The sequence below is a fragment of the Schistocerca serialis genome, chromosome 2 (assembly GCF_023864345.2).
Source record: "Schistocerca serialis cubense isolate TAMUIC-IGC-003099 chromosome 2, iqSchSeri2.2, whole genome shotgun sequence".
NCBI classification, from domain to species: domain Eukaryota; kingdom Metazoa; phylum Arthropoda; class Insecta; order Orthoptera; family Acrididae; genus Schistocerca; species Schistocerca serialis.
The window spans coordinates 1041062052-1041134140 of NC_064639.1; the positions used below are offsets into that span (position 1 = coordinate 1041062052).

Here is a 72089-nt window from a genome sequence, read left to right on the forward strand (position 1 = left end):
AGATGTGTGTTACAAGGAAGGAACAAATATTGTTGTCATTATGAACTTTCAGAAGACTTGGTGAAATAAATTGGTTCTAATACTGCATATAACTTCAAAAGACACTGCTCACCAGTGTGGGATCCATACCAGGTAGGGTTGATAGAAGAGAGAGAGAAGAGCCAATGGAGAGCAGCGCGCTTCATTACAGGATCATTTACTAATCGCGAAAGCGTTATGGGGATGATAGATAAACTCCAGTGGAAGACTCTGCAAGAGAGACGCTCAGTAGCTCGCGAAAAGACCATGAGGATAAAATGAGAGACATTAGAGCCTACACAGAGGCATACCGGCAATCTTTCTTTCCACAAACAATACGAGACTGGAATAGAAGGGAGAACCGATAGAGGTACTCAAGGTACCCTCCGCTACACACCATCAGGTGGCTTGCGAAGTATGGATTTAGATGTTGATGTAGATGTAGAAGTTAACTTCAACTAATGTGACAGTAGAAGAAGATGAAATAAAAACGTTTTCTGTTAATTGAATGGTAGTATAAGAAATAGAAATGACAATGAGAGTGAAGATCACCAAGTGACAAACTGTGTCAGATTATCAGATTTGAAGCATGATGCTCGACAGAAGGCCAGACTTTCTAACACTGATTAACACGCTTCTTCTTAACGAATTGTTAAAGACAGACTAAAAGTTGAACGATGCCAAGTTCAGCAGCATTTGTGAAGCAAATAACCTAAGCACTTGTTATATTATTTCGCTGTGCGTGTGTGTGTGTGTGTGTGGGGGGGGGGGGCACTCGTGTAAATGGGAGAAAGAGCGAGAGAATTTATTCGGATGAGATTTAAACTCTGTCATGTTTTGCTGCGTACCTCACTACACTCTGTTTTTTAATACTTTATCATACATATGTTAGTGTAACAAATTAATTAACTGAGCTAGTGAGGAGGCACTTGATGTCAATTATTTTGTATACTGTTTGTGGCTTTACTGCCCACGTACTACTATGAACGACAGAAACGTCAAGTGATATTCCATATAAAAGTTGAAATATTGGTCTTGTTAGTCCTATGTTATGTTGATGTTTATAGTCATAAATATCTAATAATCCGAACGGGATACATTGCTGTTTGAACCGGCGCTCAACCAATTTAGTTTCATGTTACACTCTGTTAGCGGAATATCGTTCCCTGATTGGCTGATAAACTGGAGCACTGTACTATGTAAGTATTTACATCCATACGATTAGGAAAACTCTCTTGTGTTTACTGCAGTGAAGTAAGTGTTCGGAAAACTATTTTGCACTTACTGTAGTATGATAAGTACACAAGTCGAAATTATTAACAATTAGTTCGTGACATATGAATCTAGTAACGGAAAAGCAAAAGATTTGGCACCTGGTTTTTTTAGATAATTAAGGAATTTATGGATCGTTCATTAGACAAAGGATTAAATAAAATACTAGGGCAGAAGGTAAGCAGAAGGTTTACCGTCGACGTCCTGTCACTCTTTTCGCTTACTTTAAAATTATATTTGTAGATGATACTGATGTATTGTAGACTGCTGATTTATACACTACAGTTCATTCTGTTTAATTTCTATGTGATTTGTAAAACCCAGTTCCTATTTTGATTTGTTATCGTAAGGTGGTAGAGGGTAGTGTTGTTAATTCACTCTACTCTGAAGTATTAAGGGCGCTGTGAACTATGATCGAGATGGAAACTACCGCTATACACAAAAATTCTTTGCCTCTTAGGTACGTGTATGTAGAATGTGAATTAATTGTGCATCCTCTGCAAAATAATTACTACACTGCTCAACAATAGCATATAGTGAAACCATGAGGTTCACTTTTAGCGCTAAATTGTGGCATCGAGTTGTTAGCACTGCGCCGTATGGGTCAAGGTTCTAGCCTCTTTGATTTAGGTACACATCATTACTTACTCTGAAGTAAGTATGTTGTTATGGGTAAATAAATGCGGAAGGTTGTAATAACATTATAGTGCTGGATAATAATAAGCTGTATCATCGAGTTAGCTCTATACGTGTGACTTTGTCCGCCGAAATAGACTTTCCCTTTTGTTTTTTTTATATGTAACTTTTATCCATTTTGCTAGTGTAAGTAATATAGACAACTACCTCTGTTGGTGGCCAATAAATGTACGTTCATTAATTCTCTTTAACTGTGTGGTAAGAGATATGTTGATAATAACTAATTATGTGGCGTGTTTGTATACATCCCTGTTGAAAGGGACGAAATCGTCACTGAATGTTCAAGTAACGGTGAAGGTGACTTGTTTCAAATATGTGTTAACTTTTCCCCTGTGTCTACTTACTGATTTTTTTGATGTCATTCAAATGCACAGTGTTGCCATTGTGACAGCTGCCTCTTACAGTAGCGTACCGCCAAGATTAGTTTATGTTTTTTGAGTGCAATTTTGTTATACGGAAAACGGTTCAGAGCTTTTTATGAGTACGCGGATTTAAGATCAATAATAAATGCGCTTTGTGTTTACAGATGTCAACGGAAGGATCACCGATTCATTTGGTAGATGAACTGAAAGGAACCCTTTATGATCCAGAGTATACAGCTTACATTAATCAGCGAATGAGAGTACCAGAAAGGCTAAGAATTGATGGTTCGTCGGATGAACTGTACAATTCGACCATAATGCCCAACGAAGTTTTTGACATGCGTGTTCCAGAAAGGATAGTTGTAGCAGGTTTGTTCGGAATTCTGCCACGACTTCTTTGCATTTAATATACTCAGATATATTTAATTCATAGCATGTGTCGCCAGTTCTCTTGCAGATCTTAGCGAGATGGTTTAATGGTATTCATACACCACTTGTAATCAGGTGGAGTGGCAATTGAAATTCTTTATTTTCCTATAGTATCACTAATCAATTTCAGGCAATGACAAGGTAGATCCTGCAACAGAGCAGTCGGTAGTTTGCTGCCAAATAAAGTGCAACTGAGTTACTACCACATCTCTAATGTGACCATGTGACCCCTTTGTTAATGAGAACATCTAATTCCGCCTCCCCTGCTGCACTAGTAACATTCTTCAGACTTTTCCACAAATAGTGACAGCTGAACCTTACGTCACTATATATGTGTTCTAAAAAGATGGTTAGAAAATTTTACTTCTGTTTGTATTGTATGGAGAATTTAAAGGAAGGAACAAAAGTACAGCATACTGATTGCAAATAGATAAAGAGAACATGTACAGGACTAAGAGCAGGCCAGCAGTAAATTTACTTACCTCCACGTGAAAATAACTGCTTTCGCTATCATCTGCATTGTAATCCAAAGCAAGGTTTCCTTGTACAGGCAACACATGTTACTGTTAAATATGGACGGGGAGAGCACATTCAAGATTTCAAAGTTTGTCTGGCAGCTCAAATAGCAATTGAGAGCATTTATTGCAAGCAGTTGCAGGTTGTGAACCTGGTAGATAAAAATTATGATTGTTGTATTGACTGAGAAGTCTTGCTTGGTTTCTTCCAACAACTGACAGATTTAGTTGAGACTAGTCTTCGTAATGATGTTCAAAATGTGTCCACTTGTACATGGAACTCGCTGTGGAATGATAGTTTCAAATAAAGTGAAAGGGACTAGCAAGAACACAGAACTTTTGTGACAGTCTAAGCCACGTATGCCTAGACTTTGCCATTGGTTGAGAACTGCCAAATAACCCACATACATTATGCATGCGAGGTAGCTACCAGGGTAATGTGTACTGTGTGAACTGTACTAAACAATTCTTAAAGAAATATGATTTTTCTCATGTCGGGAAAATCTAACTGCAGAGTACTTTGAAAACCTAGTATCAGATTAATGTATTAGTGAAGTTATTTGTGGTCCATGCAGAAGGATAATGCACTTGGGCAAACCTTGCGAAGAACCTTCTACATGTGTAACTATCTATAACACTACCCTCATTTGCCGTTGTGTAGAGTTTTCAAGAGGAGGAGAAAATCCATGGATTTAAAACTGTTGGCCCTTTACCATATCAACGTTCTAACAAGGGAACCTCCCCATCGCACCCCCCTCAGATTTAGTTATAAATTGGCACAGTGGACAGGCCTTGAAAAACTGAACACAGATCAATCGAGAAAACAGGAAGAAGTTGTGTGGAACTATGGAAAAAATAAGTAAAATATACAAACTGAGTAGTCCATGTGCAAGATAAGCAACATAAAGCAAACTGTCAATTCAGGAGCGCCGTGGTCTTGTGGTTAGCGTGAACAACTGCGGAACGAGAGGTCCTTGGTTCAAGTCTTCCCTCGGATGAAAATTTTACTTTATTTATTTTCGCAAAGTTATGATCTGTCAGTTTGTTCAATGACGTCTCTGTTCACTGTAATAAGTTTAGTGTCTGTGTTTTGCGAGCGCACCGCAAAACCGTGCAATTAGTAGACGAAAGTACGTTCCTCTCCAATGGGAACCAAAAACATTTGATCGCAAGGTCATAGGTCAACCGATTCTTCCACAGGAAAACACGTCTGATATATTCTATACGACACTGGTGACGGCATATGCGTCACATGACAGGAATATGTTGTCGACCCACTTAACTTGTACACTTGGCGAATGGGTAAAAAGATTCTTCTACCTTGCCAGATTTAGGTTTTCTTGTGGATGTGATAATAAAACTCCCAAAAAAGTGATGAAAACATAAGAGTTTGTCACATAAACTGCAACAAATGAATGTAACAGTTTCACAGTCTCACAGTTTTCCCTGTGCTCTGTCAAAACATATGTTTTTAACGTTTTCCAATTTTTTCCGTGTGTAGACTGCAAATCCTGCATATGTCCAAGCAAATCTGAACATGTCCTGGAATTTTCGAGAGCGAAGTTGATTGTGTGAGTGCCTGAACTTTGATAATTGACACACATCAATTGCTAGAAAATAAGAAAGTTAAAATTTTTACTAGAGGGAATACTTGAACCGAGGTCCTCTTGTACCGCAGTTCCTTACGCTAACCTAGAGACCACGGCGCTCCTCAGATCACATTGTCCTTGATGTGGCTTATGTACACATCGACTACTCAATTCGTATATTTTGCTTATTTTTTTCATAGTTCGACAAAACTTCTTCCTGTTTTCTCGATTGATCTGTGTTCAGTTTTTCAAGGCCTATCCACTGTGCCAACTTATAACTAAATCTGAGGGGGGTACGATGGGGAGGTTCCCTTGTAAGAAAAAGTTTGAACAACCCCACCCACTTGACACGTCACACATTGTGACAAAGTCCACACATAGCATGACAATTATAAGGTGTCAAAAACTAACTCCCAGTCCTAGCCACATAGCAAAGCCTCGTTTTCAATCAAGGGGGAAGATATCTGTTCCCTCGACCTCCAAACTTCCACACCATTTGTCACCACCCCACCGGCACAGCCAGAGTCACCTTGCCTTCCGCCGCCACTAGGGAAGAGGACACCTGAGGAGGTGCCCCCACCACTCCCAGGACCAAACAACCTGATAGTGTACCACCATTCATTGGCTGAAAGAGCTGCAGGCTGTGACATGTACTAAAGGGTTGTCGTCTTCCATCTCAGAAGTCAAGACAGTAAGATTTTACAGAAACCAAAACCCTGTGGGGTCAGAAAGAAAAAAATCTAAAGTGAGGCCAGGTTTCACTCGATCTAGCCCACATTCCCTGCAAGGTTGAGTCTGGAAGTATCGATGTAGAACCACACATTCAGGTGAAGCATGACTCAGCACCTAAGTAGTTTGAACTCCCCTTGCATTGAGCCCAGTCTGATGTTCCTTCAATCGGGTTGTAATGGCTACTGTCGTCACATGGCTGAACTCTGCAGCTGCCTTTGCAATTCAGGACACAAGATTTTCAGAAATCAGACTACCTAATGTTAAAAATTAAAACTCCTGCTTTAAAAGTCATGTTAATACCAAGAGAGCATCTAGAGGATCTAATACATTCATTCACTTTCACTGGGCACTTGCCTGTAAACACTGGATTAGAAAAGGCAATAGTATGTATCATCTATGAGAACCCATAGCCAATTGTCTCAAGTACAGACTGAACTTTGCCACATTTGCTTCCATCCATGGCATGCCCTCTATGGCAACATCTCTACTGATCCTGAGGTCATTTCTCAATGTTTAGTGGCACACTTCGTTGAAGTGTCGGTTTGCAGTAACTATCATCCTAACTGCCTGACAGGCTCAAAACCTCGACTCGAACAGTGTTCCACTTAGTGAATGAGAGCACCACAGTGTTTTAGCAGTGTGTTGAGACTCAGCCTGGTCCCAGTAAAGTCCACAATTGAATGCTTACATGCCAACAGGTTGTCAGCATAGAATGCACTTTCAGGGTTTTCAGTTGTTTGATGAGAAGGGTATTTTCCATCCCTGTGGGGGGAGAGTATTGCTTTATTTTTCACCTAAAACTAGGAAAAGACCCACAGATTTTGATCAGTTATTGACTAGTATTCGTAATGAATAGAATGTGTAAATTATTTTAAAAATTGATAAACTAACGACTGTGTTTTGTCTAAAAGCCAGTAGACATTCATCCCATTTTTCAGAGCAATTTTTGAACACTCCAATCCACAACAGACCAACTGTTAAGTCTGCAATCTGCAGTTCACAGTGCCTTCGTGCATCTCCAATGTCTGATCAGTGTGTTCTTTACACTGTGTAAGATACATGATACCACCTGGTGCCATCACATCCTGTGTACACTGCATGAGTGGTTTTCGTAGGGTTGCTGCCCATTTTTATCAGAATTTCCTATCCCTCCAACTGTTCCCAGTCCATGTGGGTTGAGCCATCAGCAACTAATATGTACATGAACATGGAGCCCCTCAGGGATTGATTTTGGGTGTAACCGTCTTTGCCTTTGCAGTTGATGGTATCATGACTGCGGTGAGACCTTTGGTTGTACTATCGGTGTATGTAGACAATCTTTGCCTGTTTTGTTGCTTTACATCAATGCACACTGCAGAGTTCAAACCCCAGAGAGCTGAATAGAATTTGCAAAACTGGACCCCGAATCACGGATATCAATTTTCTCTCGTGAAAACTTGGACTGTGCATTTTTTTAGATTCAAGACTGTGATCCTCACCCAGAACTTTACCTAGGTAACTGGTTTCTTGAAGTCATTGAAAATTTCAAATTTTAGACCCTTCATTATGGTTACCACATACATGGCAGCCAAAGGCAAATTTCATGAGGAAACTTAATACCCTCAGATTTCTTAGTAACACTTCCTGGGGAGCAGAACACACAGTTCTGCTATTCTATAAACCTTGTATCTTATCCTGTTTGGACTATGGATGTGTTGCTTACAGATTGGCAGCACCATCAGTACTAAACTTGTCCACCAGAGCAGTGTACGATTGGCAGTTTGAGTTTTCCGTTCGAGACTCATAGACAGTCTTCTGGTGGAAGGCGGTGTACCACCACTGAGAGTCAGTCACCAGGAACTCTTGGTGGCTGGTGTGGCAGCGATCTGTCAGATGCTTAACCATCTATGGTACTCGTGTGTTTTGCAACCAACAATTCAAGACTGTTTACAAGTTGCCTACAGTTACAAAGACCAGCTGAGGTATGATTGAAGGCCCTGTGGAAGGACAACAGGCTCCCCCCTCTTGTCTGCGTGCATAGAGCTCCCTCGCAGCAACTCCAATGGCTTGGATGGATCAGTCTATCATCCTAAGGAAAATAAGAACACGCTATTTTCAGACACCTGTTCTATATGGTCTTACAATACTACCCCAATTTGAAATCTATCTGCATATATGGATCAAAACAGTGGAGTTGATTATGCCTTTGCACATGCAGAGACACAAAAGAATTCTCTTCTGAGTGCATGCACTGCAGATTTTGTAGCCATATCTCTAGCTTACCAATTCATCATAACTGTGAACAAATAATTTCCTGTTTTATACCAACTCTGTGAGCTGTTTACAAGGAATATATTAGTGGTACTCCAGAAACCGGCATCCAAGACCTATTATTGCCCTCCACAGCTCTGAAACCACTGTAACATTCATTTGGTCACTGAGCCACGTGAACACACTGGGGAACGAGCTCACTGACAGAGTGGCTAAAGAAGTAAATACAGTAAACAAACTTTAGCTTGGAATACTGTGAGCAGACCTATGATTGCAACGGAGACATCAAATTTTGAAAACCTGGGGTATGGAACGGCACGCAGTCACAACCCTCAACAATTTGAGAGCAATAGAGGACATTTCATAATTCTCTTCATGCCTCTTGGAAAGAGATGATGTATGTTTGAGCACACCATAATTGCCAACAAGTTCGATTTATGTCAAGAGGACTGTGCGTGCACATATATGTGTACCAGAGGGAAGGAGATGCTGGAGGGTGAGGGGATGCAGGTTCATTCTTGTTTATTAGCTGGAGGATTAAATCATTCTCCAATTCCAAAAATTTTGTCATCAAACCTTTGTGAAGTGCACAGCAGAGGGAACTTACCTTTGTAGCACTTATTAGGCCTCTCCACATTCCATTTGCATGTATAAAGAATCATTGTTGTGATTTGTCTGATCTTGTCTTCCCGGTCCCTACAGGGGTGTAATGCAAATCATACTCCTAGATTTATATTGTAATAATAGTTCTTGAAATTTTGTAGGTAGAATTCCACAGGATAGTTGAGGTAAATTTTAAAGTATCTGCCAGATCAGGTTTTTCAGTATGACCCACTCCCAAGTGCCAAACATATTTGAATGCAGTATTCTAGGATGGCTCATGTATTTTCTAAACAATCTCCTTTGTAAATTGATGGCATTTTTCGAGAATTCTACCAACATGCTGCCACCTGCTTTATGTCTTCTTAGCATATTTGAGCATTCCATTTCAAATTCCAACTAATTCTTACACATAGGTATTGATATGAATTGACTGATTCAAATTGTCTTATTGATATAGTCATATTTTTCATTTTCTGAAATTTCAAATTTTACGTTTATGAATATTTAAAGCAAGTTGCAATTTTTGCAATGCTTTGAACTCTTATCAAGAGCTCATTGAATATTTGTGTAGTTTTTTTCAGACAATGTCTTTTTGTAGATAAAATCACAGAGTTTGATACATTACGTGATTGTGCCTTTGTTGTAAATGTTGTGGTATTGTGTCAAATGCATTCTGGAGGTTAAGAAATATTGCATGTAACTAACTTCTTAGTTGCATGACTTTCAGGGGGTCGACAGAAGCGTCCGATCCCACGCGTCGGCTTTGACCCGTGACGCAAGGGTGTTGTCGTGTGTGACGTCATGATGGCACGGAGTTTGGTTTGAGTGTGGCTGTCTCCAGTTCTGTTTTATCTTATTTTATTTACTTTTCTGATCTGTTCATTCTATCTCGTGAGATTTTTTTTTTTTTTAATTTAAAAACACTTATTACTTATTTTAATTATCTGTTTCCTCGAATTTCTGTTTTAGTTTATTATATTTATCTTTCTGATCTGTTCGTTCTATCCCGTGAGATTTTTTTTTTAAAAAGACAAAAAACACTAATCAGCTACTGAAGCATCTTTATCTTCTATGGGTTGCAGGGGTTACGACCCCTGGGGAGGTGGGTGGGTATTCATGCGTGGCTGTCGTCACTTACACGTTGTAGCTACGCAAGGCGTCTAAATTTGTTTATATTTAGTTTGCCCCCCACCCAAAACACCCCATTTCCCGCGCTTGTCCCGTTAGTGTCATTAGGCTTCTTGTGGAAAGTGTGTGTGTGTGTTTTTGTTTCCGCCATATTTGTGACGTCATGGGTCAAAGCAGACGGGTGGGATCGGACGCTTCCGTATTTCCCTTTCAGGATATTGTGTAAGAAAAGTGCGAGCTGGGTGAGTGATTTTTAATCCATGCTGCTTGGCATGCTGGAGGTCCTTCTCTTCAAGACAGTTCATTATGTTTGAGCTCAGAATGTGTTCTGAGATTCTCCAACTGATGAATTTCATGTATTGGACAGTTGTTCTGTGGATAACCTCTGATAAGCTTCTTGTAGATAGGTATGATGTTTACTTTCTTCCAACTACTGGACACAGTATATTGTCTGGAGATTTTACTGTATATTATGGTTCAAAGAAGGGCTGATTTTGGTGCAAATTCTGTATAAAATCTGATAGGTATTCCATCAGGCCCTAGAGATTTATTCAATCTTAACAATTTCGGCTGTTTCTCAATACCACTCACAACAGTATCGATATCACTTATTTGTACATTGTTGTTGTGAAATAGACTAGGGCTGTACTACTAGACTTTCCTTTGTAAGGCAGCATCTGAAAATTTAGCTCATCACTTTTGCTTTGCTAACTATAAGTTCCTGTGTCAGCCGTGAGTGTCTGGACACTAACTTTAGCACCAATGACAGCCTTTACATATGACAAGAATTTCTTTCGATTTTGTGCAACATCTTTTGATAATATTCTACTAGGGTCAATCCATTTGAAGTGGTCCAGTGATGGTTGCTTGACCATTTTTAAATATTTTTTTTTTTTTATATGTGATTGCCCTATATTGGAGAAGTTCAAAACAAAAATAAAAAAATGGAATGTAACAATACCAGAGAAGGAAAGTTGCTACTCACCATATAGCAGAGATGCTGAGTCACGATAGGCACAACAAAAAAAATTCACACAATCATAGCTTTTGGCCATTAAGGCCACACACACACACACACACACACACACACACACACACACACACACACACACACACACAATCGCAACTTGAGACTGCAGACATGTGTGCAAGTAGTTTTTTAAAATAATTTATCTTGGACCTTTACTGGATGGTGGCCATTTTTATTTGTAGGCGCGCAACAATTTTTCAGTCTGGAGACATTAGCGAAAATTTGAATCTCTCTGCACTGGGATAAGTTACAACATTGCAATTGACATGATTGTTTTTAGAAAAGTGTCCTCTACAACATTGTGTGTTACACAAAATACCCTGAATTCAAAAATAACCAGTCAAAATTACCTCCAAAGTTTGGTATCCAAATTTTCAAAAATCCGCTTTTTAGGCTCAAAAATAACAAACAAAGAGTGGTTTATGGCAGTCTGTTTTTTCCCTGTAGTTAGATATCATACACTACTAGCCTCATATAGAGCAAGAACACTTACAAATGTTTCCTTAATTTTTTATGAATTTTTGAAATTTGAAAATTTTCATTTTTTGTAAAGTTTGGGCTTAGTTATCTCAGGTGGGACTGAATATAAAAATATTATTTTTGCACAGTTTGTCCACCTATATAATAGCAATGTATTGTAAAAATTTCGAGATTAATATCTGACTGTGAACAAAGATATGAATTTTTGAAAATGAGGAAATAATTCACATTACTCTACAACTGGTCTTCGGCTGTTGCCTATTTAAGTGATTTAGTGTTTCACTGTAATAAAATTTAATTGTGACATTATCACCCAATATTCATTTAGTTTATTTATTTTTAATAATGCAGTATTGAACAATAGGAGATTTCGCTTTTGTTCTGTGGTAATAAACATGCCCATTTACACTTAGGTTTATTGTCAATAAAGAAGTACATTATTGCTGGGCGCGGCATTGTTGTAGTCAGTCTGTTCTGAAACCTCTGTTAGAGTCGATGTACATACTTCGAGAGTGCAGAACGTGTTATGTGCTTTGTTCTGTATGTAATTTGTAATTAATTTTGAGAGATTAACTGGAATGCAATAACATGGATGAACAGTGCTCTGTTGGACAGATAGCAAGTGAAATGTCCCACAAAACAGTTTACAGTTCAGTTTCAAAAAACTTGAAAAATGTCAGTGACTTTGATGAAGTTAGACAAACTTTGTTTAAATTTAGAGTAAGTTCTTCTGTAACATCAGTGTGTGAGTATCATGAGAAGAAATATATTTTGAAATACAACCACATTTTTGGAAGAAAGTGCTGTGATCCACTTAAAGTTCATAAAAAGCCTATTACTGAAGTTTTGAGAGAAATAAGACTTGAACATTTGTCCTTGTTATGTGAGAGTGAAACAGTTTCCCAAGTGAAGTGTAACGTGATTCCTGGAAATTCCCTGTGCCCAAATTCTTACTCAAAAATATTTGTTGTGAATCCAGAATCAGAATTGTACCTTTGTTAATGTCATTTCTATTTCTAATGAGGAAGCTGTTAGCATATTGGATTTTGCTTGTTCTAAGTTAGACCTATCTCCTGATTCGAAAATAATAAAATTAATTAGCAGAAAAAGAAAAGCAGCTATTGAAAATAAGGTACAACAAATTTCAGACAATTATAAAAGACTTGGAATCATGCTTTGATAATACAGATACCAACATTATTTCTAAAGAAGGAGGAAACCTACCACCAGCATCATCTGACACTGAATATTTGAGCTTAATAGAGATATTAAAAATTGAATGTTCAGTGACATCTAAAGAGGAAAAAGTTAAAATTTTAAGTTTGCTCCCTGACTCATGGTCAAGAGAGAAAATAGTTCATAAATTAAACGTTTCTCATTGTTTGGTTAAACTAATCCGAAAATTAGTGAAAGAGCGAGGCATTCTTCCAGTTTTAGGAAAGAAGAAAGGACTAGGTATAAGTGAAGAAACAAACAGCTCCCAACAGTTTTGTTGAAGATGATGATAACAGTTGAATGTGCCCAGGTTGCAAAGTTGTTAGTTTCATTTCATTATACATGTGGTCCTCGCTTATCTAAATTTCTTTCAATCCTCTAAATTCTGAAAATTAATTATTGTTAAAATTTATTGAACATAAATAATTTTTTACATTATGCTTCTCGCACATGCAAGCCAAGTATGCTCACCCTCCTTCTACAAACATAACAGTTCGAGCTTTAAGGTACGATGCATGAATAGGCACAGCACTTGTTTTTAAGTGATCGCAATTGGTGTTTGATGATAACTTAACATGTTATTAGTTGCCAAAGCTAACTGGCTACCTGGTGAAGGTGGCAGCACTGACGTGTTTATGTCCAAGAAGTGGGGAGGGCAGAGGAGGCAGTAACAGCATAGACTTCAGTACACTTAAAAACGGAGAGCTGCCACACGCAACATGCTTGTACCTGCTCCTCAATGAGGAACCCATTTAGAACAAGAATGGTAATACATTGTATAGCATATCTCATGTTACTTCATTGGAAGTGTCTATAAAATTATTCTTACTGGTAATTTGTTGTAGATGATTATTATTATTATTATTATTATTACTGTAGAGTCTTGATAGTTCGAGTCTCGATAGTTCGGGTTTCCAATAATCCAAGCCTCTTAAAAAAAGTTGCAACGATCTACTTTCTTTTTTTTTAGTGACATGGTAAATAATGAAAACATCATTACAAAAGATAGATAGGTAGAGTACAGCTCAGTGACAAAGCAGACAACAATGCAATCAACACCGACGGTTATCTCGCTGCCCTGTTGCATGAACATCTGTTGTCAGTATGGCACGAAATACCCCGACTGCTGCCGGCTGCTACCGATCAAAACTGGGGAGTTCATACGCTGCTGTAGGAAGATGATGTATGGAGTGCATCAACTACACGTATGTGGAGAAAAACTCTCTGGTGATGCTCAGGCCGTTTCAAAATTTATCGTCGAGTTTAAAAAAATCATAACTGACGAAAATTTGTCTAATGAACAAATATGTAACCGTGACGAAACTGGGCTAAATTTTAAAATGTTACCAGCGAGGACACTTGCTTCTTGTGAAGAAAAAAGTGCTCCTGGGCACAAAAAAAAGCAAAGAGCAGCTGACAGTTATGGCAGCTTCAAATGTAATTGGAAACCACAAACTAAAACTAGTTGTGATTGGGAAGTCTGCCAAGCCAATAGCATTCAAGAATGTATCCATCTCAGCTCTTCCGGTTGTCAATACACATCAGAATAATGCCTGGATGAATCAGCAAATATTCAAGAACAGGTTTTTTAACTCATTTGTACCTGACTGCAAGAATTTTTTAAAAGAAAGCAGGCTGCCATGCAAAGCAATTTTGCTCATGGATAATGTGTCCTCACATCCAAGTGCAGGAGAATTGCAGTGCGACGGTATCCGCGCCTTGTTTTTCCCACCAAACGTTACCTGTCTCATTCAGCCCTTGGGTGAGTGCATTCTGGAATGTCTAAAAAAAAAGTATTGACGGCGAGTGCTACAGTCAATCCTGCATTCCGAAGACAACTAAAGCATTGTAGGAGCTATGAAGAAAGTGACTTTGAAGGACGCCGTGTACTGGATTAGCGAATCTTGGAGCGAAATAAAGTCATACACTATTTCTAAGTTGTGGAGGAAAATTCTACAGGAAAGTATGCCAGACACAGAAACTGAAGATTTAGCAGATGAGGACGATCAACCATTGTGTAATTTAATCAGAAGATTGCAGATTGCCGGGGTGTGAAGAGGCAGAAGAGGTGGAAGTAGGTGAGTGGTTAAATTCGGACGAACAGTTGGAAGTGACACTCTTCTATAATTGACATGGTTAAAATTCCATTGCAGTGTGAGAGTGATGAGGCAGAGGCTGCACCGATGATGAGTCACACCGATGGCTACGCTGCTCTTGAGGCCGCCATATGCTACGTGGAACAACAGCGCGAGGCGACACCAACTGACCTACTGCTTCTGAGACGGTGGCGTGACATCGCCGCGAGGAAACGTTGCAGCTTCGCCAAACAAAAGACACTTCACTATTACTTCTAAATAAATAATTATTGATATTCTGCCAATGCAAATCCATGTGTAAATACTTTTATTTTAATAAAGTTCATATTTTGACCTGTATTACTTACAATATCATAATATTTCTTTTTCCCATTTAAATTTTGATAGAGTTTTCGATAGTTTGAGGTGATTCCGGTCCCATTCACCTCGAACTGTTCAGACTCTTATTATTATTATTATTATTATTATTATTATTATTATTATTTTCTGTTTAAAACTATGACAATTTATTTAATTGTATTTTCAGTTTTCACATCTGTTTCACTCAGCAGACATCACACACTTTTTTTGTTTGAAATACAGCCTTTCTAGTCTTCTAATGACTCAAAGTTAAAAGCTAATATCACACCTGCAAAAGAAAACTGGCTGCTTCGTCTAGGGGTTAGCACTTCCTGGTTCTTAATGCAAAGGTCCTGGATTGGATTTCTGGTGACACTTCAAATTTTTCTTCTCTGGAAAGCTCTAGATGGCGATCGGCTCAGCCTTATGAGGCCAACTGAAAAGCATCTTAAGTATAAAAGTAGTGAAATTGATGCAGAAGTTGCCAAGGTAGTGTTATGCCGAAAAGCTGTGCAACACGAGACCATTATTAATTGGTAGCAAAAGCATCAACTGTTAATTTTTCTGACTAGAGAGGGAGATGCTTGATACATTGAGAGACTACTGATCTTTTTCTTTGCAAGATATCAGACAAGTTCTATAGGACTTACATGTAGGTGGTACAGTGGCAGTAGTAAGGGAACAATTTTTTGCTAAATTTGATAATTTAAATAAAGAGGAGAAGGTTGCTGTTCCTTAATTAATGTCAGAAGTTCATCTTTCCTTGTCACCATAATTTTTTTTATTGTTTTTGACCATTTCTGCTTGATGGTCTTGTTATAGTCAAAGAAGTAAACATGAAATGAAATTGTCTATTCATAACAATGAATTGCTGCATGGCATTGCTGTTTGACGTTCTTCGCACAGTCTCAGTTTGTAACATATATTCACAGTCTAGAGCATATGAAGCCACAGTTTCTCTAAATGAACCACTCGCCACTTTAATTCTACTTCCTTTTTTTCTGCACATAAACGAGTCCTTCATTCTTGCACCTTTTAAATTCTAATTCCATAGATCAAATAGGTGTTCACAGTTCCTTTGCTGACCTGCAAGTCTAGTTCTGTGTGACAAAAGCTGTGCAGTTTGTACAAAGAGAGTATTTGCTAGTGTAGTTCATAAAATCACAGAAATAGCTGTCTAATTACTTATATCACCAATTAAATATTTATTATGTGCATTTTAATTATTCTCTTTTGGGACAGATACTTTAATCCTGTTCTGCTCAGCATTTTATTTATTTTTTATTTACATGTCAGGTTCCATAGGACCAAATTGAGGAGCAAATCTCCAAGTTCATGGAACACGTCAGTACGTGAAATTACAACATAAAAGTAATAACAGATAAAAATAAAATGTTTATGAACCCAAAAGAAGTCAATCATAAGTTTAAGTAAATGCAACCAACAATACAACAAGAAACGGCTTAATTTTTCAAGGAAACTCTGCAATTTAGATTTGAAAGCGCGTTTTTGAATTCGAGGGGGTTAGCTTATTGAAACTGGATGCAGTGGTATACTGCACACCTTTCTGCACAATAGTTATGGAAGACTGAACCAAATGCAGGTTTGATTTCTGCCGAGTATTGACTGAGTGAAAGCTGCTTATTCTTGGGAGTAAGCTAATATTGTTAAAAAGAAATGACAGTAAGGAATATATATATATTGAGAGGCCAATGTCAAAATACCCAGACTCGTGAACACGGGTCGACAAGAAGATCGTAAACTTACACCACTTATTGCCTGAACCGCCCGTTTCTGAACCAAAAATATCCTGTGTTCAAATAACTTACGGGTTTGTAGCAATATTTTAGAGTTACCCATAATACTAGAGAGCATATCATGAGCTGCTCCTCGTATTCCATAATGGTCCAACTTCTGGAGCAATATTTTGTGTTCAACACAATCAAACGCCTTAGTTCAATCAAAAAATATGCCTAGCGTTCGAAACCTTTTGTTTAACCCATCCACGACCTCACAGAGAAAAAAGAAGATAGCATTTTCAGTTGTTAAACGACTTCTATAGCCGAAATGTACATTTGATACAAAATCATGTGATATGTAATGATAAATTATCTTTACATACACAGCTTTTTCAATAACTTTAGCAAACACTTATGGCATAGAAATAAGTCTAAAATTGACTACATCATCCTTTTCTCCCTTTTTATAAAGTGGCTTTACTGCCAGATATTTTAATCATTCAGGAAACTGACTATTCTTAAAGGAAAAATTACAAATATGGCTAAATACTGGGATAACATGTGCAGCACAGTACTTTAGTATTCTGCTAGGCACTCCATCATATCCATTAGAGTCTTAGTGACTTTTTTATTGACTCAATCTCCCCCTTGTCTGTATCACAGAGGAGTATTTCAGACATTGATCTCGGAAAGTAGTTTGCCAAGAAAGTTATACGATTCCCTGTAGAAACTAAATTTTTATTTAATTCACCAGCAATGCTCAGAAAATGACTGTTAAATACTGCACATATATCTGATTTATCAGTAACAGAAATATTTTTGCTATGAACTGACTTCATATTGTCGACCTTGTGCTGCTGACCAGGCACTTCCTTCTCAACTGACCATATGATTTTAATTTTATCCTTTGGATTGGCTATTCTGTTTGCATGCTACACACTTTAGCCTCCCTAATAACATTTTCAAGCACCTTACAATACTGTTTTGGTCTCATAAACTGACATACAGCCAGGAGAGCGGTGCGCTGACCACGTGCCCCTCCATATCCACTTCCAGTGATGCGTGTGGGCTGAGGAAGACATAGCGGTCAGTCAGTACCATTGGACCTTTGTGGCCTGTTCAGACGGAGTTTAATTTTTAGCTTTACAATACTGTTTGTAATGGGCTACTGTAGTTGGTTGTGACTACTTGTAACATTTTGATATAATTCCTGCTTTGTTCTACATGATATCCTTATCCCACTGGTCAGTATTGTGTCCCTCCTTCTATAATTTCAACACCATTGACTTGCGAAACTATTGCTTGTCAATATTTGCTTGCACTGTGTGTAGCCTTCTGTCTAAGCTTTATCACTCCTTTCCTCATTCACATTGTCAGCAACATTAATGATGATAAAAGCGAGTTGTGATTTCCCATTATAATGACCCTGTCGGTATTCTTCCAGGCCTGCCATATTATGTTGAAGTCTCTCCTTACTTCTCCAAGAAACTTACCGTACAGCTAATGTCCATTAAATAATTCCTCCAGGGATACTATGATAACTGTTTCAAGTGAGAACATTGATTGTTAAGGGTCACCATAATTTATTCAAACACTCAGTAAACATTAACACTTTTGATAACATTCAGCATTTTTCCACATGCCACAATTCGCTACTGATCCCTTCTACACTGAAACTTAAGCAACAACTGATTGTAGCATGGACACGCTATAAAAGCATTGACAGCCACCAAGCAGTGCTGACAAATGCACTATCCAAGCTCGGCTCACTCTGTCCTGGCCGAGAGCCCAACTGCAACTAACTCGCACCGTAACAATAGCTGGTCTCCAGCGAATTGTCAACAAGCAAAGAGTAGCACATACTGGTAGCCACGTGTGCAATACACTCAGTGGAGAATTTTATATATTATTAAACAGACACTACATTAAATTGGAATGTGACTGTACCTAGTTAGATGGTCAGATTGTTTCGAAGTTTGGCAGCATAACCAGTTTGCCTTTCTGAGTAATACTGTCAAAATGGTTACTGGGTATATATTCCTTTTTAGCTTGCATTCTTGTGTCTTCTTTGTGTTTAGTTCTGGTGATGACTCATGAGAGTTGAAACCACTTAACTGCAATAGATGTATATATAATGAAGATATGTACATAATGATTATGATCAGTAGATTTGTGAGTAAAATGTGTGTTTCAAATAATCAAGACTGACTTTGATACTGTCAATTTTCATTGGGCTGGAGGAATGGGTGTAATATCATAAGTCCTCCCTGGTCCCTGCCTCACTTGCACATTCCCTTAGACACACTACTGTATTCTGCCAGTGTTAATAGTGATCTGTATGTAAGAGTGTTCGTGTTAGGGCTATCCACCATGTAAAAAGGCAGTATCCCTCTGTTGACAGAGGACAGTAATACAGTGGTAACCTATATGCAGACAGCACCATGCCAATTTTGGTACAGACTTGTTGTGTTTACCAGCAATAACCAGTGTAAAACTCACCTGAAGGTGGCTGAATTGTTGGCAGCCCAAAATATTGCGCAGGATGGCAGTATCATTGGTTTGCAGTCACAAAAGCTCATGTAATACTCATTATGCTGAGATAACTTCTCATGTAAATTTTATTGTGACATTCAGTTCTGGTTTAGATGTTGGTATATTTAAAGTGTGTAACTGTGAACAGAAGCACAAAGTTTTGCAAGTTCTTTAGTTTTTTGTAGGAACTGTGCTATTGTGGTGGTTGTGAGACAGAATGTATGTTATAAACCTGTAGTAATGGAAGGAATGATTCTTTGTAATGTGTAATCACAAATGAAACTTTAATATTAACTTGTGTATTCAAAATGGAAAAGTTAAATGATTACATGACAGAAGAACATTGAAACGCATGGCCCTTTGAAACAGAGAAGTTGACCCACGTTTGTATATTTTCGAACACTTCCTTCATTGGGAGACTGGTACTGAGAACTAGCAAACTTGTAAATATAATTTACGTGTGTTGTTGGGGTGATCTAATACATAATATTAGAAAGAACGACCTCTTGTTGTGAAATAGTTCATTTCATGACCAGTTTCAACAGTAACTAGCTGTCAGCATCCTTGGATTCTCAGAGTCGCTCAGAAATATAACCGTACATCAGTCTCGTCGACATCCGCAGGTCTTCATTATTGATGTACCAGTTTTTTTCTCCTGCACTCCTTACTGGTGCTAAGGATATTTTACTTGGCATGTTTTATGTGTTTGACAAACCAGTGTGGAACTGTATTATTAGAATTTGAGCATGTTCTCAATACATTGATAAGACTGATGTGTAGTTGCAGTTCTGGGAGATACAAGAATCTGAAGACAACAGCTAGTTACTGTTAAAACTGGTCATGAAATAAACGGTTTCACAGCAAGTGATCTTGGCTTCAAATAACATATATATAAATATAAAACCAATGTTATGGTTATAATAGAGGGAAACATTCCACGTAGGAAAAATATATCTAAAAACAAAGATGATGTGACTTACCAAATGAAAGTGCTGGCAGGTCGACAGACACACAAACATACACACAAAATTCAAGCTTTCGCAACGAACTGTTGCCTCATCAGGAAAGAAGGAAGGAGAGGGAAAGACGAAAGGATGTGGGTTTTAAGGGAGAGGGTAAGGAGTCATTCCAATCCCAGGAGCGGAGAGACTTACCTTAGGGGGAAAAAAGGACGGGTATACACTCGCGCGCACACACACACATTTTTTAAATATGTCTGCTTGTGTCTGTATATGTGTGGATGGATATGTGTGTGTGTGTGCGAGTGTATACCCATCCTTTTTTCCCCCTAAGGTAAGCCTTTCCGCTCCTGGGATTGGAATGACTCCTTACCCTCTCCCTTAAAACCCACATCCTTTCGTCTTTCCCTCTCCTTCCTTCTTTCCTGATGAGGCAACAGTTTGTTGCGAAAGCTTGAATTTTGTGTCTATGTTTGTGTTTGTTTGTGCGTCTGTCGACCTGCCAGCACTTTCATTTGGTAAGTCACATCATCTTTGTTTTTAGATATATAAAACCAATGTGTTTCACATAGTCTTTCACGATAAAAGATTAATTGTGTTCCGACCTTACTTGAAACTACTACTTCTTTTTTCAAAGACTTCCATATCTGGCTCTTATTTGATATTATTTTTATTTGTGTTTATGCAGTCTGTCCCAGTTTGTGGGTGGGTGCCCTTCTTAAGTCTTGCCGTGTATACATATTTATGGCATTTCTTTTTAAGTACTTTAACCTATTTCACGAGAATAGCTTTGATAATGCAGCAGTAACAGCTGTAATTCTCTAAAATGTAATACTGGATTATTCAATTAGTAATTGCTAGTATCCCAAATTGAATCCCTATTTACTTTGTGGTTGTCATATTTTTAACAGGGAATGAGCAACACATAGGTATCAAAGGAATTCCAAGAGAAATTGAATATGAAAATAGCATCATGCCCTTGAAAGAATCAGTGAGAGTGAAGGTAAGAAATAGTGTGCACTTTAAATCACATGTTCCCAATTTTTTTCCTTTCTTTTTTTTATCCATAGACATTTTAAAATGTATACATTCACATATTTATTTATACAGTTTTTCGTTACATGTAGTTAAGCATTGTGAGTTATAAGTTATTTACAATCATTTTTACTAAGGATTTCACATATAGTATAAAAACAGTGTTCCTGCAAATACAATTTAAGATTTTTTCCTAAAGCAGTACATATTATCTGTTTCTTTTATTTTCTGCTGCAGTTTATTATACAGATTTACATCTTCAAACAAGTTTAAGTCTTATGTTTATTTTTCATGTCTATGTGAAGACAGTGACTTGTTCTTGTACTATAGTTATGAAAACTGCTATTTGTACCATACCTTTCTGTATTTTTCTTGATATACACTATGGTTTGGAATATAAATTCATAAGGAACAGTTAGAATTTATAACATTTTGCAAAGTTCTCTGCAGTGGGCCGACTTACTGCTTTTCGTTGTAATTCTTACTGCTCTCTTTTGCATTTTAAATACTTTTTGTAAATTCTGAGCACTGTTTCCCCAGAAAATTATACCATAACTGAACACTGAATGAACATAACTAAATTATACATTTCTCAGACATTCACCACTGCATGCGGATGCAAGGACTCTTTAAGTGCATAACATGTCAGGGATATCTTTTTTGAGACTTTCATAGCATGTTTATTCCATTTCATTTGGCTCTCAATGTGCAACCCTAAGAATTTTGTTGTAGGCACTTCATCTATGGAGATGTTATCTAGTTTTAAATTTAAGGGACTCTGTTTCCTATTCACTCTAAATCATAGTGTATGTGTTTTCTTTAGGTTGTTGGTTACGTTGTTTTCCTGTGACCATTTGTAGACATCCCTCAGCACTTCAATAGAACTTTCCAGCATTTGTGCTGGTGTCTTACTGCTGATTAATATGTTGCTGTCATCAGCAAACAATATCTTCTCTCCATGGCTGATATGTCGTGGAAATCATTTATATATATACCAGAAACAATACTGGGTCCCATACACTTCCTCGAGGACCCCAATATTGATATATTGTGGATCTGATATATTTTTTTCAATGTACTTTGATTCACTCGAGACGTGTGTGATCTCTACTGACTGTACTGTTTTCTAGATATGAATGAAACCATTTGTTAACCACTCCCCTTACTCCTAGTGCCTCTAGCTTAGGCAACAGTTTCTGGTGGTTAACTGTATCAGATGCCTTAGACAGGTCTAGGAAGAGATCAGTTACATAGCTGTTCTCATGTAGTGCTTCTAAAACTGTTTTTGTGATTCGTGCTATTGCAGATTCTGTGCCTCTGCCAGGCCTGAAACCATACTGGTCATTGCAGAGGAGTTTGAATTCGCTTAGATAGCTAATAACCCTGTTCTTCATTATTGTCTATATCACTTTGGAAAAGGATGACAATAGGGCTATTGGCCTGTAGTTCACAATGTTTCCTATATCACCCTTCTTGTGAACTGGTAAAATTTTTGTATGTTTCAGACAGTCAGGGAAGCAACCAGTTTCGAAGGTTTGATTTATAATTTCTGTTAGTGGAGCTTGGGTAAACCTATCTCCCCTCCCCCCCCCCCCCCCCCCCCCCACCCCCCTCCCGGCTCATGCATTGGGCTTTGTATTCAGTAGTTGGAAGCAATACCATTGAGTTAGCTATACGTTTCTGTGCTGGTTGATTAACACTTTTTGGAAAAATTTTCTGTAACTTTAAAGGTGGCAGGGGTAAAATACAGGGAGCGAAAGGCTATTTACAATTTGTACAGAAACCAGATGGCAGTTATAAGAGTTGAGGGACATGAAAGGGAAGCAGTGGTTGGGAAGGGAGTAAGACAGGGTTGTAGCCTCTCCCCGATGTTGTTCAATCTGTATATTGAGCAAGCAGTAAAGGAAACAAAAGAAAAATTCGGAGTAGGTATTAAAATTCATGGAGAAGAAATAAAAACATTGAGGTTCGCCGATGACATTGTAATTCTGTCAGAGACAGCAAAGGACTTGGAAGAGCAGTTGAATGGAATGGACAGTGTCTTGAAAAGAGGATATAAGATGAACATCAACAAAAGCAAAACAAGGATAATGGAATGTAGTCTAATTAAGTCGGGTGATGCTGAGGGAATTAGATTAGGAAATGAGACACTTAAGGTAGTAAAGGAGTTTTGCTATTTGGGGAGCAAAATAACTGATGATGGTCGAAGTAGGGAGGATATAAAATGTAGACTGGCAATGGCAAGGAAAGCGTTTCTGAAGAAGAGAAATTTGTTAACATTGAGTATAGATTTAAGTGTCAGGAAGTGGTTTCTGAAAGTATTTGTATGGAGTGTAGCCATGTATGGAAGTGAAACATGGACGATAAATAGTTTGGACAAGAAGAGAATAGAAGCATTTGAAATTTGGTGCTACAGAAGAATGCTGAAGATTGGATGGGTAGATCACGTAACTAATGAGGAAGTATTGAATAGGATTGGGGAGAAGAGAAGTTTGTGGCACAACTTGACCAGACGAAGGGATCGGTTGGTAGGACATGTTCTGAGGCATCAAGGGATCACCAATTTAGTATTGGAGGGCAGCGTGGAGGGTAAAAATCGTAGAGGGAGACCAAGAGATGAATACACTAAGCAGATTCAGAAGGATGTAGGTTGCAGTAGGTACTGGGAGATGAAAAAGCTTGCACAGGATAGAGTAGCATGGAGAGCTGCATCAAACCAGTCTCAGGACTGAAGACCACAACAACAACAACTTTGTTGCAATGCTGCTAAAGTAGGTATTCACATAATTTAATTCTTTTGGGTTACTCGCTAAATTTTCTGTGTCTTTGATTTGTGTGTTGTACACATCTGCTTCACGGTTCCAATTTTTTGTTTCGCTATAGCCCACGTAGCTTTACTTTGATTATTGGCTAAATTGATCAACCTATCATTGGCAGATTTTCTGATTCATTTAGTTATCCTTTTATTTTTGGCGGGTGTTCCAATAGGAATTAATGGTTTGGGGAATGTTTCTTCAAATTTTAGTTAAAACTAACACATGAAGTTGGAGAATTTCCTATTCACTTCAGTTTCTGTATAAACTCCTTCCCAACTTCCACGTGTTAACTGTAAGGAAAATTCTTGCAAAGCTGATGGAGAGTAGACTCTTTTATATACATGCGGTTCGGATTCTTTCTCTACACAAGCTTTAACTTTTATAATCTGACATAGATGGTCTGATAGACCAGAAATAATTTATGTATTCTGCTGTTTCATAACGGTACTAGCAGAACACTCGTGTGTTTAAATATCCACCCATTAAGTCATTACCATGTATGTCAGTTTTTTTTCATATTTTGTAAATTATGCAGTTTCCTGGTCGTTATTACGAAATTTGGTTATGGAGATACTTTCACCTGCATCTGTTTCATCATGCTTTTTACTAGGAAACAATATTTGTGCAGAAAGATGGGATAGCAATTTCTCTTTATGCATTAAAAATTAGCTGGTGTATGCAGTATTCAGTGTGGATTGTATTATAAATTTAATGTTCACATAATATGTGACAGAATTTTTTCATTAATTTACCAGTATATGGAATGTAGTATGAAGTCTTGATGTTCTAGTAGTAAGGATGATGCTACTTTAACTTGCATCTGACTTCATGCTCTGAGCCCCAGTGGTTTCTGTTGCAGCCCACCATTTTATTGATTTTGTTTGGAAGTACCAGTGCGTTTAGCATGAAACCAGCTATGCTACAAAAGCCCTGAATGTTATTTTATATATTTTACTTAAAAAAAGATGATTTTTAAAGATAATTCTTTTTTAACATTACACTTTGGCAGCTTTGAGAATGGTTGCCTAAACCTTCTCTCTTCTACAAAACACCAAATAATGCTTAAAAATATATGTAAACACACATTAAATGAGAGAAAAATTATTGAAATTTTAAAGTAGGTGTATAATACATTAAATACACGTAATTACATTCAAAATATGTCAGTAGTTATTAGTTTACAGAATTTAATTACCTTTACAATCTGTTTTTTAATAATTTGCTTAAACTGATGACTGTAGTCTGAAATATAATTTTCTCGGCCCCTGCACAGTCGGCATGGGCTCACAATGAACACATTATGCACAGAACACACAATTCCCCTTCAGCGTCACATGAAAACTAGCCTTCACATAAGACACCGCACATCATGTACTGCTCCAGATATGAAATACTGCAGGACATGCTTTCACCAGCTTCATTGCTGGCTTCTTCCACATTTAATTCATAACTGACTTTTTCATCTCCTTTTTTCTTTTTTTGATCTCTGAAGGCCCTAGTGTAGTTGCTACCTCTACCCAGCTGTATTCTCTCTTGTGCTCACAAGTACGATACCCTAGTTGCTTTCAACTTTCCCATTTCCGTTGTAGAACTGCACGCCTTTTGTCTCGATTTTGAGACCCTAATGCTAAACATACTGATTTTAGAAGCAGTGGTAGTTTAAATTCTCCAGGGACCTGTTTTTTATTGGGGACTGTTGACCATGGAACACACTGAGCTGTTGAAGACATTGATGGTCAGTTTTGGTCAAATTCTAAATCAATAACGTGTGGTTTGTCCATATCTTCTCTGCTCTCTGGGTGCACTAGATGATTTATAACACAGTCATAAAAGGTGAATTGTGCTCTTCATCAACCTCTTTAATACGTTCAGCATATGGGAAATAGTTTTCCTTTTGAAGGGGGTATAAATCCATTGCTTCACATCAGTTACTTGTTACTTGTTATTTGAGCAGTTTGGCATCTAATGTGAGCTTTGCTAAACAGTGCCATTACATGCAAAACACTGAGAACATGGATCTTGTACCTCAATCATTGTGTGATTTACTCATTGTAGTAGACTGTGAGAAGACACTTGACAGTGTTATCAAAGGGCTGAAACTAGTGTGAGCAGTGAGGTGCAGCAGAAAAATTGACGGTTTCAGTAAGTAGATCAAGTCAGTATTTTTGTGTGTAGCTATAGTGACCATCAAAACAACAATTGGAAGCCTACGCTTGTGAATTGTTACTACTGGAAAAGTAATTTTAAATTATTACAGTGTGTAGATCTTCACCAAAAAATTGTCTGTAATTTTTATAAATTTGAATTGTTACTGTCACCTAGCCAACAACAGAAAGGAAATAATAGTCCATGGAGAGTTTAATGTTAATTTTCTGGAAGATGCAGATAGGAAAAAGATACGGAAGTGTTATTAAACACTTACAACCAGAATTGTGTTGTTCCTTTTCTAGCCAGAATTGCAGAGGAAAACAGTACAGTAACTGACAACTCGCTTGTAGGTGAACACTGTGTGAGTAATATAAAAGTTTGCCCAGTTGTGAATGGCCTCCATAACGATGTTGCACAACTAGCCGTACTTGATAAATTACCGATTACTATGTAGTCATGTCATGGATAACAGAGTAATTAACAGGCAAAAGAAATGTTAGGCAGTTTTACAGGAAGCTGACTGGATGTCGGTATACAGGGTGGTCCATTGATCATGACCAGGGCAAATATCTCACGAAATAAGCGTCAAAAGAAAAAAATACAAAGAACAAAACTTGTCTAGCTTGAAGGGGGAAACCAGATAAGAGCTATGGTTGGCCCGCTAGATGACGCTGTCATAGGTCAAACGGATATCAACTGCGTTTTTTAAAATAGGAACCCCCATTTTTTATTACATATTCATGTAGTACATAAAGAAATATGAATGTTGTAGTTGGATCACTTTTTTTCGCTTTATGATGGAGGGCTCTGTAATAGCCACAAACATATGGCTCACAATTTTAGATGAACAGTTGGTAACAGGTAGGTTTTTTAAATTAAAATACAGAATGCAGGTATGTTTGAACATTTTATTTCGGTTGTTCCAATGTGATACGTACCTTTGTGAACTTATCATTTCTAAGAACGCATGCTGTTACAGCGTGATTACTTGTAAATACCACATTAATGCAATAAATGCTCAAAACGATGTCCGTCAACCTCAATGCATTTGGTAATACGTGTAACAACATTGCTCTTAACAGCGGGTAGTTCGCCTTCTGTAATGTTCGCACATGCATTGACAATGCGCTGACGCATGTTAGGCATTGTCGGTGGGTCACAATAGCAAATATCCTTCAACTTTCCCCACAGAAAGAAATCCAGGGGCGTCTGATCTGCTGAACATGTGGGCCATGGTTTGACGACCAATCCACCTGTCATGAAATATGCTATTCAATACCGCTTCAACCACGCGCGAGCTATGTGCCGGACACCCTTCATGTTGGAAGTACATCGCCATTCTGTCATCCAGTGAAACCTCTTGTAGTAATGAAATGATAATTAAATGGACACCCTAGGTGGAAACTGGCGTTGATGTACTTCATTGGGGACATGTTGAAAATGTGTGCCCCGACCGGGACTCTTGTAGTAACATTGGTAGAACATTACGCAGGAAATCAGCATACATTGTACCATTTAGATTGCCATCGATAAAATGGGCACCAATTATCCTTCCTCCCATAATGCCGCACCATACATTAACCTGCCAAGGTCGATGATGTTCCACTTGTTGCAGCCATCGTGGATTTTCTGTTGCCCAATAGTGCGTATTATGCCGGTTTACGTTACTGCTGTTGGTGAGTGACACTTTGTTGCTAAATAGAACGCTTGCAAAAAATCTGTCGTCGCCCCGTAATTTCTCTTGTGCCCAGTGGCAGAACTGTACACGATGTTCAAAGTCGTCGCCATGCAATTCCTGATGCATAGAAATATGGTACAGGCGCAATCAATGTTGATGTAGCATTCTCGACACAGACGTTTTTGAGATTCCCGATTCTCGCGCAATTTGTCTGCTACTGATGTGCGGATTAGCTGTGACAGCAGCTAAAACACCTACTTGGGCATCATCATTTGTTGCAGGTCATGGTTGACGTTTCACACGTGGCTGAACGCTTCCTGTTTCCTTAAATAACATATCTATCCGGCGAACAGTCCAGACACTTGGATGATGTCATTCAGGATACCAAGCAGCATACATAGCACACGCCCGTTGGGCAATTTGATCACAATAGCCATACATCAACAGGATATCGACCTTTTCCACAATTTTAAACGGTCCATTTTAAAATGGGTAATGTATCACGAAGCAAATACCGTCCGCACTGGCGGTATGTTACGTGATACCACGTACTTATCCGTTTGCGACTATTACAGCACCATCTATCAAAAAGGGAAAAAAGTGGTCCAGCTAAAACATTCATATTTCTTTCTTTACGTACTACATGAATATGTGATAAAAATGGGGGTTCCTATTTAAAAAAGCACAGTTCATATCCATTTTACCTATGGCAGCGCCATCTAGTGGGCCAACCATAGCACCATCTGGTTTCCCCCTTCAAGCTAGACGAGTTAGGTTCTTTGTAGTTTTTTCATTTGATGCTTATTTCGTGAGATATTTGGCCTGGTCACTATCAGTGGCCCTCCCTGTATAATGTTGAAATCCCAGCTCCAAATTTAATGTATTTATTTACAGTTTTTTGTCAGTGTTTGAAAGCTGCTTTCCTGAGAAAAGAATAAAGTACAACATTGATATGATATAAAAAAAAGGCCTTGTATTACAAAAGGAATCAAATTATATGCTAGGAAAAAGAATTTTTGTTGACTAATAAACTGGTAACACATGAAAAGATTCAGTGAAATTATATGGACCAAGTATGAAATTAGAGATAAGTTTAAACATAAGATGTGACTCAACCACCAACTGTATGTGAAGTGCTTAATGCTAACCAAAACTCTCTGTCCAGTACAATGTGACTTAATAATCAAAGTAATCATTATGCACATATTATGAGTTAGGAAGATAGAGAGAAATGTATAAAGAAAGTAATCTCATAGTTCACAATAGAATGAAACGAATTTGTAAAGATGGCCAGCACAAATCAGACATTTCAAAATTTTCGGACATGTAGGAAAGCTGACAGATAAACATTTCACTAAAGCAGAGCAGGATCTTCTGAATAAAGCTACATAGGATCTTCTGAATAGAGCTACATAGTAGTGTGATTAATAATCTTTCGGTTAACACAAAAATAGCCTACACAAGGCACAACTCCCCATCGTAGATCAAAACAAAATTACTTTTCAATCATTTCAGAGCAAATGTAGTGTGACAGTGAAGAAAATCACATACTAGGAAATGACCAATCTACACTGTGAAGTATTAACAAGAAATTGAAAGCATAGGTTTAAAAGCTGGCAGCCAACATGTTTGTTATGCTGACCGATGACTATCAGAATAAAATTTAAGAATTTTTTGGAAAGAACAACAACACGATCCTGTGCACAAATTTAATGCACAGAGTGGGAAAGTCCTTGAAAATGTAATTTATTCCTTACATAAAAAGAAATAAGAGATTGCTTGATTATGAAACCTAGAGCCCCATTGTTACATGCACAACCGAATGTTTGTAAAAACAAAGATGTGCTTGTTCAACCTGCTGTGCAAAAAACTCATTTATTGAATAAATTCTGTGTGTATGATGAAATGGTCATCTTTCCAAAATTATGTGAAAAACAACTCTTGTGGTTTTGTACCCAAATTATGCACCCCTCTTTTCTTCACAAATTGCTAATGTAGTACATTTTTAAAGTCCAAGGAAAGAGCAATGATTTACAAAAAAGTTACATGATCAGTAATGTTAATACAGTGCTCATTATTTTGCTAGGAGATGATCCAGGGCTTTGTTTCTTACTAACAAAGTGAAGACATGTTTTCACAATATAATGGCATGTTTTATTTCATGTTTTAACTTATAACAGTAGCAATACACCATTCAGATTTTTAACACTAACTAGTACTTTTTAGAGACCGACAACATGCACAAACGACTTGCTGTAGGCACACTTGAAACAAGGACTGATGCACATGTTGATGGTATTCACTGATAATTTGATGCATTTTCAGTTCCATATACTGTATTAAAACATGAAATTCTTACAGGTTCTGTATTGTTCAAATTACTTACTGTAATGACATTCAGTTTTTGTATTGTTAACAATTTTGTGTTAAGTTCTCTTTTTTCCACTCTTACTAAATTCAAAGGAATAAAATAATGGTAAATGTTATTTTATAAAGTTGAAAAATAGAAACTTTAGGATTCTAAAATATACCACATGTAAAGAACAGCATATATTTAACTTTTGCAAAATATTCAGTTCTTTACAAAAAAAGTGTACTGTTTCGTAGTCATCAGTGTTCTGACTGGTTTGATGCCCCACCACGGATTCTTCTCCTGTGCCAGCCTTTCCATCTCAGAGTAGCACTTGCAACCTATGTCCTCAATCATTTGTTGGATGTATTCCAGTCTCTGTCTTCCTCTACAGTTTTTGCCCTTACAGCTGTATGTTTAGAACTCAATAATAGTTTCCAATTTAGTGAACAAAAAATTTCCATGAAATATTAGGAAAAGTACAGTCGGAAAAAAATGTTTGATGCCTGTGGCATTTATTATGATTTACATAAAATGATGTCTATAAGGTAACTAATTTTTACCACCAAAACCTTTTACTTTGAAAGGTGTAGATAATGTTTCAATCGGTTGTGAAATAATTTGGTAAAGTATAGAATTTTTGTAAATGCTTTAGTATAAAAGGTTAGTGGCTCTGGTAATTTGCTTCTGTACCGTGGCAAACAAATCTGCTCCAGTCCGGAATCACTGAACCATTACACCAACAACCTAAAAACAGCTTTCGCATCCCGCAACTACCCTCCCGACCTGGTACAGAAGCAAATTACCAGAGCCACTTCCTCATCCCCTCAAACCCAGAACCTCCCACAGAAGAACCCCAAAAGTGCCCCACTTGTGACAGGATATTTTCCGGGACTGGATCAGACTCTGAATGTGGCTCTCCAGCAGGGATAAGACTTCCTCAAATCCTGCCCTGAAATGAGATCCATCCTTTAAGGAATCCTCCCCACTCAACCAAGAGTGTCTTTCTGCCGCCCACCTAACCTTCGTAACCTCTTAGTTCATCCCTATGAAATCCCCAAACCACCTTCCCTACCCTCTGGTTCCTACCCTTGTAACCGCCCCCGGTGTAAAACCTGTCCCATGCACCCTCCCACCACCACCTACTCCAGTCCTGTAACCCGGAAGGTGTACACGATCAAAGGCAGAGCCATCTGTGAAAGCACCCACGTGATTTACCAACTGACCTGCCTAAACTGTGAAGCTTTCTATGTGGGAATGACCAGCAACAAACTGTCCATTCGCATGAATGGACACAGACAGACAGTGTTTGTTGGTAATGAGGATCACCCTGTGGCTAAACATGCCTTGGTGCACGGCCAGCACATCTTGGCACAGTGTTACACCGTCCGGGTTATCTGGACACTTCCCACTAACACCAACCTGTCAGAACTCCGGAGATGGGAACTTGCCCTTCAGTATATCCTCTCTTCTCGTTACCCACCAGGCCTCGACCTCCGCTGATTTCATGTTGCCGCCACTCATACCTCACCTGTCATTCAACAACATCTTTGACTCTGTACTTCCGCCTCGACTGACATCTCTGCCCAAACTCTTTGCCTTTACAAATGTCTGCTTGGTCTGTGTATGTGCGGCTGGATGTGTGTGTGTGTGTGTGTGTGTGTGTGTGTGTGTGTGTGTGCGCGCGAGCGAGTGTGCGAGTGTATACCTGTCATTTTTTCCCCCTAAGGTAAGTCTTTCCGCTCCCGGGTTTGGAATGACTCCCTTCTTACCCTCTCCCTTAAAACCCACATATTTTCGTCTTTCCCTCTCCTTCCCTCTTTCCTGATGAAGCAACCGTTGGTTACGAAAGCTTGAATTTTGTGTGTCTATCGACATGCCAGCTCTTTTGTTTGGTAAGTCACATCATCTTTGTTTTTAGATATATAAAAACAAAGATGATGTAACTTACCAAACGAAAGCGCTGGCATGTTGATAGACACACAAACAAACACAAACATACACACAAAATTCAAGCAACCAACAGTTGCTTCATCAGGAGAGAGGGAAAGACAAAAGGATGTGGGTTTTAAGCGAGAGGGTAAGGAGTCATTCCAATCCCGGGAGCGGAAAGACTTACCTTAGGCGGAAAAAAGGACAGGTATACACTCGCGCACACACAAACTTGTCTAGGTAACTGTCCTTCCAGTAATTCACTTTAACACCATTGTGTTCCCGTTCCATAGTGATAATATAGAGTGCTTTCCCATTCTGATAATTGCTAGATAAAGGCTTTAAAAAGCTGAAAATGGTTGTGAAATGAAGGAGAAGTTTAAATAAATAACAGCCCCGAGTGGGGAAAAATGCCCATTCATTCAGTGACTAATAATAATAATTGCATTTTATTATAATTCCAGCCTTATCCAGATTTTACAAGTTTATAACTTCTCATTTGTCGATATAAGCAGTGAAGAGTAGATTCATATAGCCTCATGGGTTTCCTTTCTTTATTTAAAAATTTTCCACTCATTTTACATGCCTGCAGAAAAATAGCATTCTGTTGTTAAAGACCCTCACAGACAATAGGCCTGTACATTTTCGGGAAGTTCCTTGAATATTTTACTGCCATAGCATATTTCATCGCCCCTGCAGATGCAAACTTGGGGTAGATAATTCATTGCATTTTCTCTGTTTTCTTTATATGTTGATTTAGAAGAAATGCAGTGTGAATAATTGTAAAAGTCTTATTGGTACTGAATGGTTAGCACACTGGACTTGCATTCAGGACGACGACATTTCAAACCTGTGCCCGACTGTACTGATTCAAGTTTTGTGCAATTTCCACAAATCACTTCAGGCAAATGACAGGATGGTTCCTTTGAAAGGGTGTGGCAGATTTCCTTCCCAAATCCGAGCTTGTGCTCCGTCTCTAATCACCTCGACGACGGAATATTAAGCACTAATCTTCTCCATATTGATACTGAAGAACATAACTACATCCCATCTGTTGTTGTCCATTGTCTCATCAGTCAGCACTTATTCATCCAAATATCACAGTGTTGCTTAGATGAGAAAAAAATAGGATACGGAGTATACAGGGTGAGTCAGGACTATATGTATATGTTTTGAGGGGTGATAGTATTAATGATCCCGAACAAGAAACTTCATTGGGCACATGCCATATTCTGAATGGTTTCGAAGATAAAACACATTTAATTTACAGTATTGTTTATTCTCTGTATTATTCAAACATTGCCATTGTTTACAATTTACCACAGTATAGAGGAAGTTGAGATGAGCAATTTGCGGTCTATCAAGTCAGAAAACTACGTCATATTGGCATACAGAAACTACCCAAGCTACAGCATATGCGCGTCACACAAGATTTTCAATATTCTCACACTCTTCGCACAAACTTTTACTCCTGGAGAATATTAAATGTGTTCTATGCCAGAAATCATTCAGAATAGGGCATATGTCCATATGAAGTTTTTTTTGTTGAGAATCACTACTACTATCATTCCTGTAAGCATGTAACTTCCCTTCTGGTTCACCCTATGTTTATAAGATGGTGATGTGTTTGATTCATTAAAGTGCCAGGTAGGGTCATTGTGTGTGTGTGTGTGTGTGTGTGTGTGTGTGTCTGTGTGTCTGTGTCTGATTCACCTCCTGACTGACACTTCCTGTGCATGTCCTTTTTTTGTAATGTTTTTCTCACAGTTTTATGTCTATCAGTTTGCATTATATTTCAAATACTGCCATAAGTTCCTCAGTCTTATTGTACAAAATACAATCCAGGTAGTGTCTGATGACAAAGTTCTTTCAGAAGGAGGAGGAACTTTCCCAGTAAGAATCCTGGCTTTCCATTTGTTCCGTTGGTTTCCAACCTCCACTTCCCTTTTAGGTGCTACTGTTATTATTATCATTATTATTGTTGTTGGTTTTGTTAATACCTGCACATTTATATTTTACAGTGGGTGAGAGTAAAACTCAAGTACAAAATTTCAGAGAAGCCCTTTTCTCACATTTTTATTCACTTCAATATGTATTATAATTGTAAAAAAAAATTACTCATGGTCTCAAGATTTTCTTCCGTCCAGTGCAGCTGTTGTATGTGTCAGTACTACTACTACTATTGTTCTACTGAATAACATTTGTTCCATTTCAGACTCCTCCATCAGTCATAAGGCTTGATGAATACCCTTTTCCTTCTGCATTTGAGTTCACTTCTGAGGCACCTGCAGAGAAGCCTGGTGCACTTGTTAAACCTAAACCACGTGTGGACCAGAAATTAATTAACAGGTAAGTTTTGTTTGCAAGTGTTTCGGAAAAGTAAAAAGATTGTTTTAGCTTAGTAGACTTACACACACTTCAGAGCAACATTTATGTAACACAGCAACACTTTTTGATGTTGAAGGCTTTCATCTGGTGACTGTGCTAAAACAGTCTCTCAAAAACTACGAATACATGCATACCAGCCTTCATAATGTTGGCCGGCCGGAGTGGCCGAGCGGTTCTAGGCGCTACAGTCTGGAACCGTGCGACCGCTACAGTCGCTCGAATCCTGCCTCAGGCACGGATGTGTGTGACGTCCTTAGGTTAGTTAGGTCTAACTAGTTCTAGGTTCTAGGGAACTGATGACCACAGCAGTTAATTCCCATAGTGCTCAGAGCCATTTTTCATAATGTTGGAAAAAATGTGCTAATCCTACTGCATAACTGCTCACTTCTGTCCATTCAGCCAGTTCCATTACAACTTTCCAACTTTTACTTGCCAAATAGTATTGAGTCCTCTTTATTTGCTGTTGCCCAGTCCAACAGTTAAGATAAAGTGAAGAAAAAAATTTCCGGGCTGGTCCATAATGTGACCTACTTCTGGTTGCCCAGTCTGATGCACTGACATTGCAGCTGGTTAGCCAGTTGGAAGGATGACTGTTACAGACAGCCACCGTAATAACATCCTGTCTCGCTATGTAAACATGGTTGGTGATGGAAACAGCTATTTGCATCCAGGTAAATGTTGGCTGGATGGAGCTGCCTGTACCAACATCACTGTGAGGTGTCCAGTGATGATGATAAACAGCTGTGGGAACTTTAGCAGTTTCACTACAGGTTTGGAGTGCCTTGTTTCTGCATTTGTATTGAACAGTACAGTCACGAGATGAACTGAACAAGAGCAGTTTCTCAATGGAAATTCAAACTGCAGTGTTTCGTTGTTAAACTGTACTGCACTTGTTTGTTCAACATAATCACATTGAACTGCTGCATTGCGTTCCTTTTCGTAACATAAAATATACTGGGTTGCTGCCTGCCAATAAGCAGCTGTACAGGGTTAGATTCATAGGTAATTAACATTTTAAGCTCCAAGTTACTCTCTCATAGATTCTACCATGCTCAAGCTATGCAGTCACTGCAGTGTTACCTGCATAAATGAAGAGTATGCCCATCACCACAGGCACCAGTTCATGTCAGTATTCTGATATATTTCTGGAAATAATTATCTGCGATTCTACTAACTGCATATTTAGCATTTCCAATCACAAGAAAAATAGTGTGGATTTAGCAGTCACTACACAGTATAAGTGTGTTTAGTTGGCATGCTGTTCACTGAAAATTATGCCATTTCCTTGTCACTGACTTGCAGTCAAGGAGGATGAAAACTTTACAGAACATTGTTGAAATAGCCCAAAATCTTTTTCTTTCACTTGCTTACTAAGCAGGATCCAATGCCCAATGCAGAATTTCATGCTAATTGCTAGGGCACAAGGATACCCACTCCTCCTGCTGCACAACTTAATCACAATGGTAGTTTACCTTTATCTGTGGACAGACAAAACCCTTTGTGGTTTGCTGAGATTACATTCAGTTTGTGTCAGAGGAGTACAGTAAACCATGAAAAACATGGCCATGTTATACTATCGATCTGTTCATATGTGTTGTAAAAACTCTAACCATATTCTGCATTAGAAAACAGTGAAAAAGTGTAAAATTTCAAAGTCAGAAGCATATCCTCGGTAGAAGCTGACAAAGCTTTGATCTTGCAGGGTGCAACACAGTGCAACATGCAGTCATACAGTTAAGAATTCAGTAGTCCAGTGGGCAAGGCTACAAATAAGCTGCTAAGCCAGAGAGCGAGAAGATCAAAACAAATTGCAAAACGATTTAGAAAACATATCTGAATGGTGCAAAAATTGGCAGTTGACCCTAAATAACGAAAAGTGTGAGGTAATCCATCTGTGCTAAAAGGAATTTGTTAAACTTAAGTTACACAATGAATCAGTCTAATCTAAAAGCTGTAAATTCAACCAAATAGCCAGGTCTTACAATTATGAACAACTTAAATTGGAAGGAACACACAGAAATGTTGTGGGGAAGGCTAACTAAAGATTGCGTTTCATTGGCAGACACTTAGAAAATGTAACAGATCAACAAAGGAGACTGCCTACACTATGCTTGTCCGTCCTCTTAGAATACTACTGCATGGTGTGGGATCCTTACCAGATAGGACTGACGGAGTACATTGAAAAAGTTCAAAGAAGGGCTGCACCTTTTGTATTATCGCGAAATATGGGAAAGAGTGTCACAGAAATGATACAGGATTTGGGCTGGACATCATGAAAAGAAAGGCATTGTTCGTTGTGACGGAATCTTCTCACAAAATTCCAATCACCAACTTTCTCTTCCAAATGTTGGCACAGGCCTACGTAGGGAGAAACGATCACCACGATAAAATAAGGGAAATCTGAGCTCGTATGGAAAGATATAGGTGTTTGTTCCTTCCGCATGTCATACAAGATTGGAATAATAGAGAATTGTGAAGGTGGTTCAATGAACCCTCTGCCAGACACTTAAATGTGATTTACAGATTATCCATGTAGATGTGCCTGTCTCATATCAGGTGACTGGGTAACGCATAATTGCCAGTCCAGGATCGACAGGTACCTCCTGGTACAGGCCAAGCCAAGAGGGGATGGGTGATTGCCTGAGCTGCGACCTTCCAAAATTGCCAATTGGTCCCTCTGTCAAGTGTTCGAGAGGTGTGATCTGAGATGTGAACAATCACCTAAGGAGGGTACATTCCGCTCTGAGGGAGGAACCCCCTTTGGAAGCAGAGCGTGCCATCGGAGATGCTGGCAACTATAGCGGATTTTCTCTCAGTGAGCCAATCTTCTTCTCCATGGTCAGTGTCTACTAACGGAATGAGGCTCAAGATTCACAGACCCTCCCTGCTGCACCAAGGTTCCTCGTGGTTTCACTTACTGGAGACGGTCAGTCCTTTGCTACAGGAAATCAGTTTATTATTCAGAAAGGTGTTGATGCAATTGCTGGCCCTGTGAAATCCTGCTCTCATTTACACAATGGCACTTTGCTTTTGGAGACTACTTCTGATTCCCAAGCGCGACAACTGCTTGCAGCTTCGCTTCTCCTCAGCTATCCTGTTGGTGTCAAGGACCATCGAACACTGAATTCTTCCCGTGGTGTTATTTGCACTAGGCTGCTCGAAGGTCTGACCGAGGCAGAAATCCAAATGTACCTCCCTGATAGGGGCATCATTACAGTTCATCGGGTGATGGAAAAGGTAGATGCATCCTTAGTGTCCACACGCTCTCTTTTTCTCAATTTTGGTAGAGTGGTGCTGACATAAAAGAACAAAGCAGGCTATCAAGTGATCACAGTCTGACCATACATTCCATACCTGATGTCCTGCTACCAGTGTCTTCGTTACATCCCCACTCAGCCAAATGTGTAACTTGTGATAGGGATGCTCACAAAGGTGGTTGTCCACCTCCATTTTCTCCACTGCATCAATTGCAGTGGTGACGGTGCAGCCTCCTCTTGAGATTGTCTCAGGCATATGCTTTCCATGTTTTTAATGATCATGCTATGATGGCAAACTGCATTTGTTATAAACAGTTGCATACACAGTGTCGTAGCATTCTTTGGAATAGCAAGAAAGCTAGCTGGATTTCATTTACTAGTTCTTTTAACAGTTCCACTCACTCTGCCATCGTGTGGGCCAACTTCTGACAACTCTCTAGGGCAAAGATCCAGTCCCCAATGTCTGGCTTGACCTTAGCAGATGATGTGATAGTGGACCCTATTGCTATCTCCAACTCCGTGGACCACTATTTTATGGAGATTTGGACCTCCACCCACCATACCCTGCCTTCCTCCATCGGAAACAACTGGAGGCGGCTCTAGCAATACCCTTCTCTTCTCAGAGTCGAGAGTGCTACAGTGCTGCCTTCACTATGAGGGAGCTCGTTCATGTTATCACTTCATCCCAATCTTCCGTCTCAGGGTCACAAGATGTTCACATTCAGATTTTGCGAACCTTCTCTTGTGAGCAAGCACTTTCTCCTTCATACGTACAATCGCATCTGGGCGGAGGGCACATTTCCTAGACGTTGGTATGAAGCCACTGTCATACCCATACCTAAGCCCAGTAAGGACAAACACTTTTCTTCTAGTTACCACCCCGTTACCCTCACTAACTATGTTTGCAAGGTGATGGAAAGTATGATTCATGTCTTGTTGGCCCAAGTCTCGCATTTTATTAACCACTGCACATTGTGGATTTTGAGTGTGCCCTTCTGCAGTTGGCCATCTTGTCACTTTGTCAATCCACGTGGTGAATGTTTTTCTGCGGAAATGCCAGATTGTGGCCATGTTTTTAGATTTAGAGAAAGCCTGCGACACCTGCTGGAGGACTGGTATCATCTGTACTCTCTACATGTGGGGCTTTCGAGGCCGTGTGCCCCATTTCATTCAGAAATTTTTAAAAGACCAAATTTTCAAGGTGCATGTGGTTTCTGCGTTGTCGGACACCTTTATCCAGGAAAACGGGGTGCCTTAGGGTTCCATCATGAGCATTGTCCTCTTTGGTATTGCCATTATCCCTATTATTGCCTGTCTCCCATCAGTTATCTCCGGCTCCTTTTTGTTGACAGATTTTGCCATGTGTTGCAGTTCTCCACAGACCTGTCTACTTGAGCGACATCAGCAGCCTTGTTTCGATTGTCTTTACTCATGGAGCATCGAAAATGGCTTTCCCTTTTCCACTGACAAAATCCTTTGTATGAATTTCTGACGGTGCAGTTGGTTTCTTCCACTGTCTTTACATCTTGGGCCTGTTGCTCTTCCAATCATTGAATCTACGAAATTCCTGAGGCTAATACTTGATAGGAAACCTTCTTGGTCCTCCCACGTCTTACCTGGCCACCTGCTGTTTGCAGTCCCTCAATGTCCTATGTGACCTCAGCGGTACTTTCTGGGGAGCGGATCGGACCATCCTCTCCATTTGTAACAGTCCCTTGTCTCTTTGCAACTGGACTATGGGTGTTATGTTTATGCATCTTCACGTCCATCCATCTTACCCTCTCTCAATACAATCCACCATCATGGCATCCATTTGGTCACTGGCTCCTGTTAAACTAGCCCGGTTGAGTGCCTGTATGCAGTCACTGCCGAACTACTGCTGTCGTACCGCCATGATTTATCTCCTCAGCAGATATGTATGCTGTTTGTCTACAATGCCTGGCCACCTATTCTGTGCCTCCTTCTTCAATGACTCCTTTGATCACCAGTATGGGGTGCATGCCTCTTCTGTTACCTCCTGGAGTATGTTTTTGGCTATTGCTCCAGCAGCTTAACTGCATGCTACCTGCCATTTTCCGAATGGGTGTGAAACCCTTCACCACCTTGGCTTCATGCAGCGGCCCATATTCACCTTTGAATTCATTCGCTTCCTGAGGACACTACTCCAACCTCGCTCTGTCACCGTAAGTTTCTCGAGCTTTGCATGGAACTTCGCGATAATACCTTTGGACTGACTGGTGTTGAGTGTGCCTTCATTATTAGTACTGACAGATTTTTGATATCTGCTTCCGGAACACTGCCCAGTATTCACAGTGGAATTCTTCGCCCTGTATAAGGCCACACAGTACATCCGGCGACACAGGCTTTTCAATTGTTTCATCTGTTCATACACTCTCAGTGCCCTGCAGAGCCTGTGCGCGCTGTACACCGTCCATCTCTTAGTGCAACGGGTCCAGGAAAGCTTTCACTTGCTCAGTCTTGATGGAGCTACTGCCATATTTATATGGGTAACTGGTCACGTCGGACTGACGGGAAATGAGGCTGCTGACACTGCTGCGAAGGCTGTAGTCCTCGTTCCTTGACTTGCTAGTTCTTACATTCCCTCTGATCTCATGTGTTGCCATCTGTCAGTAGATGTTGTCACTTTGGCATCCTCACTGGTCTTCCTTTCATGCAAACTAACTCCAGGGATTTAAACCTCTCCCCACCTCCTCCCAACTCTGTTGCTGCGAGGAAATCACTTTATCTACGTTGTGTATTGGGCACAGCCTTTTTACCCATGGCCATTTAAGTGGTGATCCCCCACCACTTTGTGCTCATTGCCCTCACCCTTTGACAGTTTGCCATTTCGTGACAGAATGCCCTTTTTTTAACCACTTACATTCTCATTTATGTTTGCTTTGTGAATTATCAGGAGTTTTAGCAACGAAGCGCAGGCTGTCGACCATTTTACTTTCCATATGTTGTATCAATATGGCGAAGGAGATTTAATCTTTAGTTCAGGACCTCCGTTGTCTCTGTGGCATGGACCTTTCTCCAAGACCCTGTTTTTAGCTATCCTTCCTTCCATTGATTTGGCTTAATGTGTAGCTGGTTTTAACTTCTTTTTCATCTTCATGTTCCACAGTTTTGACACTGGCACTTATGACCCTAGTTATTTTTGCACCCTAAAACAAAGCAAACAGTTCAATAAGGGTTCAATACACTTCATTTTAATAATATAAAGGCATCATTTAGGATCACTAACTAAAAATGGTGGTGCCAAAAATAAGTAGCAAAAAGCACTGTGCATGTCTGATGAAATACTTACCCTTTACATATCAAAGTAATATACCTTCAGAAAATATTGAGTGGATGCCTGTCATTCCTTTGAGAAACATGAAGGTTTTCTGTATCTGTTGTGTCCCAAGAAATAAATATTACGACGTGTTCAAACTCATGAGACACCTAAAACAATAAAGATAGTTTCAGAATTTTGCCCCGTCTTGAATAAATTTTGGTGAAGGCCAATGTTTGCAAGGTACTTTTGTTTACACTTAACAAAAATTCTGATTAGTTACAGTTCCTTTGTTACTGATCTACCTGCATAATTGATTTAATACTAATACACTAAACTAATTTATGTTAGATCTACAACCTGTAAAAAATTACCAGTAAACCTAGGGTAAGTAGGTCTGAGACGAGGGTGCCACCAGAAGCATTGAAACTGCGATAATTGCATAATCTTATGCTATGGAAAATGTCACTGCTGTGGGATTCAGTGTGAACTTAGGTATTAAAATGTGCATTTAGATGGTTGTAGGTTTATAGCTAACATTAATTCCCAGGAAAATGCTTGGCCATAGCTTTTAAGGGTCTGTAGCTAGATTTATACAGTCGATTGGAGCAAACCACCTCTAGTGCAGTTTTTTGTACCCTAGATAATTATGAATAATTGTTAGAGGTGCATGAACATTGTTGCAGCACATGAACCATACAGCACATCAGTTTGTTAATAAGGAGAAAAATATGTGAATAATGAAACGTTACATTTACTTTATGAACATAACAACAACCACTACCACTACTATTACTCCATTGTGCTGTATAGTGCAAAATATTGTTCATTGTTCTCATTACAAATATCTGCTAAGATAGTGTGTTCAGTTGCAATCCGTCATGTAAAAATGATAAAAATATCCATATGATTTTTAAAAAAATTCATTCAGTTTTTAAAAACTTACAAAATAGTAATTTTTTGCCGAGTGTAAACTTTTTGAAACAATTACTTTCTGAAGGAAGGCAAAACAAAATACATTTAGGATACCTCACAGTTGTTCTCTCTACCTCTCTCCATGTCTTCCTCATTTTTGTTGATAGAATTGTAATTGGGAATGGTTAACAATATATTAGAAGGAAATCTGGTAGCCTTTTTTTATTTATGCATCTGCATATTGAAATCTTATTGGAAAAAGTCCCGTAGAACTCTTTAAGGAATCATTCACTTAGCTTTTCTCTCACATAAAGTCATAGGCGCTCGCGTCAGGTCAATTTGACCTGAGAGTCTTTTCTTCTGTACCTAGTCTTTGGCATGGTGAGAAACAGAGGTAGCCAGTCCCACGTAAATTCCATTGTTATATGATTGTGTCTTGAGGTCTGCTGAATACCATTGTCACTGTCATTGTTTTTTTGTGCGTGTTTTGACCCGACTGGACTACCTGTGTCGCTCCAGTGTTCAGTGAAGTAACCCAACACGACCACTTGTGCTGTTGAGTATTTCAGAGAAGCGACCAGACATGAGCGCTTATGCATGATCACTATCATAGTCTTTGATGTGCATCAACTCAGAAGTAAATTTGTTACTTCTTTTCAGGTCAGTTACATGTTTTAGGAAGTGTTCATTGAATACATGGAAGTTTCAATGTTGTTTCTCACGTCATTTCAGAAAATGTCCAAGTTTCTCATAGATGAGGAAATTGTCAGAGCTGTTATGAACTGATGATTAACAGTCTCTATCTGATGGTAGTTCAGAAGATAGAAAGGACGTCATCGAAATAAATTGGCATGATACAGATTCAGATGTAGTTGCCTCTTCAAGTGACAAATCTTTGAATTCATTGCTAGCAATTATTTCAGTATGAATAAAGATGGGCAGACTTAATGGCATACGAAACCAGTTAGTCACAGGGGAAGACACAAAATCCAAGCCAGCTGCTTTAGTGCTAGCTACAGCGGTGAAGACTCCAGCAGAAATCATCTCTCTTTAATTTCATGATAAATTGATGGATGACATTATTATGAACACTAACATGTATATAATGAACATTTGTAGGTAGTTTGATGGATCTTGTGACGCACAAGATAGTCACCGTGTGGAGATGAGTGTCTTTCTAGGTCTCCTGCTACATGCAGCTTCTCATCTCCATTTGAAATACATGTGGGATACGGGTGGACAGTTACTATGCCATATAGAAGATTCCTGTTTGTACTTTGCTGTATTTTCTTAGATGGCAAAAGAATTAGAGATGAGAGGAAAGAGACTAGACAGGTTAGCTGCTGTGCGTGAACTTACCGCACCATTGGAAGGTAAATATCTGAAGAATTCGTGACGATCGGCAGGCAACTAATTCCATTTCATGGACGATATTCCTTCTGACAAAATCTGCCAGAAGAGCCAAAGAAATGCGGCCTAAAGCTTTTTTACATTAGTGGACTCGAGAGTATTTTGTCAAAATGGCCTTTGAAATATATGTAGGCACAAAGCCAGATGGTACTTTCAACAAACCAAACAATTCTTCAAAAATAGTTCAAAGTTTTATTATTCCTTAAGAAGGTACTGGCAGAAATATAACTACTGGCAACTGGTACACTAGCCTGCCACTTGCAAGAATTCTATTGAAAAAAAGGTTGACATTAGTAGGAGTATTATGAGAGAACAAACCAGGTCTTTCCCTACAATTTTTGCCCAATAAACAAAGAACTGTAGCTTCACACCTGTGCAGTTTTACAAAAAAATGTAGCAATGATGTCATATGTTCCAACCATATTGCTATCTGTTGTACTCCTCTCTATGATCCATTATGATGGAAAAATCAATTAAGATAGAGGCCTTTAGAAAAAAACTGGAAGTTATAATGTTTTATAATTATACGAAAGGTGGAGTAGGCATTTGTCATCAGTTATGTTGTAATTACAGTGGTGGAAGAACAAGAAAAAGATGGCTATTAGTAGTGTTTTTGTATTTGGTAAACATACCAGCTCAGAATTCACACATCCTGTACGTATTGAGCCCTGGTAATAAAGTTACAAGCAGTGAATTTCTGAAGAAAGTGCCTGAGGACTTATTAGTGGACTACATTGTCCAAACGATGAACAGTTTGTATAAACATCAGATTCTATGACAAAAAATGAAGCTTTACCTAGCAGAGAGGAATTGGTACCAGCACACAAAGATGTGAACAAGAAGACCAGCTGCCACTACCTAACAAGAGGAGGTGTCACTAGTGCCCAAGTGCAAATGAAAGTAAGCATTCCACAGTGTCTGCAATTTGTTCCAAACATGGATGTAAAAAGCATACTAAAGTGATAACCATACCGTATAAAGATGACAAAGAATGAACATTTTATTCCAGGTAATGTAAAGTATCATATCTCTATCTTAAAAGGTTACTAAAACTACATGAAAATAAAAGATGATCAAAATATCACTGAAATCATCATCATCATCATTTTAAAATGGCATAAAGTGTTAAATAATTATCACATGGTATGATAGAGTATTGTGTGCTCATAGACCCTATGCAACTACTTAAGGGTTAAAAAAAATCTGTGCATATAAGTTAAAATTTGTGACAAGGATCCTCTCGCCAGGAGGATCACCTTTTAACTTAGGGCTTGTTTGATCAAATGGATGCAGATAACACCTTCATGTCCTGACAGTAAGTCGTTTTACACAGTTGTGTATTTTTTCCTTCTAGCATAGCTGATGCTTGTAGTTGACACAACCATTTCTGTGTGTTTTTATCACCATTTTGTTGTCTGTCTTTTAAGCCTATAAGGTTTCTAGGGTAAACTTACAGGGGTGGTCAGTAATACCAGATGGAGGTTAGTCATCTGCCTCACCAGATTCAGGCACCTTGACAGTCTACAGTATTACACAGATGAACTGCCGTATTGCTGACAAATTGATTTTGCAGGACCTGTGAGGATTTAACTTGCACCATGTACCACTATAGTGGTTGAACATCACCGTGGTATTTATAACACCTCTACCCTAAAGGCTGTGACAGTGTAACCAGGGCAACAGCCAAACAGTCCATGTTGGATGTGTACGTCACACCTACATTACAGGATGCTATTTGCTCACCTTGTGTCTCCCGAAGTTGCTGCCCCTCTCGCTGAAGATCAGGCATGGTTGAGGTACTGTTTATGATTTGGCAGTGAAACAGTCCTGGGAAAAATGCAAATCTGCTTTCCAGTAAAGAACATGTAAATTCTTTTTAAGGAGTGTCATTAATTTATTCAGCTTTGAAATCTTTACCACAACACTGTTCAAAATACAGTCATGAAATATTATGCAGTATTCCTTAGGATTGACTGCTATGTAAGTCATGAGCTTAAAACTCATTAAATATGACAGAGGTCACATTTAAATGTTACTGAATCAATAATGATGTTGCATAATAACCAATCTGTGGGGTGAACACACTTCTGCTCAAAATACTATCTATAACAACACACAACCTTGCACTGATGATTGCTCACAGTGGTGGACGTCACTGAAATCAATGTTGGCTGCAGTGGAGTTTCTGTTTCTTAGCTTTTGAGCAATCGGCAGCTGCTACCATATAAGACCATGCTATGATCAACCAATGGAAATGCCGTGTGGCTAGGGCCACTCATCAGGTAGACCGTTCGCCTGGTGCAAGTCTTTGACTTGACGCCACTTCAGTGACTTTTGTGTTGATGGGAATGAATTGATGATGATAAGGACAACACAACACCCAGTCCCTGAGCGGAGAAAATCTCCGACCCAGCCAGGAATTGAACACAGGCCATTAGGTATGACATTCTGTCGCGCTGACCACTCAGCTACCATGGGCGGACATCAAGCAATGAAAAGTTGAGATGCTGGTTCCAAGTGAATAGTCGTGCCTTCATTCATGACCACAATGTAATAGCCAATGTGCTACCCAAGAGTAGGGCTTGACACACATTACACAACATTATAGCCCACCCTGGGCCAATTTGCGATGAATATTAATTGCTCTTATGCTTTCTAAATATGCCCATAATGAAATGAAATGCACCGCTTTTCTTTCGGATTTCCTAGATCATCTATTAATCTTGCTATTAATTGCTATCCAAATTGCTGAGCAAGACAACATATTTAGGTCTTGTAACCTACTTCCTTAGTGGGTGGATTAAATTTCCACCAGATTTTTCCAGTGACTGTTAGACTGGCATCTGCCTTCCCTTCCCCCCCCCCCTCCCTCCCCCCCCCCCCCCCCCCCCTCCCCTCGCCCATTCACATCATCATCATCATGTGCAAAGAGTGTTGTGGAGCTTCCAAAGTTATCCACCACCTTATTTATGTATATTGTGAACTGTAATGTATAACACTCCATGTGATATACCTCAAGTTAAATTTACATCTGATGATTGCTCCCTTTTTAAGAATGTCATGGTAAGTTCTGTTGACTAACAACTACTGAATCCAGTGTTGCAAGCCAGTTTGGAGAATTCCAAGGAAAGGAATTGTGCTCAACCATTACTATGTTGAACAGTTATTCTGTTTAAGCTACTAGTCGCAGACAGTTTTGGATGTGAACATGAGCCTTATTAACATCCCAGCATATCACTTACAAAACTACCATATAATATTAATGGAATTCGAGTTGCAATGTTGGATGCAGCAGGAATTATCATAATTTTCTGAAGGCACAAAATTGTAGGTGCTGTACGGCATGTGGAACGTGACATAGAAGATGTAAGAATTGTTGCTACATATCACTTTTTTTCATTACTGTACTAGAACACTTTTGTTTATCATTAAACTTAAAATTTAGTGGTTCCTGAGAGACCTTTAGTTACTTAATACCAGGCATACGTTAAATCTTGAGACAGTGAATAAAATGAAAGCTGTGGGACTCTAGTGATAATAATATTCTGTAAAGTAGAATTTGAAACTACGTGACACATTAAAACTGTGTTCCATGCAAGACGTAGACCTGATACCATTGGCTCTAGTAGGCAGGTATTCTATCGACTGAGCTATCCAGTCGCAACTTGTGACTTGCCCCCGCAGTATTATTTCTGCCTGTACCTTTTCTCCTGCCTTCCAGTTTTCACAGAAGTTCTCCTGCCTGTCTTGCTGATGGTGGAAAAGGCATTTCTTTGCATTTTTTTCTGCTTTCAGGAATGATAGTCCTGCAAGGTATGTAAGAGAACTGTGAAATTTAGAATGTAGAAGAAGAGTTACTGGCAGAAGCAAAGCCGTGAACACAGTTCGTGAGTCGCGTTTGGATAGTTCAGTCAGTACAATACCTGCTTGTGAAAGGCAAAGGTCCTAGACAGAGTCCTGGTCTGGCACACAGTTTTAACATGCCACGATATTTCAGTTCAGCATACACTCTGCTGCAGAGTGAAAATTCATTCTTGAGAAGTAGTATTGAATTATGAATTTTGGCTTGTGTTACACAATAAGGAAAAATGACTTGCTTCATAGTCAGATGAGTAAAATGCTTAAACCATTTCATATTTTTTCTTTATTTCATCAGACTGGTAAAATGAGTAGACGTGATATCACATGCACAAACCTTTTAAATACGGTTCAGAGGAAGGTTATCCTAGTACGCTTTTTTTCAAAAAAGCCACTGCCAGTTTTCTTTCTAGTTTGAAATTATACTCTGCATGTAATCACCTTCTTGGCAGATAAATAAAAACTAATCTGGGTAATGTAGTTACCAAAGGAGTGAATCTTACTACTGACAAATTTGTAATCCAATATGCAGAATTCACAGTTGTAATGAATACAGGTAGCATTTTGTTAGTAAGTGGATGACATAGCCTAGTTTAAATTATTTTAATGACTTAAAAGTTATTTATTCCAAAATATTTTGATTGTTAACTGATAATTTATTGGAGATAAAAAGTATCCTACTGCATTAAAGTTTGTATTTAAATACAAATACTGAAAAATATGCACAAATAAAATAATTTCCAGGGAGGCCACACCACCAATAGGACCAGCAGAAGGTCTTTCTTACAATGAAGAAATCACCCACTTAAGACGACAAATGGCTAAATTAAATCGTCGTGTCATGGCCATAGAGTTGGATAATATTAAAAGGCAGCAGCGTGAAAAAATTATTTTGGCTTGTGGACTCGCATACATTGTTTTGAAAACATTAATATGGCTAAATCGCTCACAGTAGTAATCTGTAAATAATCTGTTAAAGAATGAAACTGTTCTTGTTAATAAGCTATGTAAATCCAAAGGTGCATTACTTGTAAGGTGGTGTGAATATAGTGTGCTAATGTATCACCAAATAAATATCCATGAGGCTTGTGACAGTTTATGCAAATTAAGGCTGTAATAAAATAGTATTAATTTTTGTAAGCCGTGTTGGTTTCTGTGATTCTGAATAATGACACTAAGCACCTGTGATCAGACTGACTTTGACTCCAAACATTGTCTGCTTATTAATCTGGAAATATAGCTTTTATATTTTTGTGCATTTTAGTTTGCAGTAGTTTTGTTCTTAGAGTTTGAACATTAATGATAAATTTGTGTATTTAGCCTTTCCATGACAAAGCTGAGCTCAGTTGGCTTGGAAAAACACCTTTATGCTTACAAAGAAACACTATTTGTGGATTTCTACATCTGAATACATTGGGCCAAGCCAAAACAGTAGCTCCACAAATAATTATAATGTTTTCTGATATAAAATGTTTTCATTCCATTGTGTATCAGAAATGTGTGTAAATCTTTGTAAATATGAAGTCAATGTCAGTGACAATTGTTGAAAAATAAACTTTTTTATATATTCTAATGCAACATGGCAACTTTTCCTTGCAGAATTTCGTTAATCAAATAATTAAAGAATTTTAAAATTGCCATTGGTCAGTTTAGACTATTAAGTATGGCTGTATTGATGACACCATAAACAGTGACAGTTGTGAAAATACTTCACTTAATATTGTGTGTTGTAGTATTAGATACAGATATCTTTATTACACCACCCACTTTTGTGTGTTTGACCATTAAAAGAATGTGTGAACTATTAATTAGCTTTTAACTTTCCTGTTATGTTCGCAAAACTAATTCATCCTTTCACTGGGTTTCACATACACTGAAGGGACAAAGAAACTGTTATCGGCATGCATATTCAACTACAGAGATATGTAAACAGGCAGAATACGGCACTGCGGTTGACAATGCCTATATAAGACAACAAGTGTCTGACACAGTTGTTGGATCGGTTACTGCTGCTACAATGAAAGATGACCAAGATTTAAATGACTTTGAACATGTTGCTATAGTCAGCACATGAGCAATGGGACGTAGGATCTCCAAGGTAACGATGAAGTGAGGAATTTCCCGTACGACCATTTCACGAGTGTACTGTGAGTATCAGGAATCCGGTAAAACATCAAATCTCCAACATCACTGTGACAGGAAAAAGATCCTGCAAGAATGGGACCAACAACATCTGAAGAGAATCATTCAATGTGACAGAAGTGCAACCCCGCAAATTGCTACAGATTTCAATGCTGGGCCATCAGCAAGTGTCGGTGTGCAAACCATTCAATGAAACATCATTGATATGGGCTTTCAGAGCCAAAGGCCCATTCGTGTACCCTTGATGACTGCACAACACAAAGCTTTGCACCTCGCCTGGGCCCATCAACACCAACATTGAACTGTTGATGACTGGAAACGTGTTGCCTGGTTGGACGAGTCTCGTTTCAGATTTTATCGAGTGGATGGATGTGTACGGGTATGGACACAACCACATGAATCCATGGACCCTGCATGTCAGCAGTGGATTGTTCAAGCAGGTGGAGGCCCTGGAATGGTGTGGGGCTTGTGCAGTTGGAGTGATATGGGATCCATGATACATCTAGGTATGACTCTTGACAGTGAGACATATGTAAGCATCTTGTCTGATCACTTGCATCCATTCATGTCCATTGTGCATTCCAAAGGACTTGGCCAATTCCAGCAGGACAATGCAACATCCCACACATCCATAATCACAACCAAGTGGCTCCAGGAACACTCTCCTGAGTTTAAACACTTCTGGCCACCAAACTCCCCAGACATCAACATTACTGAGCATAACTGGGATGCCTTGCAGCATGCTGTTCAGAAGAGATCTCAACTCCCTTGTACTCTTACGGATTTATGGACAGCCCTGCAGGATTCATGGGTTAGTTCCCTCCAGCACTACTTCAGACAGTAATCAAAGTCTATGCCACATCGTGTTGCGGCACTTCTGCGTGCTCACGGGGGTCCTACACAATATTTGGCAGGTGTACCAGTTTCTTAGGTTCTTCAGTCTAATTACTTTGTGTTCTCAAATGAAATATGCATAAATCATTCTAAAGTTTGGTTCCTTTCTTTCAATTATTTGTACTTGAACATAAGAGTGTTGATTTCATGACTGTATTTTTTTAGTGTTGTTACCAATTGATCTACAGCACCTTCCATAACATTATGTTGGGTGTCGGCTAGCCATTGTACCTTGGTTTATCGAGTTCCTTTTATGATGGTGAATCTTAAGTCTTCTGATTTTGCTGTATGTTCTTAAAGATTGCAGACATGTCCTATGCAATTAAACAAAATAATCCAGTAAGAAAATAAAATTCTTCTGAGCCTTAAAGTGTCAATATACTGTCATGGACACTGGCTCCAAAGATTTTCCTCAGTATCTATTGTTCCATTTTCTTGATGGCATTTGCTTTTAAAGTTAATGATGTTTCACCTGCGTAGTACTTCCAGGAGAATGTCCAACTGACAGTGGTGAATGTTTGCCTTTTGTGTATATTCCAGATGATTGTGTAGGCATTACACAGTTCTTCTTGTGTGTTTCTTATTGATAACTTCGATGTTTCCCGTGTTCCCAATAATTTTACCTAAATAGTTGAAGCGTTTCGTCTATATTATGATGCCACTACTCATCATGAGTGACTCCAGCTTTGAGTTCATGTACTGTGTAACAGGTCTGTAGGCCACTTTTGATAATGATCTCATGAGGCTTCTATAGGATGTGTCTTGGTTCAGTGGAGTCTAGGAAATTTTTGCTATGTCATCAGTAAAGACAAAGAATGTGATGTTAATTTGTTTACTTTGTGTTCCTATATTTATTTCAGGTAATTTCTTCTACCTTTTTTTATTATCTCATACCAGACTATTGATCCAAAACCCTCAGGTCTGATCTCTAGTTACTCTGGGGATTATCTGTCACTTATCACTTCTTTCACGTTTGGCAATGTTTGTTGTGAAAAATGCTGAACTGCACTGTAGTTTGGAGTCCTCATTAAACTGTAGGTCCCCCTATAACTGGCTGGATCAGTGAGTTCAAAGGTGACAGGAAGACAGCAGCATATCACCTCCGCAGTGACCATGCATAGTAAAACATTGTCTTCAAACCAATCTCTGGATTGATTACAACTATAGTTTTTAGTACTAGATATTAACATAGTAGATTAAACTCGAAGGTGTGGACAAATCAAGTCCTAAGGAGGGGAAGTGAGAATTCTTTGTGGATGACAGAAAAGAAATATTTTGATAATTGTTTGGGTCAGCATTGTGACCTTTTTGTCTGGTGGGTAATTCACAGCTGTTTTCCAATCTGCAGCTATAACTTCTGTGCCACGCATTAACAATGACGGTTTGTAGCTAGTGAATTAAAAGTTTGCCTGCAATCTTCAGCATCAGGTCAGTTGTACCATTTTCCAAGGGATTTTCTTTTTAATGTGTATTTCTTCGTGGATCAAGCTACATGATTCCTGGCTAGGGATGGAAGTGTTGAATTGCAGTTGTTCTGCATGACATTCACAGTTGTGAAACTTCTCATAGTAATGCTCCAGGATGACGCAGCTATCCTTTGGGTTGGTGTCAAGTGATACATCTGGATGGTAGAGGCACTTGGAGTGTGTCATTCTTTCCTAAAACTGCAGAAGACAATTTGTGTGGTGCTCTGTTGAGTCGTTATTGATTTCCTCCAGCGTATTGAAGTGGTGTGGTTTGTGCATTTAATTCATTCCAATGTTTTTTATGTTCAGTACATACACCAGTTTTTAGAGTTTTGGATGGGGAATTCCAGGGCTCTCACACTTTGTGGAGTCCACCAGTGGTGTTTACATTAATTCATTCCAATGTTTTTTATGTTCAGTACATACACCAGTTTTTAGAGTTTTGGATGGGGAATTCCAGGGCTCTCACACTTTGTGGAGTCCACCAGTGGTGTTTACATTAAGGTCTTGTTTTCTGTAACTAGGTAAAAATATTTAGAAAAGTACACAAATGTGAACAGTATATTTACATATGGGAATGTGAATTTCATTTCAAATTTTAGAAATTAAAGTATCATAAACAAAACTACTAATTTGCATAAGAAACCTTGTAACATTTGTTAGTGGAAAAATGCACAAGCAGCCCCCACCCCACGTCTCTCCCTCTCCCTGCTCTGTGTGTGTGTTTGTCCTTTCCTTCTCTCAATAACTAAACTATAGTCCTACAGATTCAGGAATTCTCCTATTGACAAGGAGTCAGTGTCATTGTGAAGCAAATATGGTTTCATTTGGTTTTTGAACTGGAAATACGTTACATAGGATAGAACACCGCCTCAGACAGTTGAAAAGCAATGAGTCAGAATGAATTTTACCACTCTCGTCATACAGGACAAGCATGCGTTTAAAACCAGAAACAGACCTAAAAAGAGACTGATCATACAACACACATCTTGGGCTCAGATTTTCAGTGCGTGCCAGTACAGTAAATTCTCTCTGGGTTGCTAACCACTTTAACACACTGTGTAAGCTACATATCCACTAGCCCCAGCCGTCACAGCCCCAAAAGCAGTTGTTGTACATGTGCAAAACTAAGATACACAAGACAGGTGTTGGGTCAACTGAAGAATGGGATAGAAACTGTCGGCTTTGACCAATGACATCATAGTTTACTCATGAATATTAATATCTTTATTTTTGAGTCGTAGGTAATAAATTGGTGGTCTTCTGTAGTGAGGTGTCGTTACTGTAAATTGAAATAAATCTTTTTGTTTCTAGGTGTGGATTTATTTATCTTAATTGTAGTGTGGTATTCAAATTTTACACTTGTTGCTTTTTTCACCTTTGCTAGTACTAGTATTACTAACATATTTTTCAGTTGATACTAGTACTATCAATGGCAAAAAGACCGACATATGAAACATTTGTATCCTGTACTTCAGTACAGGTGATATGTAACATTGGCAGCTTTTGCCTCAGTTCTTTAGTTGACCTATATAGGTCAACTGAGGTACAGGATACAAATGTTATATATGTCGCTATTCGAAAAGACCAACATACATAAAATTTGTATCCCATACTATATAGGTCAACGGAAGAATAGGATACTACGGCTAGCGAAGATGAAAAAACCAACATACATAACATTGGCATCCTGTACAGTATCCTGTTCTTCAGTTGAGCTGTATAGGTCAACTGAAGTAAGGGATACAAATTTCACGTATGTCGGTCTTTTTGCCTTCGCTAGTACTAGTATCAACTGAAGAATAGGATTAATTGTTGGTAAGGCGGGTGCCAGGTTGAGATTCATTGGGAGAGTCCTTAGAAAATGTAATCCATCAACAAAGGAGGTGGCTTACAAAACACTTGTTCGACCTATACTTGAATATTGCCCATCAGTGTGGGATCTGTACCAGGACGGGTTGACAGAGGAGATCCAAAGAAGAGCGGCGCGTTTCGTCACAGGGTTATTTGGTAAGCGTGATGGCGTTACGGAGATGTTTTGCAAACTCAAGTGGCAGACTCTGCAAGAGAAGCGCTCTGCATCGCGGCGTAGCTTGCTGTCCAGGTTTCGAGAGGGTGCGTTTCTGGATGAGGTACTGAATATATTGCTTCCCCCTACTTATACCTCCCGAGGAGATCACGAACGTAAAATTAGAGAGATTTGAGTGCGCACGGAGGCTTTCCGGCAGTCTTTCTTCCCACAAACCATACGCGACTGGAACAGGAAAGGGAGGTAATGACAGTGCCACACACCGTTGCGGAGTATAGATGTAGCTGTAGATGTAGATGCTAGTAGAAGCAGAGACGAAAAAAGCAACAACTGTAAAATTTGTATACCGTACTTCATTAACCTACATAGCTCCACTGAAGAATAGGACACCAGTGCTAGCAAAGGTGAAAAAGTTGACATACATTAAATTTGTATCCCATACTGCAGTAAACCTATACATATCAATTGAAGTTCAGGATACAACTTATGTACGTCAACTGAGGTAGCCTATGCTAAAGTTACATCTGTCTTCTTTTTTGGACTAGTATCCCAATATTCAGTTGAACTATATAGGTCAATTGAAGAATAGGATACTAGGACTCAAAGGAGTGATATACCTAAAATTGTGTTCAAAATATGGATGGATGTACGTGATATATGTCTAACATCTGTTTTCTCTGTCCTGCTTTCCTTTGCTCCTCAACATTCGTCTTTGCTGTTAAACCTGTGCAATACATTATATCTGGTAACTTCTGGAATCATTGGTTAAAGCCAACGGGTTGTACCCCCAGGAGTTCATACCAGTGTGTGTGTGTGTATATATATATATATATATATATATATATATATATATATATATATATATATATATATTAGGCTGTATTCTTCATTAATCTGACAGAACTTGAGTAGAAACAAGTTTGTTTACAAATAGAAATTACACAGTTAAACCCAGTTTGGATGGCATTCATGTGAAATAATAGCAACTGGAAAGAAAGTCTGTATATCGTTCATTTGTTCAAAATCGATGCAAGGTCAGTAATCACTGCACATAAAATATAACAGATGATAATGCTAACATCCCCCCCTCCCCCATCCAAGCGTCAGTAATATTTGGGTAGGTGGAGGTTGTTTCGCTTGTTACTCGAAGACAAAGGCTGTGGTGGTGGAAGGCTGAGTGTATCCAGTGTCACGAAATCAAACAGTGGTAGCATCTTGGATGCTAGATACTGTCTCAGAACCAATGAATGTCAGCTGGGGTAATGGCTGGCATAAGTCTGTAGACGTATGATGCAACAGATGAACAATTAATATTGGCATTGAATTTGCCATGGTGTGTCAGTACTGCGTATCAATTGAAGTTGGTTTTTTTTTTTTTTTTTTTTTTTTTACATACAAACTGCACCCTAGAAGAAACTGAAGGCCGAGTTCCACAGTATCATCATCATCATCACCACCACCTTCTCCTTCATCTTTGTAAATTGCGAGTATGTTAAGCCGGGTTTGCACACGCCGCAAAAGTGTCGTCGCAGGTAGTGGCATACTGCAATTGTATGTGTGAACCCCCAGTTTTTAGTGGTGCAACTTAAATGATACAACTTTCCAAACCCTGCTCCCTAGTGGCAATATTTCTAAACACGAGAATTCTGTCGCAGTTATCATGGCTTTTCCATTTACATTTATTGTAATAAATGGTGCCAGCTGGAGCATGGGGATCGAGTGAACACATCTCCAGGACCAGACATATGGACTAACAGTGGAGACTAATGACCTCAGCAGTTGAGTCCCATAGTGCTCAGAGCTCAGAACAACAGTGGAATTCGTAAATAACACCAAAAAACAATTTAACCTCACGAAATTTGTGCTACACAAGTTGTTTCTAACCTGAAAAACGAGAGAAAACATGACTCTGAAATATTGGAAGCTGTCGGTCCAATGCCCTACAGTATGGCATCTGAGTGAGGCCTTTATCAGTAGAACCATTTGACGAGACCGTTAGCAGAGTGGTAAGTATAAGGTTGAATTTTATCTGTTCCATACACCGCTGAAAATTTTTAAAGAGGTATGACTTGAACAATAGTGAAGCGTATGGATTTACCAAAGCTTGCAACCTACTTGAAAAAGAAGATCGCTACCAAAATTTGCAATGAATGTACTAACTGAAGATACAATTAACTGATAATTCATCTGCTAGAATGGCTTCTGCATTTTAGATTCACAACACCATGTCTTCAGAGATATATATGATAGTTCATGGTCTCGAACAATCACTGATGTCGGTACACGGCTTCTGTTATCTTCGTTACAATGTGTACACATCATGAAGTCCAGTTCACACTGGTTGTCATCACGTCATAACATACCCCACAATACATTTCAGATGGTTGCATTCACACGTGTCGTCAGCGGACCACCAAGTCATGCCTGTTTCCCGGGAAGAGAGGTTTGATGGTGTCGTTGTCTGCCAACATCGAAGTTAGCACATTTTCGCTGCGTAGATTCATGTTATAGCAGTGGATTTTGTACTTTTGTTTTTTTCTTAATCTTGACTATGTTATTGCACTTTGTTTTCATGGCAAACTACAAATGTTTCATGGCAACTTGTATATTTTTTTTCCATTGAGTGTTGTCCTTAAGCAAGGTTAGGTATCTGAAAGTGAAAAATTATTTAGGTTTTACAATGACAGGACAGAGTTGACATACACACTGTTTGTAAACAAGAAAATAAGTTGAAGATACAATTTTCACTAAATTACATTTTAACTGAAATAGTCAGCTGTAATGAAGTAGAAAGTACAGTTGTTTATGATGTTATTAGTTATGTGAGAAAAAAATATAATGAGTAAGGTAAACAGGCCCTATTTATTCCCTTACAAATATTGTCTGATGCATGAGCATATAACTTATATATTTCTGTAGCAAATAAATTTTGATGTTTCAATGTTGTTTCACATCTCAGTACTTTACCACACAAAACTGATCAAGAACATACGTAATGAGGTCCGTGTTGGCTGTTGATAAACTTTATCAAAGTTATATCCTCAATTCTGATACTATAGGCAGACTTTTTGTATCACGCATGGTAACTCATAACCTCATTTCACCTTGTGGTACTAGGCTAAGTGAGTCAACTTGATGTCACAGACAGTGTAAATGCACCCTAATGTGACAGTGGTGTGGTATGGCAGCCAATGTGAATTGGCTTTGCTGCACGTCATGTGAAATGAAGGTTACTCTCACTACGTTCTGGTAGCCATTGTAGCAGAAGAATTAAAGCAGCAGCTCATTATATCTTCAGTTGGTGCATTCATTGCAATTTTGGAAGTGATTGTTGCCATTTCTTTCTTTGAAAGTAAGAACTTGCCAACTTCGTACTCATTATTTACATGCACATTAGAAAAACTAACAAGAAATCTGCTCCCCAATGGTAAGTAAAGAAGGTCAGATACTGTAATCCTTCACAATGGTATTATTCAAAAATGGATTCATTAGGTAAGTGCAATAAGTTCCGAAAGAGTTTCACAAGTTTCCAGGCATTCACATATTGATGTATCATATATTTTTGATGCATTAAAGGCCAACGCCAGTGAAAGAATTAAATTGTTCCCAGTTTACAGATACCAGTTTGATAATAGAAACACCCCAGAACATTTCCAATAACAGTGACTATTATGTAATAGTTTGAAATTAGAGAGACAACAGTGCAATATTTGAAAACTGAAGACTCAAGGCGAAAAGGAAACAAATTTTTTATTTTTAAAGCAGAATGCAGCTAAAACTATAGGGCATCTAAAAAAAGTGACTGCTTACAATACATTTGTGCACCTACTTCTAGAATATTGCTCAATTTTTCCTGATCAACAGTTCCCTCTGCTGTTTAAAACACCTGTTGGAGTTTGCCGTATTTTCAGATCTTCATCTTTCCCTCCCGAAAACTGAGATTAATGAAATGAAAGCCTAGGAGTTGCCTCGAGGATTTCCATTTGACTGGAGCAATCAATTTCATGAACACTGCTTACATTCTAAACATTGAAAGGTTACCAAAAACACATTCATAAGAAGTAGGCCTGCTGCAGACCAAACCTCACACTTCTGTGTAAACTTAACACATGTTTGATAAATAGCATGTTTTTTTGATTACCTGTTATGTATAAACTCCAAATCAAAAAATAATTAATCTAAAGCATTGAAATTTTGGGAATGCATTTGTCTAGGTAATATATTTAAGTGATTAACTTTGCAAGATCACTGGTTAATGTAAGCGTAAGATAAGCCATTGCAAATGTGAAATGCAATACGTGGTGTAATCACCACAATGCTGAATGCAAGCATGTAAATGTGTGCGCATTGTGTTGTACATGTTACAGATGTCAGTTTGTGGAGTGGAGCTCTATGCCTGTTTCACTTGGTCAGTCAACACAGAAGCAGTTAGTGCTGATTGTGGATGATGCTGGAGTTGTTGTCTGTCAATTGGAGACAGATCTGGTGATCGATCAGGTCAAGTTTACACTCTGTAGAGCATGTTATATTGCAACAGAGGTATGTAGACAAACGTTTTCGTGCTGGAAAAGACCCCCTGGAATGCTGTTTATGAATGGCAGCACAACAGGTCGAATCACCAGACTGATGTACAAATCTGCAGTCAGGATATGTGAGATCACCACGAGAGTGTTCCTGCTGTTATACAAAATCGCACTCCAGACCATAACTCCCAAGTGTAGGTCCAGTGTCTTTAGTATGCAGACAGGTTTGTTGCTGACCCTCAACTGGCATCATTCTAACCGACACATGACCGTCATTGGCACTGAGACTAAATCAGCTTTCATCAGAAACCACAAGAGACCTCCACCCTGCCCTCCAATTAGGCCTTGTTTGACACCACTGAAGTTGCAAATGGCGGTGGTTTGGACTCGGTGGAATGCACACTACAGGGCGTCTGGCTTGGAGCTGCCCTTAAATAACCAATTTGTAACAGTTTGTTGTGTCACTGTGGTGGCAACTGCTGCTCATATTGTTGCTGCAGATGCAGTACAATGTCACATGGTTGTGCAGAGCTCAATCTTCTTGTGACTGTACATTCTTGTGACCATCAATGCCAGTAATCATGTACAGCAGCTACATTACTGCCAAGTCTTTCTGCAGTATCGCAGAAGGAACATAAGCTTCCCATAGCCGTATTGCATGACCTTGTTAAAACTCAATGATATGTTGATAATGGCGTCTTTGTCGCCTTAAAGGCATTAATGACTAACATCATCTCACCACATCTGGTCAAAAAGTAACTAACGCTCACAACCGTTACAGCATGTATTTAAGGCAAACCTGATTTGCATCCTCACTCCTATGTGACTGGCTCGAAATCTGAAAAGCGTCATGTAGAAACACACCTACCAGCTTTTGCTTGGTTTGCACAACTCCTTGCTGTTGAGATTTTTTTCCACCAGTGTGCATACATAGTGGTAGCCATGAATGTAAAAACATAACTAACATTTGGAAACTGAGTCGACTAAAATGGTACGCCAAAATAGGCATGAATTTTCCATCTGCGACTAGGATGACAGCCATGTTGCAAGCACATCATGCTCTCATGGCTGGTGCCCTGCCCATGGTACCAGCAACCTTCCAGATGGGCAGTTCTCTTGCACACTGCATAGCCCTGGCCTAGATGCTCTGCCTCACTGGACAACATTGCCAGCAGGTCATCAAATAAATGCAGCATAACTAAATATCCAGTGATTTCATTCATGAAGTGCGGGAAAGCCTGGGTAATATTGCATAGTCCGAATGGTATTTTCAGGAATTTGTAACTTTGAATGGAGTGCAACCAACAGGTTTTAGTAATATGCTCCTATGAGTGAATGATAGAAAGCATTGATAGGCCAACTCTTCAGATGTGGAACAGGGTGACGATTAGTAATTGTTCTGGTGTTAAGCTACTGGTAGTCAACACAAGAGCACCATCCGTTGCTCTTCTCAAGGATAATTTTGAAGTGATGAGTCCCAGCTACTGTCAGAAAGGCAACAGAACCTGGTACTAATATGGAAGAAAACTCTTGGTTTGCAATCTTGATTTTGCTTGGAGGCTGACAATAAAGCCAGTCATGAGCTGGTCATCCTGGCATAATGACAATATGATGTACCACTGAGTGTTTTACCAGTGGTAAAGTAGATAATGGGCAAATTTCTGCAGGGAACCAGTGAAGCAGGTTGAATTATCAGCAATCTCTTCAATATCAGCATGGTTGGAGGAGATCATAAAAGATCTGAAATGTGCTCCAACAACAGCATATAGCATTGAAGTTAAGATGCAAGTTGATGGCCTTAGGTCATGATGGTAGATCCATTCGCAGTGCTGTAGTTGTGGGGTCGCAGAATGCGTGTGTCAGATAGTTCACGTACTTGATTTGCAGCACTTTCAGAGTAATCTCTGTCATGCTGGAAATGTTCACAGTGCCTGCGGATGGCTACATCTCAGCTAGGTATCTGGTCAGCAGTTTGAGAGAAACTGTCAGGGTCGCTAATGCAAATTGTGAGAATTTTCTATATATCTATAGGTAAGTGTGGGAGCTACATATCCTGCAGAATATCGTCATTAATTGCATAGTCTATCAATGTGGCCACAGACTTCTTTGGTCCTCCTCTTCTTCTTCTTCTTCTTCTTCTTCTGTGGCTCTGTAGTTCAGTGTGAACCTTGGCCTCTGCCACAATTCCTCATCAGTTGTCACGGTCCAACACTCAAGTATACCATCCTCTACAGTTCGTTTTCTGGCAGTCCTCCATGACTTCATCTATTGAGTTCTTTGGTACATAGCCTTTTTTGTATTGCTTCACTTCTGACTGCAATAAGTGCATTGCAAGTGTGTACTGACAGAGGAATATTTTTAAGTGCTTGGTCACAAAGCAAGGAGGTTTTGTACTCTGTAGCAACTCACAGCCATGTGTGTGTGTGTGTGTGTGTGTGTGTGTGTGTGTGTGTTTTAGTGAACAAGCGACAAATTTTCATGTGCTTGCTAGCAACAAGGAGCTCACTGATCTCGACTTGACCATTGCACATTACTAGAATGTGAGCTCTGTATTTTAGCACTGTACACAAAAATAAAATTCCATTGTTTAGTTTAACATATTGTGATGTATGTATCATTTCTGTAACAGGCATGGCAGAGTCGTAGGATGTAATTTATTTACACTGTGGCTAAAGTGGTGACCCCGATGTGATCTGGTCTTCCTGTGCATATGTAACACCAGTAAATAATGAATGAGAATCAAGCGGCTGCTAACCCGGCAGTATCAGGACTAGCCGTGAGGCTACCGCCGTCCTGGCCACAAAATCCAGTGCTGTGATTTGCCCAGGTAGAGGTAAACTTTTTACTCAGGGATTACTGCAAATGCATCCAAATTTGCATTGGTGGTGAGCCAATTGGAGCAGCAATGTGTGGCAGAAGTGCAAGATATCATCGTCGCACCACCTGAAGGGAATGTATACAAATGGTTGAAGACAGAACTAATCCGCCGCGTATCTGCATCACAAAATGAAGGTATCGGAGACCGAAGACTGTCACAGTATCTGCGGCATCCTAGAAGTAAAATTGACGCTGGTACCATACCCAATCATTTGCTGAGTACAACCTGGAGCAGTCGCTTTCCTCCATCTTTCAAGGTAATTATCGCGACGCAGTCAGAGATGTCATTAGACCCCATGGCAGAATTGGCCAACAATGTGCTGGATGCCATCTCACCCAACTCTATTATGGTACCAGCCACACAGTGCGCGGGTACAGCTACCACAAGCTGAGTATGATGCATCAGCAGCGAAGCTGCAACTGATGGAGCAGATTAGTCACCTAGTAGCGTGTTGCAGCATTGGTGGAGATCACAGCTAGCCAAGGTACAGGAGACGCTCCCACAGCAGGGCCACGTCCTGCTCGCCTGCACCATCACCTGATGCACAGAAGGACGTGTGCCGGTACCACCGGCGATTCGAGGAATGTATGCGATACTGCACCAAACTGTGTGCGTTCTCAAATGTCAGAGGCAATTGAACGTAGGCACTTCGTCCGATTGCTGGCCAACACCACAGCACCTATTTGTGCGATCAACACACTGGCTGTAAGTACTTGATTGATACTGGCTCCATACCCACGTACAATGCTACATCAGTGCCAACTGTGTACATCGTTCTGCCTGGTGGCCGCAAATAACTCGCCTTTTGCAATGTACAGCTTGAACAGAATAGAGCTGGATCTTGGCCTCCGCTGCACGTTCCTTTGGAATTTCACGGTGGCAGACGTGGCCAAGCCAGTAATAGGAGCGGATTTCTTGGTGTACTATAACCTTTTGCCGGATATGATCAACACCCGTCTTGAAGACCAGACCACCGGGCTGACGGCCGCAGGTTTCCGACGCCAGATATCCACCCAATCTGTCTGGTTGATTACCACCACTGACAATGAATACACTGCACTATTGAAGGACTTTCCAGAAATAAACAAAGCCACCGGGTATACTGAAGGACATCAGGCACAACACTGTGCACTATATCAAGACAAGCCGATCTCCTGCCAACCACAACGATTGTCGCTGAACCGTCTGGAGATAGCCAAGACCGAGTTTGATAACATGATCAAAGAGGTCATCATGTGTCCATCTGACAGCCCCTGGTCTTCGCTGTTACTCCTTATCCCCAAAAAGGGTGGTGTGTGGCGGGCTTGTGGGGATTGCAGAACACTGAATATCTGGACAATACCTACAGGTACCCGATACCTCTGCTCCGCAACTTCAACTACGTGTTGATCAGCACTTGTGTGTATAGTGTACTAGACTGCGCCGAGGCCTACACACAGATTCCAGTGGCTGACGAAGATATACCAAAGACAGCCATTATTACGCCATTTGGCTTATTTGAAAGAAAATTTATGATTTTCCGTCTCCAGAATGCGGCGCAAACGTGGCAAAGGTTCGTCGATTCAGTGCTGCGAGGCCTGTCATTCTGTTTCGCTACCTGGCAAAGTTTTGTTCTTCTTACTCTCGCCAGAAGAACATCGCCAGCGTCTCGTCGACGCTTTTCAACGACTAAGTGAGTATGGAATTGTGCTGAACGTGGCGAAGTGTATCTTCAGACAGTTGCAAGTCGACTTCCTAGGCCACTGCATTACTCCATCAGGCTCGGTACAGCTGCCGGACAAAACAGAGGCTATCCGTCAGTGCCTCAGCCAACCACATGTACGGAATTAAGACGCTACCTAGGCATGCTGAACTTCTATCTGCTGCATGAGGCTGAAGTTCAAGAGCCACTGAAAGCTGTGCTGGTGGGACCGAAGGCTAAAGGCAATTCGACAATTACCTGAAAGGACGACATGATCGCGGCATTTAAGAAAACAAAACAAGTGGATGTGGAATTGTTGACACATGCCGAGCCAAATGCACTGTTGGCTGTGGTGGTAGATGCGAGCCAGACTGTGATATGGCGTACATCAACAACACGTTGATGAGGTCTGGTAGCTGGTAGCTTTCTTCTCTAAAAAGCTGACCACTCGAAAAAGAAATGGAATGCGTATTACTGGGAACTGCTGGCGATGTACGAGGCTGTCAAATACTTTCATCCTCACATCGAGGCTTGTGCCTTCATAATATTTACAGACTGCATGCCGCTGACATTTGCCTTCCGGCAAAATAATCTGAACTGCTCGCTGAGGCAACACAATCAACTGCAATACGTTGCCCAATGGACTTTCAACACATTTCTAGGATCGACAACATCTTGATGGACTGTCTCTCTCGCATCAGCAGCATCTCCACACTGGACTATGCAGCACTCGCAGAAGCATAGAAATCAGACCAAGAGCTGCAAGACCTGTTACAAGATGCACAGACTTCATTGCAACTGCACCCCGTAGACATTTCTGGCGCCAGCGTGCAACTGTATTGTGATGAGTCCATGGCCAAGCCACATAGATACCTGCCTCCAAACTTCCGATGGCAAGTATTTGAGTCCCTACACAGCCTGAACCACCTAGGTACGAGATCTATGCTCTGTCTGGTTCTAGGTCGCTTCATGTGGGGGAGGAAAACAGGATTATAAAGAGTGGATTAAGTGTCGTCTCCAGTGCCAACACAGGAAAGTTGGCAGACACGTTCATGTGTCAGTAGGTAATTTCCCTGACATCAGAGTGCAATTCACACATATCCACATTGATGTCGTCGGACCACTGCTGCCTTCAGACCACCAGTGCTACCAGATTACCATCATCGACAGATTTACTCGTTGGTCAGAAGCAGTACCAATACATAATATCTTGGCCGAAACCTTGGTGCATACCTTTGTGGATATTGCGGTTTGACTGCCCGCTTTACGTCACCGCCTATAGAGGCAAACAGTTCGAGTCCAAAATGTTCTCTAAACTGTCAGTACTTTGTGGCATGAACTATTTTTGGACAAATAGCTACCACCCAGCAAGCAATGGAATGATGGCATCGCACCCTAAAAGTAGCCCTGATGTGCCATGTGACTGGGTGGACTGAAGTTTTACCAATCGTCCAACTCAGACTCCAAAACACATAAAGATCCGACCTGGGTGGTTCCTCAGCGGAGCTAGTATATGGAGAAATGCTGAGGCTACCCTGTGATTTCGTAGAAGCAGCTCCAAGACAAGAAGTGGATTCTTCTATGTGCACTGGACATCTCAGAGAGCACATACAGAAGATATGACCTCCACAGCCATCCAGGCTTGGCACCGGCCCGCTGTTCGTGCACAAGGACCTCAGCTCATGCTCTCACATGATGCTACATAGTGACGGCATCAAACTGGCTCTCCAGCCGCCCTACACCAGCCCACACCAGGTTCTCAGTAGAGGAAACCGCACACTGGACATTCTCCTGAACGGGAAACGTGCCACTGCCACTATCGACAGAGTCAAGCCGGCCTACATTTTCCATGAGCCGCCCCCAGTGAACAGACAACTACTACCTCACCCACCTCCTGTTCCAGCGCCGACCCGAGCAACAGAAACGACCCAGTCACCCACATCGACTACACCAGCAGCTACTGCAACACAATGCACCACGAGATCTGGCTGTCATGTGCATTTCCCAGCGCGTTTTCTGGATGGCGCTCCGGTCCCGCTGAGGGGGCTGATGTAGTGATCCGCAGCCACCTGCCATGTGTGTGTGTGTGTGTGTGTGTGTGTGTGTGTGTGTGTGAGTGCGCGAGTGTCAAATTTTCGCGCGTGGGTCAGTAGTTCCTTCCGCGCCGCCAGAGGCAGTGAGTTTATTCGCTCGAAGCGCGGATCATTTTTCCTTGTTTTTGTTACCTTTTGTATGTTAATTATTCCATGCTTTTTTATCTCTCTTTTTCTAGTGTGTGTTCCTTTCATATGTGTTTAGTAACGCTAGCAACGAGGATCTCACTGACCTCGACTTGACTACTGCATAATACTAAAATCGTGAGCTCTGTATTTTAGCGCCATACACAAAAATATAGTTCCATCGTTTAGTTTAACATATTCTGGTGTATGCATCATTTCTGAAGCAGGCATGACAGGGTCATGGAACCTAATTCATTTACACTGTGGCTAAAACTTCTCTAACCATTTGTTTGTTAAGTACAGCCACCACATAAATACATTTAATTTCGTCCAAAGTGATGGAGACCAAGGCAAACTGGCTCTCAGGTTGGGTGAAGCACAATACTAGATTGTCCTACCTGAAGGGTGGGGTTTCACTGCAGTCAGACTAAGGATTGCATGTGCTTATGGAAAGTCAGTGCTTGCAGAATTCTGCATTATTGTAGGCATTAATTACACAATGCAGTTGTCGCAAAATTTTGCATAACATCAATTTTATCTTTCTCTACCCAATTGTATTTAGCTGGAATGCACTGCAATCGTTCCAGCGCCTTATCTAGAAACTCAGGATCACAAAATATGGTGTATAAATACAATTTATTAAACACAACATACAGTAGTTAAATATATCGTAAAACAACTACTGCAGAGAACGACTATATGTCATTAATTTGTTTGAAGTTCAGAGGCAACATCAATAAAACGCAACAGACGATTTGCTATCCACAGTTTTAAACTTTCTATTCAAAATCATAAATGCTTAGTCGAAAAAAACATGCAAAGCTGAATAGGGCAAATGGCTCTGAGCACTATGGGACTTAACTTCTGAGGTCATCAGTCCCCTAGAACTTAGAACTACTTAAACCTAAGGGCATCACACACATCCATGCCCAAGGCAGGATTCGAACCTGCGACCGTAGTGGTGAACAGGCCAAATCTTAGTGTTATGAGCTGACTGCACATCATCAGCGTCTTTAACACCATTATGAAGTTGTTTCTGACAGTGTGGCTATAGGAAATCCAGAAAAGTTTCAACATGAATGTGACCAGCTTTTTAAAAATCTTGATCACAGGCAGACAAATTCTGGCACATGACATCTACAAAAAAAAAAAATAAATAAATAAATAAAAAAAATAAAAAATAAAAATAAAGTAAATAATATAAAAATACAATTTATTCATTGCTTAATGGAAACATCATGTCTTTCCTGTATCAAGCATATTATTTAGTTTGTAGAAGTCCTCATATTTTAACTTACCATATATATATATATATATATATATATATATATATATATATATATATATATATATATATATATATATATTTGCTGCACTCCAGAAGTGTAATTCTCATAATAAATTATGGAGATGAATCAGTGTTTGTAGGGGGTGATTAATAAGTTTGGCTTGTTTCTGAACCTGCACTTTAATGAAGGCATAATGGACAACATTAAATATCAATACACCGAAGACAAACTTGTGTGAGTGCAAAAAAGGAAGGTTTCAACCGGGGACAGTGACACGTGAAGTATCCTCCGTCACAAGCCATATGGTGTATTGTAGAGTATAGACGTAAGCGAATACAACTGTTTCTTTGAAAGGATACTGGTATTAAGCATACTGCCACAAATGCTGTAAACTGGTTCCTATATGAGATTCAAAAATAGCGAAGACACTCTGGTATTCTGATTTACATATCTTGAAAATTTGTGGAACATATTGAGAATCATATGCTAAAAGCAATGATATGCAAATAAAAGTGATACGACCAAATCACTTCTGGAAACCTGGGGCAAAAAGTCGGCAGTGGAGACATTGAAACTGGTTTAGTTAATAAATGCTTCCAAAGAGTATTTAACCAGAAAGATCGAGACATCTATTTGCATTGGGGCTTAATTTGATATCCTGTACCATGCCCACAGTTTTTAAGTTTTCTGTGTCTATTTTTATAAATAAGTTACAATTTTGAGCTTTAAGCTTTCTTTGTATGTTAATACTATCACAGTAATTCATTCCCACACAGCCTCCAACATCAAAATGCCTTCATCAAAGCCTTTTTTTTTTGTTTCCATATAAATTTGTGTGGACCTCAACATCGATATGCGAAAATAATACACATAAGACTCTTTAGCGATATTACTTCGTCCTCCTGCAGGAAGGAATATCTTTGTCACTCAAGTTGATTTCCGTTTGCTGTGAACAATTGTATTGTATACAACTCATCTGTCAGTACAATCTGTTGTAGTAATAAACTCGTGTCAACCCCATTCACCAGCATCCAGCTTCATTCTGCAAGCCTCGTCCACCGGAATTCCTAAAGTGGTGACTCTGAAATAGTTAGCAGCACCTACTTTGACATATCAGGTGTACTTTGCGATCAAGTGTTAGGTTCAACAATTGAGTCGTTCCACGGCTCCCGTTTTTTTGAACAATTTGTAAAGAATGGCAATTTATGAGTGACCTACATAATTCTCTCTTCTGATCTGATCAGACTACAATTGGTGTGAATCATGGAAGTGAATTTAAGTTGCGTCTTACTGCCAACAGCAACAAAGATGAACGTGTGCACAAACAATGTTAAATACATTTTGACATCCTTGGTGATTTCGATGATAGGGCAAATCTTGCCTCACAAAACAGTATTCTGGCAACTAATTCATGTCTGAATGAGAATACCTCATTTAATTTTACTGGTCTATCTCCGACAGCAATGACCCAGGCAGATCCCTTCGTAATTCAGTGCGGAGCCCAGCCAGCTGGGCCATGCAAGAAACTCTAAGGTTTTCCGCCTATGCCTGTCACAAGGCATGGGATCTTGTCCACCGTCAACCTCAAACTGGACTTCTGTGGACCACATGTACGGCTGGGTTTTCAACCTAAACTACCTACCTTCCAATCAGAAAACCTGGCTACATGATTCACAATAATCGAATTCATACTATACAATTATGTAACTGCTGATGATACTTCCAAGTTCAGGTCCTACTAAACAGCAAAGGTAATTATGTCTACATTACTACTGATGTCATACAATAACGTCCAGACAAAGGCAAATTCGACACTGCAAAGGCAGTGTTGCTCCATTGACTCGCCAAGACACCAGAGGAACAGCTATGATAAACAATTTACAAGGGAAGAATGGGCAACATAACACCATCTCAGCTGCGGAGACATCTACATAATTGACCAACCAACTGTCATGCTAAACAACATGCTCTGATGAATTAAATTACCACCTCATTAATTTCACACAAATACGATACAAGGAAAAACAGATTAATTCTGGCTGACAGACTTTTCACAATCCCACAGCGCTGACAATATTCAGATATGAAGTACAACAAGGAACACAACCAGTAAATTCCTGGCCAACGTACTTGTAGCAGCTCCAAGGAAACGCCATGACCAGTGCACACATGAGAGTGATGTCACACGTGGCCACTCTTGGAGTGATGACATTTGGCCAGCCATAACTGCCACTCCTATGGGATACAATAACATACTTATATGAGCGAAGGGCTGTGCCTGTGGCTGTGTTGATTTCACTCATGTCTCAGCAACCAGGCATGCAGCTGCTCCACCTCATGCTATCACCGCAATGCAAGATGTGTTCAGCAACAGGCGCTCTCCTCAACGGGGGTGACCACCTTGAAGTAGCACAGTCTGTATGGGTGGAGAGGCTTGTGTGTTCGCATGAAGGTGAGGGCTGTGCTGGCTGTGGGAATCTACAGTCGGTAAGGTCTTGGTCGATGGACCAGACTAAGTGTGTCCCAGAATGACCTGTCATCCCACATCCATTCCTTGTCCTTTCCCAACTCCTCAATACCCAACCCAAAGTGTGATACGATCCGTACTGAAGGGTGCATGGCACATGGGAAGATATGTCGTGAATGGAACCTCAGGGATACCAAACGACCTCCCTGAGTAAATTAGCCTTGCACCACATGGGATTTCTGTAGTGGCGAACAAGTAGATCCCTAACTCTTGTGGGACCAAAATAAACATGAAAGAAAATAGAAATACTGAAGGACAAGTTGAGACATCAAACAGCCAAACATTGGCTGTGGAATCGATGGAAAACATCCCCTCAGCTGAACAAGGGGACAGACCTATTCAAGAAGTGGGAATGGTTGCTAAGAAGCTGAACCAAATTAAGATCAAAGACTTGTCTGGGGCTCAGAGGACGATATTTCTTAGAGAAAAAAGCTAAAGGAAGGAAAAGAGTGGCTTCCTAAACAAAAGTGGAGAAAACTAAAAGGGCTTGAGCCCAAGACCTCCAAGAAAAGACTATCCCAGGGCAAAGAGTGTGTACAAACTCATTCTGCATTGAGGGCAGGCAGTAAGAGAACAAGGGAGGAATCTAAGACTCCCACTTCTCAGGATAAGCATATCCAGAAAAAGCCGAGGCAAGAAAGAGGGAAACTGACCTATAGTACGTAGGATGGCAGTTATCCAGCAATGCTATCCACTGGTCAAGATCGCCTAGCAGGAGGAGCTCATGTAGATGGCTCTTTTTGAGATGATTGGGGGGACGCTGGTCCAGGACCCAAACTCAGGAGAGTTCATCTGGATCACAGTGCTCTGATCTTTGTCTATGAGGAGGTGGGTACAGTGGACTGGCTTAAGGACGACGTGCCCTAATATCACCATGGGATGATGCAAAGCTGCTGGTGAAGACAGCAGCTGAGCTTCTCAAGACTGCTAAGATATTAATATGGGTGCTAAAACTCCTTAAAGAAACCTCTCCAGAGACTCTGATTGAGAAAATAGGGTCTCAAAACCCGAAAGTCTCGATAGAGGATTGGAAGTCGGAGAGAAGTCCCTGAAGCCAATGCGGGAACAGGACCTGAGACTATTCTTGGTGTTCTGGCAGCTTCCTGTCAGGGTAACGAAATATATCAGAAGCGACAATGGCAGCAAGATGGAGACTGAATGTGCTGCAGATAAATCTGCAACACAGTAAAGAGCCCTTGCTCCCTGAGTCGTCTTCTGGGTAAACAAGAAGTGGACATGGCCCTGATTCAGGTACCCTATTTATGTAAAGGAGGTGTATCAGGTCTTGGCGGCACTGCAGGTAAGATGGTTTATGTTAGAAATGTAAGAATCTCCAGAACGTGCATTTATGTAAAAAATGGAATCTCCTTCATGCTGATGTCGGACGTTTGTTCTAGGGATTTAGTGACCATCAGGTTGCAGAAATGTGAGGAAGGTATCGTGAGGGAGTTTCTAATGGCCTGAGCATACCTTCATTACGAGGACAGTGCTTCTCCTTCTCAGGAGGTAAGGAGTCTGATGGAGGCCTGTGTACAACAGGGCGACCAGCTATTGGTTGGATGTGATGCTAATGTCCACAACTTAGTGTGGGGCAGCACTGACACCAACAGTAGAGATGAGTACCTTCTAGAATTTCTTCTAGCTAATAACTTAGAGATCCTCAATAGGGACAATGAACCTACATTTAGGAATATAAGAAGGGAAGAGGTAACAGACATAACCTTTGGTTCCACTTTAATGGGTAAATATGGCAAACAATGGCATGTGGCTTTAGAGCCATCCTCTTCAGACCACACGTATATTAAGTTGGAGATTGAAATGGTCATTAGACAGACCATGTCCTATAGGAATCCCAGGAAAACGGAGTGGGAGGCGTACAGGAAGACCCCTATTGGAAGTCAGTACTTCGATAAGGAATCAAGCAGGTTTTGAGGAGGTAGCAGAAGCTGTGACACCTGCCATCATGACTTCATATCATGACATGTGCTCAGTCACCAAGAAGTGCATGAGTAGGAATGTATCCTGGTGGAACAACAACCTGGAATCACAGAGGAAACAGGTACAAAGACTGCTTAACCTTGCGAGAAGGAGAGGATAATGGGCAGAATATAGGGAGGCCCTTGTCAAATACAATCTTGCAAGTAAGCAAGCAAAGCAGGTGTCCTGGAAGGTATTCTGTGAGGAGCTAGAGGGTATGCCAGACTTCACAAAACCCTCACTTGGATACCAACTAATCCAGGAGAAATTTTAAGGAAAGAGGATGGGGAGTATACAAGGACAGCACATGAAACGCTGGAACTACTCTTCAAGACTCATTTTCCTCAATGTACTCCAACAAGCAACATAGACCATGACGACATCCCTGTGAGATATCGATTTTCAGATATTCGAAGGGAGAACTGGGAATCTGCCAGAGAACGTGTTGACCATAAAATCCAGTGGGCGGTGAGAACATTCCAACTGATCAAGTTACCTGACCCAGATGGAATTTTTACAGCGCTCCTGCAACACGCAGGAGTGAACTTAATAAAATTCTTATGCAGGTTATTTAGGGTTAGCCTAGCAGCAGGAATCTTTCCTAATGTCTGGATGGCAGTGAAGATCGTCTTCATGCCAAAGCCAGGGAGAATTGATCATACCAAGGCCAAGGATAGGAGACCAATCAGTCCGTCCTCCTTTCTTCTTAAAACATTAGAAAAACTGGTCAACGTGTATGTTAGGGAGAGGATATTAACTAGGGTCCCGCTACACATAAACCAACATGCATACCAGCCAAGAAAATTGCGTAAAACTGCACTCTACCAACTTGTTGGGAAGGTGGAGAAAGCACTACACTTTCAGGAAATAGCCCTCTGCATCTTCTTGGATATCGAAGGGGCTTTTAGCAACACGACCTTCGAATCCATGGTTAAGGCAGCAGAGGTGCATGGCTTGGAGACCACCTTTTGCAGGTGGATTAGAGCCATGCTCAGTGGTAGATAGGTAGAGATCACCATGAGGCAAGAAATAATGGTAATCAACACCACCAGAGGCTGTCCACAGGGAGGGGTCCTGTCCCCTCCACTGTTGAACCTTGTGGTGAATGAACTCATTGTAAAATTACACCCTAGACAGTACTTTTGCCAGGGATATGCAGACGATCTTGACATAGTAATACTCGGCAAATTCAAGTACAGTCAGAGTTATGACACAAGGAGCATTGAACAGTGCTCAAAATTTTTGCAGGAAACAGGATCTAAGGGTCAATCCTAAGAAGACTGTTGTAGTACCATTTACAACGAAGCAGATCCAACACACATATTGGAATCTCAAGCTTCTCAATGAAACTCTACCAGTGAAGGGAATAGTGAAATACGAGGTGCATTCAAGTTCTAAGGCCTCCGTTTTTTTTTC

The 72089-nt window shown here is 39.8% G+C and overlaps 1 protein-coding gene across 2 annotated transcripts; it reads left to right on the plus strand.

The window, feature by feature from the left end:
• The first annotated feature begins 1893 nt into the window (after positions 1–1893).
• LOC126458462 (transport and Golgi organization protein 11) lies at positions 1894–48626 on the plus strand. 2 transcript variants are annotated; one of them, XM_050095534.1, is made up of 5 exons: positions 1894–1944; positions 2513–2717; positions 20896–20987; positions 34159–34292; positions 47793–48626. In XM_050095534.1, the coding sequence occupies exons 2-5, from the start codon at positions 2513–2515 to the stop codon at positions 48001–48003; spliced, it is 642 nt and encodes a 213-aa protein (XP_049951491.1). In that variant the 5' UTR covers positions 1894–1944; the 3' UTR covers positions 48004–48626. The 2 variants fall into 2 exon arrangements, with proteins under 2 accessions (XP_049951491.1, XP_049951490.1); XM_050095533.1 differs by lacking the exon at positions 1894–1944 and adding an exon at positions 1951–2112.
• The last annotated feature ends 23463 nt before the right edge of the window (positions 48627–72089 follow it).

Excerpts from the sequence above, each read along its gene's own strand:
- LOC126458462 (XM_050095534.1), top strand. The coding sequence starts at position 2,513 with ATGTCAACGGAAGGATCACCGATTCATTTGGTAGATGAACTGAAAGGA. Across the intron at positions 2,718-20,895 it reads AGAAAGGATAGTTGTAGCAG|GGAATGAGCAACACATAGGT; the intron begins GTTTGTTCGGAA and ends TATTTTTAACAG. Across the intron at positions 34,293-47,792 it reads GACCAGAAATTAATTAACAG|GGAGGCCACACCACCAATAG; the intron begins GTAAGTTTTGTT and ends AATAATTTCCAG.